Source organism: Phragmites australis, chromosome 10 (assembly GCF_958298935.1).
Source record: "Phragmites australis chromosome 10, lpPhrAust1.1, whole genome shotgun sequence".
Lineage (NCBI taxonomy): Eukaryota > Viridiplantae > Streptophyta > Magnoliopsida > Poales > Poaceae > Phragmites > Phragmites australis.
Genome location: NC_084930.1, coordinates 28,773,680 through 28,845,768, shown reverse-complemented (window position 1 = coordinate 28,845,768; position 72,089 = coordinate 28,773,680). Strand labels below are relative to the sequence as shown.

Here is a 72,089-nt window from a genome sequence, read left to right as displayed (position 1 = left end):
CGTAGAGAGTATAATAGTGTTGCTCATGCTTTTGCTAAGCATGATGGTGGGTTAGAGCATGGCACCCGAATGTGGGTTGACATTGCTCCTAGTTTTGTATCGACTCTTTTAACTAGCGATTTTGCTGTGCCATCTGATTAGTGGAATGGGCTATGTTCCGATAAAAAAATTGGATAGGTTCAGTAGAACCAAATCCTTGGGGTTTCCTGTTGCAAAAGTTTATCTTCGACACTACAATTCTTACATGTGCGTCTCGGTCACACAACTTGTTCGCTGATGATATGTAAAGTTTAGTTAAGGTGTTGAAGCTCAAGCTTGTTGTATGTGAACTTCAAACAAAAACTGTATTGTTTCAGCCTGTAATATGTTTACATGAACATATATATGGTCTCAAATCTGACACAAAATCAATGACGCTATGTATAGCGCTACTGACTAATAAAACAATGTGCATATAAACATGTAATTGAACATATATATACTAATACTACTTATATACGCACAACATTATTCATGCAATGTTTACACATACCTAGACTTGTTTGAATAGAGCTTGTCAGTTGTGCCTCGAGCGTCAAGACTTTTCCAAGACTGAGCCCGGGGGGGTGGGGGTCAGTCCTGCACGGCTGCACCCATGTCGCAATGCCTGCGCCGTTCAAATAAGCGCGCGGTACCACCTGAATCCAGGTTGAAGTCTTCTCAGACAGTCAATGCTACAGGTCACAACTACGCACAGGAAATTAACAGGATAATGCATGCAGCATGCAGCATGCAGCAGGAGCACCTTCTGCTGTCCGGTCGGCAACTTTCGCAGCAAGATGAGAGAGTGCAGATGCATGCACCGGAAACAAACAGGAACGGCACTGCCAGTGCCAGTGTTGACCAGCAATCTGGAAGTCACGTAAGGCCCAGATGAGCTAGCCCGTGGGGTAGAATCGCATTGATCTGGTCGGATCCACACACGTCGAGTCACCATATGCTGAACGCGGTACGCAGAGCTCGCGCAATAATACTCGGCAAGCAAGTGCATGCGGCCGGTTGGCCATGTCAGGGAGCTGTGGGCTAAGCGGGAGCTGTGAGTCAAGCGCAGATGGGGACGAGGGAGAGCTGGCCTACGTACACGCTGCAGCACTGGCCTGTGTCTTCACCCTGCATGCACGACAAGGTTGACAATTTGACAGCCCACAGCCGTGTGACATTACGGAGCGATGACCGACAGTACTGTCTCCCGCTGACATTTACGGGTTGTGCAATTTTCCATTTTCTTCCTAAGAGGCCCTTAAAAACCAGATACTCTGAAATTTCGTCATGTTCGTATGTTCATTTGCGATCATACCGGACCAATCTGAAATATATAATGCGTGCATGAGGTTGCTAGAAAAGTTCGCATGCAACCATGCAAAGTATGCATGACCCAACCACCCAGCACTGGCACCGGCCGGCCCAACGAGCTAAACGCCGATCGTCCGAGCTCCGGGCAGGTGCGCGGCGCATGGCACCACATGGAGTTGTTCCCGTACGGGCGACGCAGGCACAGTAGAGGGTGCCCATTAATCCGTGAGCAAAATCCAAAAATAACAAGATCGTATTTATCGAAATAAATAATATATCATCATATTTATAATTTTAACATACGTATTCGATACTTAAGTTACCGAAACTCATTTTTTTACACGAGATGCTGAATATGGGACAACCCCACCATATTCGGCACACTAGATGCCGAATATAGCACTATAGACCATATTTGGTACCTCATGTGACAAAAATCAAGTGTATTCGGCACATGAGATACTAAATATGTTTCACAGTATCAAATTTGGCACCTTGTGTGCTAAATATGGTAGGGATTGCTGCGCGGTCACATCGTGTCGCCTCATTGTCATGTCATGTTGGTGGGTCACTTTGATGCTATCGGTGCTTTCGCCGCGACTGGTTTGGATGGTGCTGGATTTTGTGCTAATTACGTTGCGTATTGCCCGCTATAAAGTGAGGAGTGAGGAGTGAGGAGAAGCAGCAGAGGCAAGGAGCAGCAAAGGCGGGTAGCGGAGCTCACGCGAGGATCAGAGGCAAGAAGCAATAGAGGTGAGCAGCGAAGCTCAAGCGAGGAGCTCAGGAGAGGACACATATATTATTCACTTTATTTTCGTAGTCATCTCTATTATGTCTTATTCACTGTATTGTTAATATAATTACTTTTAATTTATTTAATATTTATCAAATAATTATGTCATATAACTTTATTTATTACTTATTTATTAAATATTGTTACATATTAATTATGATATTTAATAATTATTTAATATCTCTTTAATAATGAGGGATTCGTGCTTTGGTACAGATGCAGAATGTTATAGTCAAGTAGTAATAAATCTATGGTGGGATCTTCTGGTACAGGTTTTTCAAGAACACCTACAACGATCGATATAGCATTAAATACCTTATTATAGGTTGTGCGTGGTGGGAAGGATGGTCCATTCAAGGAGAATAACCTAATCCAAGTCATGTCCATATTGCATATAAGACCCTCCTATTTCACATTAACTGCTTCACTCCAACATGTAACTACCGACGACCTTAAAACCCTTTTACACGAGTGACGTCAAATGTATCTCATGGTATGTAAATTAGCTGACCATCCTTCTATTCTAAGTTTCTCTATGAGGCAAACAAGGATGGCGATGTTGCCTGACCTATATGCATCCCACATCCAGATTCATCATTTTCTATTTGATCACCCTACTTATCTTTTTTCTATTGATTCGAATGCTCCTCTTTTGCTTGTTTCCGAAAGACACTGAGTTAATCAACAAATAAATCCCAAACTTCTTGGTGATGTATATGCTCTTCGACGGGGGTGTAATGCCTGGTTCGTGTAGAAGACGACGAAGATCAGCGAACCTAAGAGGTACAAGGGTGCTCTCTACTATTCAACTAAAAAATGACGAGGCGGATGAGGACAATGATTTCATACCTCCAATGCCTCAACTTTCCAGCAGCAATACAGGAGAAGGTTCAAGGAACACTGCAAGAGGACGTTCATGCACCATATCGATATGGCGTATGACCAACAAGAAAATAGGATGTACTCCTAACATGATAGCTCAAGATGATGATAAGGACAAAGATTTTATGACCCTCCCTTCGGGGTATCCATCTCTGGAGGACACTGATAACCGTGAAGATGATGGTGGATTTGCTTCTATCTATCCTCACAACTTTCAATCACCATCTCAGAGACGACAACCATCTTACCATGATAGCATGGACTGGCACAACTGGCATTCTTTTGCTAGTTTACGTCATCACTTTCTACCGCCATCTTAAGATGTTCTAGGTAATCAACAGCTATGCAGTATGCATATTGAGATCAATGATACAATAGGAAATATTGCTATTACTACATTTTAAATTCTGCATGTTAAAACATGGCTAAGTGTTAAGTCTGCTCACAGCCTTTGAGACTACATGGTGAATTAGAAATTTTGAAATGTATATTTAAATTAGTAAATAATTTCTAATTTTGTCAAAGGTTGACGATTGCTAACATTAATGTGCTTAGGCTCAAACCATAATATATGTTCATATCTATGATTTGACTCAGCCTTTAGACAAGACAAGCATACGTATTGTAAGAGCAATTACCACATAAGCACATGTGTTGTAAGAATTCATTATGAGCAATTACCACATAAACAAACGCGTTGTAAGAGCAGTTATCACATAAGCACACGCGTTATAATAATTTATAAGAGCAATTACCATATAAGCACACGTGTTACAAGAGTAGTTACCATATAAGCACACGCGTTGTAAGAATTTGTAAAAGCAGTTACCACATAAGTACACATGTTATAAGAGCAGTTACCACACAAGCACGATCGCACGACAATCCAAACCATATTTGGCACACAAGGTGCCGAATATGGTCCATAGACCATATTCGGCACCTCATGTGCTAAATACACTTGATTTTTGGTACATGAGGTGTCGAATATGGTCCACAGTGCCATATCTGGCGCTGAAAATGGTAGGACCGGCCCATATTTGGCACCTCATGCACCGAAAAATAGTTTTTTATAAATTCGCATGCTAGATTGTAAATACGATGATATTTTGTCTATTTCGGCAAGGGTCGTATATGTTATCTACTTTTGGATTTTTGCCTCGATCCGCCCCTAGATGACACTAGCACGTGTGGGAGCCCACCGCTTCCTTCCACACGGGTGGGCGGCACCATGCACACCATAAACACCACGGCGGAGACCTCAAGTACCTACCGGTGCACCTTGAATGGTGGCGGCGGATTGGCGATCATGCCTGCGTGTGTGCATGCATACACTACTATAGAATGGGTATTTATACACATATTTTAATTTTATCACAGATGGTTATAGGTTTCGTCTCTGTAAAAGTGTTTTTAATATTGAGCCAGTTACAGATGATTTTAGAACCGTCTGCAATATACTTACACACAGACGAATTTTTTCAGATAACCGTATGTGCGTAGTAAGAGTCACAGACGGTATTTCTTTAAACCTGTCTGTGATAACTAAGAGTCACAGACAAATTTTGTTTGCATCCGTCTACGTCTTTATCACAAATGTTTTTTAAAAAAAAACCGTATGTGTCTCCTTTTCCCCTAGCCAGGAAGCAAATTTGCTTATAGGGGAGAAAATGTCACACATATACACACTTTATAATTGTATGCAATATACTTACAAACAAACAGATTTTTTCAAATAACCTTATGTGCGTAGTAAGAGTCACAGACGTATTTTGTTTGCATCCGTCTGTGTTTATTATCGCAGATGGATTTTTTTTAAAAAAATCGTATGTGTTTCCCTTTCCCTTAGTCAGGAAGCAAATTTACTCATAGGGGAGAAAGTGTCACATAGATACACACTTCATAATTCTCAAATTAAGCACATTGATACATCGTTCAGAACATCGATCACACAATATATTATTCAGAACATATAAACCTAGCTAGTTATATATCATTTTTTATCGATCGATGACGTATTCTAAAAGGATGAAATAATTGACATCATAGCGACACCATCTTCCAAAAAGATGAAAAGTGATTGAAAAACTTGGGTCAATCAACGTCGTCTTTCAAAAAGATGAGATGATAGATATCACGTCTCAATTCCTTAATCATATCATTAAGCATAAACATGTCATTAAGTATCATAATCATCATATTTATTGTTAAGAATTTTAGATTGCTTGCTATCTCAATTGGTGTTTTGATTTTTGTTAGGTGTTTTGAAAATAACCAACATTAGACTTTTCGTTAGTTTAAGTCTCGCTTAGAAGTTATTCATTGCACCAATTGTTATAAAAATTTAGCAGCGGTTTTTAGCTTGTCTCTCTTACAAGTGAGGCCCACCTTAAGCTGGTCCACACCACCTCCCTCTCTCTCAGCTGTAGCCTCACCCCTTCCTCTCACCCACCTCACTCACTCAGTCTCTTGCGCTCTCTCTCTCTCTCTCTCTCTCTCTCTCTCTCTCTCTCTCTCTCTCTCTCTCTCAATTGAACATAGCAAAGGCAGCAACCCCTCTCTTCTCCCTCAAGTACTCTCTCCATTCTTTCTCCAAAATCTCACCCAAGGAGCAAGAAACGAGGTTTGCATGTCACTCTATGACATTCCCCACCTCTCCAGCTCTCTATCCATCTAATTTTTGCTCACATGCATGAAGGTTTGGAGGTTTTCCAATTCAAATTCGTCACCTCCCTTTCTCTGAAATTTCAGCATCTAAGTCATCCTTTCCGTCGAGCTTTTCCTTTTATTTTTCCTTCAACAAAGGTCACAAACTTGGGCAGGGGACTTTGGATAAGTATCGTAGGGTTTCCTTGATAGCATCGTAAGTTTTAGCTCGGTTTTTGTTGAATTTGTGGACAGAAATGGAAGATTAGCAAAGCAATATCATGTTCTTGAGGCATTAGAGATGGAAAGAAGGTTTAGATGAGATAGCTAGTAAATCGAGTGTGTATAGTGAGTGTATTAGGTTTAGAACCAATGTATTAGTGCTATTGCATGTTTATGTGGTTTAGATTTCAACATGCAAGTCGACTCGATCGATGAATAATCGTGAACAATTGTTCTACAAAACTCCATAGACTCCGAAAAATTCAGAGAGTCCGAAGAATTATGCGGAGACTCCGAAAAAATCTGGAGAGTTTGGAGAATTATTCGGAGACTCTAGAAATATCCGGAGAGTCCAGATATTTATCCGGAGACTCTGGACTCTTGTTACTTTCTGACGATGTTGAGATCACAAACTTTCATTGTTTCTTTGTATGTTTTATACTTTTAGCTTGATGTTAGGATGCATCCACTACTGATATGCATCATGTAGCACATTTCATTGTATCTCTTTCATGCTCATCATTGCACGAATTCTTCTTTAGTGAACGAAGAACCAGAGGGTGACGTGGGCGTGATCGAGGGCAATCCGAAGGTTGTTTCCATTGCTTGTGAAGCCAATCAACAATGCAAGCATCTAAGCATTTTCATCCTATTATTTTGGATCATATATTGTGTCAATTGATAAGTTATACCCTATGTATGTTTGCATGCCAATGAGTCTTATATCAGGTTTTGGGTTAGATCCTATTTGTTGCATTACTCTCCCTTGACATTGTTTATCGCTTGATCATTTGTAACCTAGGTTGTTCATGTCAAGTAATGATCTAACTTAAAATGAATATATTATGCTTAGCATGGCTTAGGTTGTTGGTAGAAGTCGAACGATGGTTCAGCCATCGTTCGTGAGCTTAGGACTTACTATATTTCACAAATATAATAATGATAGAGGATGATGGGAAGTATGAGATTGTAAGGATGAGGTGAGGTTTGGGTGGGCAATAGGGATGGATTAAGAAGGGAGTCTCAGAGCCTATAGGCTCACTTGAATCGATTAAGCATTGTTCGTTGTTGCAGTTGGCTCTAGCACTTGTCCATACTTAGCACGTATCTGTATATGGGATGGATGAGCTGAATACCTTATGTAGCTGTGATCTTTTGGCGTGCTAGTAGTTCTAGATGACCCCCGCATACCGAGACGTATGTCCAAACGGTTGGGGCTTATTTGGGAAAGGTTGACATAAGTATCCCCTTGTGTGAACCTGTGTGGTCACGCGAGCCAAATGGTCCTCAAGTCATGTAGGAAAAGAGGTACTCCCCTACATGATATATAAAATAATTTGAATTACCGCGCTCTCGGTTATGAGTACGCTTTTATCCATTTACAGTAGTCGTAAAGTTTTCGTTTGTGATCATGATGCTATGATGGGAGATGGATAGTGATGTTGATGATGGGTGGTTTGGTTCGTATTATAGTTACAGTTATGTTGATGATCTCAGGATAGAAGGTTACTCATGGTTAGATGTAGATGTTTACACTTGAGTTGAAATTGCATTTGCTTAAGAACTTACTTAACCTTGAGGCTAAGTTCTTGCTAATTATCCAAATTGCATTCTTCTTGGAGTCAGACTATTTATAAGTACCCACTATGGATTAAGTCTTGCGAGTATCTTCGTTCTTACGTGCTTTGTTTGCTTTTTAGGTAAGGAGAATTAGTTTTTGGCTACTTTACGCCCGCCGACGTTGGCGACGGGCAGGAGTAGTGCCTACTACTTGTGTGTGGATATTTTGGGATGGCGTCTTAGGGCAAACGATACTACCCACCTTTTGTTAGTTATGTACTTTCTGCTGCGCAGATACCCTATCAGTGTTTCGATCATGTGTTTTGTTGTAAAGTTTAATTTGCTTAAAGACTTGTAACTTATTCTTAATTACTCGCTCTTTATTATATCTTGTGATGATGTTCTTGTTGTAAACACGCGTGTTCTGATCCTTGAAAAAAATATGCCGGGACTACCGGGGTGATATTCCGGTTAGTCATGAGAGTTGTGAATTGGAATATTATCTGGACGGTTCCTCACAATAGATATCATCTGAGCCTTTTGTGTTTTAGCACAATGTCAACTCAAGAATCATCTTCAATTAGCTGCTCGCAGTCATCCGGATCTGGCTACACCTTGACAATCTTTTGCACCAGCTAAAACCAGATTGTGTTGCTGCCAAACCATCAGCCATGGTTCAGCAAGAAATGAGCATTCAAACATGTCTTGCAGTTGACGAAAATATCTCCATTCTGACGAACAGCAATAGAGGAATTTTCATTTGGTAGAACCGAATGGAGAACGTGGTTGATGGTGTACATAGGGTCGACGAAGGCAGGGTTCAATTTATCGTCGGTAACCGCTTGGTTATCGCAGTTATCAGACGATTCGGTCCACACCACATTCATAAACTGAGCGGTTACCGACCAAACTCAAATTCAAAATTCAAAAAAAATGAAAATTTGATGAAATTTGACCAGTTTCTATCGAATTCCACCAAATTATTGTGCGGTTACCACGGTAACCGTGGTTATCGCCAGCGGGCGGCTTTTGGGGTCCAAACGTATTTGTGAACCTTGTTCGGAGGGGGCCTTCACAACAGCGTAGAAGAAGAACTCCACCGGACCAAAATCGACACCAAGCATTCTGCACCATCGAAGTTGTCATAGGGATAACCCCATCCTAACACCTCTTAATTGTCGTGAATTGCACCATTATAGATCTACGACAGAAATAAGGTTGTGACATCAATTGCACAGATCAAAACAATGAAAACATCAGTATAGTGAAAGTAACCATATGATACCCACCTCAGTGCAATGAGAAATTGGGCCCCCAATCTAGCTTCTCCGACGCGCATGGCGAGTGATGATGCATAACGCTCCTCGCTTCTCAATGCAGTGGAACACTTGGACCTAACGAGTGAGTAAGAAAAACACTTATCATCGCTTTATATTGAAGAGAGACGAGATGTTACGTGTGTGAAGCCAAAAGAGCTAGCAGAGATGAAGATCAAATTTGAAAATGTTCGTAGGTCTTTAAATACAAGCAGATGTTTATAAAATCCGTCTGTATCTACCAACTAGATACAAACAGATCTTACAATAAACCGTATGTGATAATATCGCAGACGGATTTTTCTAAAAATCGTATGTGTCTGTATGATAGAAACAGATAAATTTATAAAAATCATATATTAGTTCATTCATATCTATACATGTAACTTATTACAGACATATCTATCTTAATAACATATAAAAATATTTAGTCTATACGTTTTAAAAATTATTCTACTTTTAATGATTTTGTGACAGTGATATATGTCGCTGACCAGACCACAACGTTGCCTCCGTCGGCCGGGGACCACGGAGCCGGAGGACGATGGAGTTCTACTACGTACTGCATCCGTGCCGCTTCCTCGTGCACAAATGTGGCACACTAGTCAGTACGTACGTACTACTCGTGTAGGGTGGCGTGAAGACGAGACGTTTCCTCGATCTGTTGAGATCAGTTTATGAGTTAGGTTTTGACGAAACGGCGATAGATTAGTAGCTTCATATCGCACTGAATTGTTCCTTTCCATCTTGGTGCAACCATGGGTGTATAACCACACTGAAACTGAAAGATCGTACCATGTAAAACATAGAGAACATCCCGCCTTAACTGCTCCGTTATTGATAACTCTGATCACGCCTCTATCGCTCGCAACCGATCTTTACGTTGCGTGAAGACACTCTGTAGCTGCGAGATGATCTGTGATGGACACATGTCCGGGCGCATCTATCCGGAACAGTTACGCCCCAACCGATCGATCGAGGGACGTTAGGCCGTTAGCCCGCCCGACGGATCGACCTCTCGATCGACCCCGCTACGAACCAACGGCGATGGCGAGAGAGAGAGAGAGAGAGAGAGACCGGCCGGCCGGCCGCGACAGGGACGCGACGGGCTGAAACATGAGGGAGTTAAGGCGCATATGCGTGTGTCGTCCGAGATATCTGCGCGCGAGATGGGACCCCCGGCGTACGTACGTGTCGTGTAGCCTGAGCGCATGTCAACCCGGCGTGACCCCGACTGGCGCGTACGTGAGCGCTTTGCTTAGCTTAGCCGCCGCGGAGGCGCGCGGAGCCCACCCCACCCGGCCGGGCACGGGCACCGTACCCCCTCTGCCTGCGCCCGGCACGCCCTGCCCCTCCCATGGCCCTCTCCCGCCCCGCTTCACCCCCCACGCGCGCGTCCCACCGAACGTCTCGCTCGCCCCCCGGCGCGCCCGGTTCGTTCCCACTTGTTGGCGCGGGTGACGCCCCGAGCGTCCGCGGCCAAGGGAGCGCGCCTGCCGCCACCCGATCCCGCGGTGCGGCGCGGCTCGCAGGGTCACATGCGTACCGCGTACACGGCCTACCGGTCGACGGCGGCAGGGAGCCAGGGACGTGCGCCTCGCGGATCACACGAGACGGGAGCCGATAAACGCGCGGGCAGGTACGCGCCCGCCCACGCGCGGTCACGTGGACGTATGCGCGTATGCTGTCCGATACATCATTGCGAATTGCGTATGGCCACCTGCGTACCGTGAGGACACCTTGGCCGCCGGGGCGGGGGCTCCGCATCGGACAGCGCGAGATTTGCGTCGCGCGGCGGGTGGGGAACCCGGCCAAAATCCGGGGATCCGTGGCGCGGCGAAATGCTGGGGCATCTTCAGCTGCATCGTTTGCTCTTCGACCTACTCTCGCTGTGGTATTCAAAGGCGCGTAATGTGACCAGCCTGCACTGTTAGGCAGGTGGTTTATACTCCATTTCGCCGCCTAACAGTGCACGATGGAGTACAATGCAAGCGTGATTACAAAACGCTTGATGAGATATGGGGATCCAGGACAAGGACGATCGGCCGGCCGGTCCGTTCGGTTGCTGGAGGTGTGCTTGGCGCGGGGGACAAGGGCATCTTACGGGTCTGGTACTCCGGTCGTTCGGCGATGGGGACGTGTTGGTTGTGGTTACAGGCTAGTTTAATTTTCCACCGATCTATTAGAGTCGTCCAAACAACTCCAGTTCAGATCTCACAGCCGTTGGATCGTAGACGGAAGGACGAGAACGAAGCCACGAAGGAACGAGCTCCACCTGTTTTGCTTCCAAGTGAGCTGAATCGAGGAGGCTTGGCACGCGGCAAGTGGAGGGGGAGGTTGGTATGTTCCCGTAGCTCATAACTCGGCCGGTGGGCCCACGGACATCCACAGTGGCGAGCAAGAGAGAGACATGTGACCGAGAGGAGGCTCAGTGCCCCCAATTTTCTCTGTAGATGTGTCTACACAGAGTAGACTGCAGAGGCTCGATGGCCGGTTTCTTTACCACTCTGTCTACTGTCTTGGCTCCATCGCGGTTTTCTGTTACATCTTGCGAGCTCTGCTCTTACCCCGGCCGGCCTCTAGCGAGCTAACCAACCCCCCTCCCTATAAATTAAGACCCCATCGCCCCTTCTGCCTCCCATCGCCACACTTCAGAGTCGTTCAGCATTCAGCTAGTTCGATTGAGATCGTACACAGCCTCCTCTCGGTCAGCTCGTTGGGTAGTGTTCTCTTCGTCTCACCGGCTCAGTCGCCTCTCGGTCTTCGCCGCTTTCCCCGACGATGTCGAACAGGAGGTCGCGCGCCTCGGTCTCGGAGGAGGAGATCAACGAGCTCATCTCCAGGCTCCAGACCCTGCTCCCCAGCGCGCGCCGCCGTGGCGGCAGCCAGGTACGTCACGTTGACACACACTAACATGCAAGTACAGACACAAAGCTAGCTCATACGTCATAGTACTGAGTACTGACACTGGCACTGGCACACATGGATAAACTCTCCCATTTGCATGTCATGAGTACGCATGTGCATACCCTAGCGGCCTAGCCTACTGGCCTCGAAGTCGAAGTGTGATGACTGATTTGTGTGATCGGTAATGCAGGCGTCGACGACGAAGCTGCTCAAGGAGACGTGCAGCTACATCAAGAGCCTGCACAGGGAGGTGGACGACCTCAGCGACCGCCTGTCCGACCTCATGGCCACCATGGACCACAACAGCCCCGGCGCTGAGATCATCCGCAGCCTTCTCCGCTAGCTCCGATCGATGGCCGTATGGCTAGCTCTCAGCAGTGCTGGCTGCTGAGTGTACCATACAGCATGCAGCTGCCCAAGGACGACGACGACGGCTAAGGCTGGTTTAATTGGTAGTAATTAAGTACGTACTTTGGTAGGGCATTAGTATAGCCACTTGCTAGGGCATCCTAAGTTTGCAGCTGCTTGATTACCTAGCTCGATCATCGCCTTCATCGTCTCTTCGATCATATGGTTAAGTTAGTTTCTTTCTGTTTCCATGTCGCTCTTTGTTTGCTAGCTCCTTCGCTTCTCTAGTTCTCTTCGTGTAAGGGGAGCTCTCTGGATATATCTGTGGTCCGGGTCGAGTTGTTTATTCCTCTGCACAGACAACCGACCGACCGCGAGCTACCGATCGATCAACATGCATGTACCGGTAATTACATATACTGTTGTTGTCCCATCCATCGCGCGTGTACTGTTGCATGCAGCAGCTTGATTGAATCCAGTCTAATCTAATCAGTCGTCCTTACGTGCCGCAATACCTGATTAAGCATGCCATATAAGTACTTCAGATATGAACGATCGCTTGATCAAGACAGTAACAGCCAAACGATCGATGTCTCTCTTTTGCATGGGATGCCATACGCACCATGGCCCCCAGTCGCGTCTGCCGTGTGCTCGTACGTACGGCGCGGCGGACGACGGACGGTACCGCGACAGTTTTCCCTGTGCGCATGTGTGGTCACACTCGCACCGGGCCCTGTACGTCAATTTTTTTTTTCGGTGAAAGGGTAGAACGGATCGTGGAAAAGGCTCGCGACGACCGGCTGCTCATCGGTTGTCATTGTCAAGGTCTTGGCGTGGACTCTGCTGCTGCCTTTGCTGCTCTGCACGTAGCAGCTAGCACGCATGTTACCATGCACCAGTGTACACTTGTAAGGTGTGTGAAAAGGACCAGGTTTGGGCTGCCATGTCGTGCTCATGGTTAAATTTGTCGTGTGTTGGCATCGTTACTGCTATATATAGTGCTACTCTTCCAAGGGAACAACAAAAATGCTTATACAATGGAGAGTATCCGTTCTGGTGACAATTAGTAAAGCTTGTTGACATTTCCATGAAAAAAAAAAAGAGAGAGTGGATGATTAAAGCTCAGGTGCCGCCACGTGGAGCGCTGCTAATATGAGTCAACGACCTATCACAAATCACAGGCGTTCGAGTAATCTAATCGGAACAGAGGAATCAGAATAGCACATAATCTCCTCTTGCTCTTGTGGTCGAAACATAAGATTTCCTGCAGCTGGAGGTTCAAGACAAGGATTCCCCAGCCTTCGACTTGTCTGCTAAGACAGATGACTTGCTGAAGGATTGGAAGCACGTACATTATGTAAGTCGCTTCAGAAAACTCCTTGAGGACTCCTTTGTCAATCCACTGCCGAGTTGCAGAGCATCTAGCTTGCCACATGGCTCAACCGATCAGAAAAGGAGAAAAAAAACTGCAGATTGCCAAACAATATGCACATTGAGATTTTTTTTAATATTACATTTTTGAACGGATATTACAGAAATAATACCAAAAATGAGAAAATTGCAAAAATAATATCTATTCGCCTAACGGTTTGGTAAAAACATGTTTTCGCCCTACCGTACGGCGAAAATACTAATTTCGTCAAACCGTATGGCGGAAATAAATGATGTGGCACCGGCGGCAGGTTAGGGATGCCCGGCTGCAACATCAAGGCAATTTCGCCAAACCATTCGACGAAATTAATTATCACTGAACCGTAGGGCGAAAATAAAATTTCGCCAAACCGTTGAAAGAAAAAGCCGCGTGAGGTCAGTGGACCATATCTCCTGTCCCAGGAGCTCATTGTGAACCATATCTCCCGCGTCCGAATGGCTGAAATTATTTCTTCCGTCGAAAAAAAATATTATATCGTATTTTTATTTTGCAATTGAACTTATTTCTGATACGGAATAAGAAGATGTAAATAAGTCGTAAAATCGCTTGTCTGATAATGGGACGTAGCATAGAATTGACATGGGATGCTACAATAGTAGTTGTAAAGAATAAGTAGCATAGAACCCGGTACAGAGGTTACATACGCTGATAAGTATTACATGTGACATGGGGTTTTTCATCGTAGCGTGGATAGACCCTAACCATAAAGAGCTACCGACAACAAACATTGACATGTACTGTACATAGACCGGGATACAATAGATGCTCTCTACTGAGTGCACCTAGGATATTTATCCTTTCTTAGGGCATCATCCCCCCCCCCCCCGCCTTAGCGCGACGAGCCATTTCCCCTTCCTTTCCCTCTATGCTTCACGTGGTTGAGCCACGGCGCGCTCCTTTGCGGCGTTCCTGATGCGCTCCTCCTCCTGTCACTTCATCTGTAGTTCCTCCTGATGTTGCTCATACTCGCGACGTTGATAAGCTTCCCTCCTCCACCACATCTCCATGTCCACCCACTGCTTTTGGTCCTCATTTTGCTCCATGTCGAGCTATTGCCTGAAGTCGCAGATAGATGGAGGAGACTAGATAAAAGAAACAAGAGGAGAGATTAGTAAAAAAATGCATGAAATCGTATGGAAAGGCTCACATGAGTGATCTATGTCACTACACCGGTGGGTACACGTATGATCCATGTCGAGGCTTGTCATACTGGTAGTTGGCACACATGAAGAAACGTAGGCCGTAGGTGTAGGATATGTCCTGGGACTCGTAAAGCCTATAAGGGTCGCCACAGAAGCGCATCGGTGGTTCGACCCCCTTGGGATGAAAATCCCCTAATATTTCTTGGGTGGGCTTGCAGGAGTGGAGGAAGACATTTCAGTTGAGGGAGCTAAGGAAGGAGTGGTATATCCATAGATGATGGTGGGGTTATTTATAATGGATGAGGACTGGTGCATGAGCTTGGCTGGGAGCTGGAGCATTGGATGCCCTGTGAAAGATGGAAAAGTTATAGCATTGATGTTTGGCAGAGATTTCATGTGGTAGCTGTTGCTTGGTGTGATCATTTCATTCTGCAAAAGTTCAACAAGTGGTAGTTGTAGTTGAAAGTATTATAGTTGTAGGTTTTTTGATGCAACGTTTTTTTATTTCGAAAGTTTGAAGTGAACGATTTGAAAGGGGATATGAAGGAAGATGAAGTACTCAGTGTGTATGCAGTGAAACGTATAGTGAATGCACTGGATGCATTGGATCCACCGAGTGATTCTCCTCCGCTGCCGTCGACTGTTCCCACCATACTAACATAGTAGAATACGATAGCAGAATAAGATACTAGCATCATAAGATAGTATCATCAAAGTAACTAAACTACTCCGTAAACCAGCAGTCTGAACTAATGAAATGGAAAGTTGGACAAATCACATATATTAATCATAAAAGCAACACAGACTACTCCTGACCCCTACCCCGAACCCTTCCCTGCGCCCTGCCTTTGGCACGCTTGCACCTACGTGCTGACACTGGAACATCCGCCTCCTCCCGATCAGGCGAAACGTGTGTACCAATCAGGCGCGTGGCGCTCACGTCTGAGCAACTAGGGACCATAGATGCCTTCTACCTCCTGCTGCGTAGTCTGAGTGGACGGTGATGCACCATACAATTGTGATGACCCTAGCACTTCTGAGGTCCCTACATAGTCAAAGAATGGGTTCCCGCTAGACTGCGACGTACCCCCGCAAACCTGTGAGGTTGTATCAATGTGGATCAAACCTGCATTTATATCGTGCACAAACAACTAAGCATTGGCGGAGAAGTGCATTTATTCCGTAATAACTCAAACATTACGGAATAAAGAGTCGTCACATACCTGGCATAGGAAGAGACACAAGTGTAGCAAAACCAGAGCCTCCTACATGCACAAGATGCGGAGACTGAGGAGTATCATAGACATGCCCGGTCCATTCAGGACCTTCTATGAACTGGGGGCAGCCCATCCAGAGCCTCCTGTGAAGTGGGGGCTGGCCCATCCAGATCCTCCTGTGAACTGGGGGACAACCCATCCAGAGCCTCTTGCCTGCATAATTAGTCAAATTGAAACCATATAGACCGTTATGCATTTGACCATTTACATATAAAACTATAAGATTTCTACGTTTGACATAATTGCGGCAGAAAATAAATGTATCGAACAAAATAACAAGTTAATTAATTTTACATAGAACTAAAACAACAGATTGCTAAGATTACGTAAATGTACAACAATATTACAAAGAAATAATTACATACAGAATATTTATTTATCAACCAAATAAAAAATTCTCAAACTAAATAAAAAATCTTATAGTAATAAAATTACCTGATCAGGGAGCGGAGGCTGAGGACTAGCATATTGCTGATGGCCGAAGGTGGAGGAAGGTCGTGGGAGCCTCTAAGTGGAATGCGCGACCTAAGGCTCGCGTACAACAACGTCGGGCTGCCGACACGATATGCACTCCATGATACATCGGGCCTTGGCGGAAAAGCGAGAGAACACTTCAATGATATCATCGGTCACCATACCACTTGTGACTTGCTCGCGCAGTCTCGTAGCTGAACTCATCGCCTCCTCGTGAATCTCTCTCGTGGCATCGGACTGCGGTACACGACTAATCATTAGCAATAATAGTAATGTGAATGTTGAAAGCCGTAAGAATTTGAGCATTTCATGTACCGCAACGTGCAGTGTCACTCCTGTGTGTCCTGGGTACAGGGCAGCAGTGCTAGCAGAGGAATGACGTGGGGTCCACGACACGAAGGAGATGTGTGCGAGTCCGTGTATTGTACCACTGCAGGTACTGCTGGTAACTGTAGTTTTCGTAAGGCGTACCAAACTTTATCACGTCTGTAAGAGCATCACCCCACTGCTGCACTCAGGGCTACATCCTGATGATCATGTCAGCCATGCTCCTTGATGGCCTCTTCGTCGATAACCTACAATGGAGTGTCAGTTAGAAAAAAGCAATACACATAATAAAACGAGGTATGTGACATTAGAACACACATGTGTACGAAAGCAGGAACACGGTCTCCCAGCGGAACAAGGACCTCTTGGCGCCATCCAAACTGGCGCATCACATGGTGGACGGCATAGTCTTCGACGAATATGTCGAACACCAGTTTTTTCCTCGTCATCCAAAACGATGAATCATTGAAGCACAATTCAGAGATCCCACGGCCAATGGATCGTTGTAGCACGAAGTCGGCGGTGTATGGCTCCCAAATGACCATATCAGCCCGCAGGTGGTCGAACTGCTAAGTGAAAGCCTCATACGCTAAATGAACTTAAACTCCTGCCCACTACGGCTGCAGAATTATAGTTCATCTAAGTTAGGTTATCAATGTTACAACAGTAAAGTTTGAACGGTACTATGATGGCATACTCGTCGGCGTGTCCAAAGTGATACCATCGTAGACTTGTCGATGTCACCGCCAGCATACATCTCTAAGGTGTAATGCATAGGCAGCACGAGGGGTCATCCAACCTGAAAGCGCTCGAAGGACCACAGCTGAAGCAGAAGAGGCATACCCGTCAAGTTGGATGCGTTGCGTGTCCTCACGCAGATGTCGCATAGGGCATGGTAGGTGGCGCAAACAACTGTCGAACCCCAAGACACCTGAGGCACATCACCGACTGGCTGTGTTAGCAATAGCATATGCATAGGCATAGGCTATCTAACGTGCATCCACAATGTTGTCGTGGCTGGAGGTGAACATCACCTAATCAAACAACCACAGTAGGCAAGCCTCCAGATGTCGAGCAACCTGGTATTTTGTGGGATCCTCGACCATCCTATCCACTTGCATAATTTGATTTATTGTTATTACCGATAATAAATGGACAAAGTACGTGCAATATGAAATTACAGAAGCAGCGTAAAAAAATACTAACTATGAATTACTCCAACCACTAGTTATTTGCATCAACACTAATTCCAGTGAGAATATGTCATTTGTACTTTCCAATCAAGAATGTACCATCCACGCAAAGCAAAGAATGGCAATACTGGAAGTATTGAATACACTGACCTAAAGAAAAAAAAGCACGCCAGAAAATCCTAGGCTGGTTTTCATCAAGTTCAGTCTCCTTAAAAGCAGTGTATGTGCTAGGGTTCCTGACCTTCAGAATTTTACGCACGCGGGCTAGGTTGCAATAAGAAGCCTCATATGTACCCTACTGCTTCTCCAAGGCTTTCTGCTTTACACGCCAAACCTTTTGATAAGTAATCTCATATTTGAACTGTCGTAATATTGATCGTTGGATGAACGAGCATTCCATATCCCGCTTCTGAATAATCTCAATAAATAATTCATTTGCAACTAGTGCAGCAGTGAGTTTACGGTGCTTTCGATCAACATTTTCCAGCATATAATTGTGTTGAAACACTCTTGAGACTACCCAGTGGGTCGAATGCCTCAGCTTGTATGCATGTACATAAAAACTGCATCCAAAAATTCTGCACTTGACACTGTACTTTATGTACTTGAGATAGCAACAAATGTCTCTTTGTGTGATGTCATTGCCCACCATGCCACTGCATCCTTCATTTCAGACCGATTGGGGAACACCTGATTTAGGTAAACCATACTGGACCATATTCCCAAGGGGAGTCATGGTTCTCCATAACTTGCATCATCGCTTTGTCAGGCAAATTTCATTCTTCTAGATGACAATATTAAAGTAGTCATCGTCTGCATCATCATCATCTTCATCTACATTTACATATTCCAATAAAGCTTCTTCCACATGAATTATGTTACGGTCCACATTCTCGAGCTCAACAATGATTTCTTCAATATCCTCCCCTGTATCAGCCTGACCCTCCTCAACATCTGCCGCCCGCCTATGGACAACAACCTCTGCCTCAATCGTCTGCCTTTGTTCAACTTCCCCCGTCGACACTACATGCCCTCGTGTATCCACTTTTTCTATTGATGTTGCTGCACTGCTACTATCATCTGCTTCTCTAGGACATAGTTGCACCAGAATATTGAACTCAGCTCGACACCGTCTACACCACTCCAACCATTTCAACCACTAGACCACTCGATACACCAGCTTTAACTCCCAACAAACTGGATTTAACGTACTAGTCCACATGCATTGTATCGTAACAGAATAAATCTGAGGGTCATACTGAAAGTATTGGGTGAACCATATTTTCATCTCCATCATCCTTGTACCCTCAGGGTTTGGATACTCAAGGATTGTAAATGAAAAATTGCTCAAGTCAACACCTGATGGACTGTTACGGATTTGACCGTTTCCATAGAATACTCTAAAATTTATAGAATTTAACATAACCATCACTAAAAAATATATATCAATTAGAAATAAAATTAAATTACATTCATACAATACAAAACTTAAAATTGACTAACGCAATGACCATGTCAACCCACCATTTCTGATCCTATAATAAAAAGTATTATAGTCTTTGTTGCCTAAAATCTAATCAATATTACTCTTAAAATCTACATCGGCGATATCATTATTAAATAAACATATCATTATTTAATTCTCAAGAATTTATTAATTAATACCATTTGATATTAAAATTTTAACATAAATACTTCAGTGTTGCATTGCTTTTATTATTTTCTGTTGCAAATCACTAGTCTTAAGTTCAAAATAACTAGAGTACCGAGATATAATATTTGCACGTACATATATTTATTTTCTTAACATAATACTAAAAATAATCTAATACAAATATTTATACTAAAATTAACATTTATAAAGAAAAAAATATTTTTCTAATCCCTAATTTAATCTTTAAACACATAGAACAATAAACATACATCTAAAACACAAATATAAAGAAAAAAAACCTTAATATTCTTTTTTCTCCTCCCCTTCCCCTTCCTCCTCCCCCATCTTCTTTCTCCTCCCTCCTCCTTCTCCTCCCCTTCTCCTTCCTCCTCTCTCCTCCTTTCTCCTTCCTCCTCCTCCTTCTCCCTCCTCCCTTCTTCCTCCTCCCTTCCTCTTCTCTCTTCTCCTCTCTTCTGCTAGGGCTTTCCCTCTTTGCCCGAGACCGAAATGCGAGACAGGTGGGTGCAACCGTACAAGCGTAGGGGTGAGGGGATAAAGGGGTCCAAATTTTTCAGCCTCCTGTTTGACGAAAATACAATTTTCGCTGTACGATTTGACGATAACTAATTTTCATCAAACCGCCTAACAAAAATTGTCTCGAAACTGCCACCGGACACCCCAAACCTTCCGCCAGTGCCACATCACCAGTTTTCGCCATACAGTTTGACGAAAATAATATTTTCGCCAAACGGTAGGGCAAAAACTTGTTTTCGCCAAACCGTTGGACGATCAGGTATTAATTTTAAAATTTCCTCATTTTTAGTACTATTTCCACAATATCCGTACAAAAATGTAATATTAAAAAAAACCTGCACATTGAGGCTTTGTTCAATTGGAAATGTTCCGAAACCCACATCTATTGGGTTGGATCCAACCATTCTAAACCTGTTCAAACAAGCCCTTCACCTCGCACATGTAGGGTAGAATCAGACCATATGCAAGTGACAGGAACAAGTATCTGCAGACTGCGGGGCGCCAGTACGAGAACCTGCAGGGAGCCAGGGTGTACGGGAAAGGGAACTCTGAACTCCCATTTGGAACGCACGGATGCACGCGACGCCCGCTCGGAAGTTGGAACACAAGAATTACATAGGTTAATAGGTGCTGCACAGACATTTTGCAAAAACCACCACCTAAACCCTCCCACGCCAGTTTTCCTATCCAAATGGCCCCATTGCAAGGACAAGAATACTGCCATATACTACTACTTTTTGAAAAACTTAACCTTCCGCTCTATCGTTTGTACAGAGAAGGGAAGCCGTGAATAACAAATGACTGCATCAAGCCGGAGCTCGGGGGTAAGCCAGCCAAGGGAATGCGCATTTTTTTGCTGAAAAAAGGAAATGTACATTTGCCGGCAGAAAAAAGCTAGACTATGTACCAGTTAGTCGAAAATGATATCCTATCCCATTTCGCGGACTGTTCTCGATGGGACGATACTGTCTCCAGTCAGGATACCATATTGCTGTTGCAGTGTTTGTCGGTGTTCAGCACACCATTGCTCTGCTTGCTGTTCAGTGAAACGTCTCTTGCTGTAGGTGAGTAAATGTAGTCATCAATGAGAAGTCCGAGAAGGGAAAAATCTATTGTAAGTTGTAGTTAAGTCGAAAATCTTTAGTGGATAAACAATAAATGCAATTCGTATGGAACTACATAACAATTATTAAGCGCAATGGTGAAAACCAAGAACTGAGCACAAATTTTACGAGTCAGAGCAAGAATGCACCAATACCTAAAACGCACACGCCTGAGGTACTTCTGACCTGCAGGTGAGCGGAACACAGTGATGTAAACACCAGGTTCAACCTGTTCAATCCATTCTCCGTTGCAGGACAATTGATGAGCCTGCTGCCCACTGGAATCAGGTGACCTAAAAAGATCCTGCAAATGATTCTCGCGGGAATGACTTCCAAACAACTTAGATAACACCCTTCAGGTGTCCATGGAGTCATAACTTTTATCTGACAATACGGGAGAATTAAGTAATGCAAAATAGTATATAAACAACAAAATAATGATGGAGCACATAAAGATTTTGCTATATGCATAGGATGTAATATGACAAATAAGCTGATGCCCCATATTTCCAAATTAAAGTTAAGAACCTATAGTATAAATTATGCATTGTCGCTATCTCTCTGGTACCTCAGTTTTATTTTTGGTAGGTCAGCATTATATATCACACTTTATTCTTCAATTTCATTGTACATGGATTTGTGGCTAAAATAAACTGGATCATAAGGATCCTTCTTACATTATACTATGCACTCTAGTTTCACTTAATATAGTAATTGAAGCAAGTTTTTCTTTATTGTTCCCACAAAAAGGTCAGCATATATTACACACAGTTTCAGAACCTTGTGCACACAAAATTATGAGCTAATGAAGGCCAGTTTGTGTTTGTCGTGTTGTACTTTTGTCATGTGGAATTTAATTAGCTACAAGATCTGTAGTTCTATACCAAATCTCATAAGATTTTGCAGTTACAACTCTGAAGAGAAATGTTTTTTATGCAGTTATGATACCAAATTTCAAAAAAATAATGTAGAAACTGCACTGCAATGCAGCCTAAGAAACTTCAGTAAGGAATTCTTTTTAAATGCTTATCTGATTATCGAGAGATGTACATTGGCCCAGTATAGCTGCAATCAGTTTTCTATCCTATCGTACAAGAGCATAGCCAATACATTGCCCTTTCATCCCTCACTTATATCTCAGTTATAATAGTTTGCCATATAACGACCATTGGCAAAGCAAACAGTACTAATCCCAGAAATTGACAACGATAACAATAAATATTTGCCTGAGATGTAAGGGCGCTGATAATTTTGAATATTTACCTGAGATGTAAGGGCGCTGATAACTTCTTTTGCTGCTTTGCACTTCAAGCTTTCTAAATCAACAGTAGCTCTGACCTCCCGTAATTGATTATTAGCTTTACCAAGTTCTTCTTCAAGTAGTTCCGACTTATGTGTCAGCTCGCTCACCTACAAGAATCAATCAGGTAACTTTATGAGATAGAGCAGTACATATTAAAAACTGAGAAAAGGATAGGACAGTGATCTAAAGACAGCTTGAGGAGAAAGTGAAACATCATTGCATTGTATAGGACAGTGATACAAAATACCTGTGACTGTAGTCTAGTAACTTCTTCAGTTAGATTCGCATTTAACTGATTTTCTCGTCCAGTGGGATTTGGCAAACTTGGTTTGGAGGACAGAAGCGATGTTGACTGGGAATGGGAGCCTACCCTTGAGGTAGGAATGAAAGAAGAAATCAACTCCTTGGAATGCCCAATGAGGTTTGTAGTACTCAGATTGAAGTTTCGTGCTTGAGGTAGAGGAAGCTGGCTGTTACTCCGTGAGTGTTTACCAACGGGCTTGAATGAATCCATAGTCAGAAGCCTAGATAGTCGCGACCGCAAATTATTATCTGTATCAGTGGCTTCACTTGACAATTGATGTGGATTTCCATCAAGAAGCCTCGAATTTTTCAGATTTTTTCCATCGCCCACAGAAAGTTTGGTATAGCACTCATCACATACCCGGTATGGCTTGAACGAATTTGGTGCCAAAGAAGCTTTCATTGATTTTCTACTACTGCATGTTTTGCAAAAAAACTAAACCACAGTTATAACAATTATGTCGTTTTCTTCTAAAACCGAATTGCAAACAACAGCCAGAACATACTGAGTGATCTAGACCAGATGCACACTTATGGAGACATACAGCAGCAGTGAAATCTGCTCCACATACTACGCTCTTGACTTGCTTATCTTTTAAAGCTTCAATGAGAGTTGGAGTATTCCGATCAACACAGTCTCCATGCCCTAAACGACCATTTGCACCCCTGCCCCAAGTATAAACTTCAGCTTTAGAAGTCAGCGCAGCAACGTGATGAGAACCACAGGCTATTTCTTCAATAAAACTGCTGGAGATGATCCCCCCAACAAGACCAGGCAGCTTTCCATCAGTCTTTGGATTTCCAAGCTGTCCAAAAGCATTACTGCCCATCGTGTACAATTGCCCACAGGTTGATAAAGCTGCGGTAGTGTCATGCCCACAAGCTACCAGGCAAAAACTAGGCTCTAAAAGTGATGCCACACAGGCTGGTATGAGCCTTGCTTCTCTGTCAACATGTCCAAGCTGACCTTTGTCCCCATCTCCCCATGTAAATAGTTTCACAGCTGCATTAGGATCTAGAAAATCTACAACCTCAACTATTGCAGCTGTGTGCCAAGCGCCACAAGCTGCACGTAGTGTACGTATTCGTTTCAGAGAGTTCACTTCCCTTGGGATGTTTGTGCTTAGGCGATCTCCATGGCCCAATGCACCAAATACTCCATCACCGAAGGTGAACAATTGGCCTAATGATGTTACAACGGCCGTATGCCATGGTCCACATGATACTGACGAGACATGCAGACCTTCCAATGGGCCATAGACCTTCTTTGGTATCCAATGAGCAGTATCATTTCCATGACCAAGAACACCATAATAATGTGTACCATCACCCCATGTGTAGAGATCCCCACAAAAAGAAACAGCACAAGTATGGAATTCTCCGCAGGCAACAGATTCAATAATTATTCCACTCAAAGTACTGATAAGCTTGGGGTGGCAAACATCAGCATCAACACCATGTCCAAGCCTACCCCCTGACTCTTCACCCCAACTGTATATTTCTCCTTGTTTGGCGACAAGAACTAAGTGCTTACTCCCACAAGCTATACTGCGAATATCCAACAAAAATGTTGACTCCAGTGCCTTTGGTGAAGATACATCGCTCCTAGATTCATGCAGATTTCCAGATATATGCGAAGCATAGGCAAGCATGCTATCACCTACACCTTTGCCCCAAACGAGAACATCCCCCAATGAGTCGAAATCATCACCTGATCCATAGCTGAATGAACTTACTGCACTTGAATAGCTGACTCTAACATTGTTATCAACTCCAGATGCTCCCCCACTGAACGTATCTGCACCCCGAGATGAGAGGGAGTTAGAAGTACCGATAGATCCTGCACTCACTCTACTCCTCTCCTGTCCAGTGCATAATATCACATCAGAAAATATATTTCTGAAGTCAATGAATTCATGGGCATTAACACTTTGCAAGTCCTGCAAGAAGCCCAACACACGAACGCAATGACATAGAGTAACAAATATGGATACTAATCAATTTACATAGATAAGCCACTGCTCGCTAACCTTATTTTCAGCATCACTTCTTTAATATGAGGATGCCAATGGTGAATCTCCCTGAATATGCTTAGTCAGGCTATCAGAAACTTTATCATCTTTTGTTTCTGTTGTCCATCTTTCACAATTCCATCGTGAAATCAGTGCCTTTAAACCAACAAACCATGCATCTGCTTCATCCTTGTCTTTGCAGATCTGCCAAAATTTACGTACCGAGGGTAACTAAATTTTTTTCTTGAACACGCAAGAGAACTGCGTATCATTACATTAAGTAGATAGAAAAAATCATTGACTACAACGCACTCCACACACTGGAACGCACAACACGCCCCAGACCCTAGCTAACTAAACTAAACTAACCAAAGGGATCATAATGACAGCATTGAAACATTTTTCCCAAGACTATCTTTGGTAAGAATGTACATAAAAAAATCTGAAAATATAAATTTAAGCATAGAAACAACATAGGTCGAAGTTCACAAACCAGATCTAATGATCTCTGCCCATATATAAGAGAGAATGATTGAAACTCCTTATCAGGTCTTGGATGTCGCTGGAAGATAGCCTGGCAGGGAAGACAGTATAAGAACAATATCAACCGCACATATCACTTTGAATTTCTTGAACAGAAGTACAGAACTGTTGAGTAAGCTAGACATAGCCACATGCAATAAAAAGGCAGGCAGGCAGATTTTACGAGAGTGATTGCATCAAGGATTCAAGGAAGTGCCAGAAAAAATACTTTGGTGAATAAGCAAAAAACTAATTTCAACACCGTCAACATTAATGCAAGATCAAGCAGGTCATGTTCAAAATTGGAAGGTCTCCTAGTACAACTACCAATGAAGTTGATTTCACAATCAGGAAACAATATTAATAAAAAATAAGGACTTACTGTACGCTGCCCAGGTATTATTCTTGAAACTTCATTGAGTCTCAATTGCTTCTCCACTTTCCCAGTGTACCAGATGAGCATAGTTTCATCCTGGGAACAGGAGAAAACATGATCAAGACAAATGGAAAGCATATAAAGATAGTCCTTTTCCATTGAGCTTTTTTCCGGTTCTTAGGAGGTACCAAGAGATACAATGTTAATTTTAGCACCTCCGTTAATTTTGGTACCTCCTCATAAGATAGGTAGTACTGGGACCTCATTGGAAGGTAAAAATTTTGGGTACTGTCGGTGATATGGGAACCGGGGGTTCCCGAGTTCCGAAGCTAGGACAGCGCAGTGCCACATGGAGGGGGTGCTCGGGGCTAAGAACAGTTGGTCCCCGAGGACCCGAGAAGAGCCAGATCCGGGAGGGGGTGCTCGGGGCCAAGAACAGTTAGTCCCCGAGTACCCAGAGTTCCCCGAGAACCCGAGAAGAGCCAGGTCCGGGAGAGGGTGCTCGGGGCTAAGAACACTTGGTCCCCGAGTACCCAGAGTTCCCCGAGGACCCGAGAAGAGCCAAATCCGAGAGGGGGTGCTCGGGGTCAAGAACAATTGATCCCCAAGTACCCAGAGTTCCCCGAGGACCAGAGAAGCCCCTTGCCGGTGGACCCCGCAAGGGCTCCACGATGAGGTGTCGATCGGTGAGAGGCCCGATATTGCATTTAAAGGGGAGCGTGGCCGGTCACATCCAACCACCCCCCCCCCACGCCTGTCGTACTGAGTACGTCAGTCTCTGCCACCGCCTGGCAGGAAGGCATGGGAACAATTAATGCGACGGGTCCCAACGCATGTCCCATCGCGGGGCCCATAAAGAAGGACAGCTTGAAGATATCTTCGATAGGCTCGAGGAGTATCGCCTATCGCCCCGTTGCTTTAGGCCGTGTCAGACCTACTCTGACCAGACGAGCATGAGAGGATACTCAGTGGCTGGCCGGTGGGCCCCCCTGCACCTGCTAAAGTTGGGGCGTAAAGACCGACGGGACCGTCCGAGGGGCGCATTTTCAACCCCCTGTAACATCAACTGTAGACACATGATGGTTGTTTTTCATTTATTGTTTACGGGAACTTGTGCCCTCGTTCTGAGCACTCCTTGAAGGGCATCTCCCTCGTAGATAAAAGGGGGGGGGAGCACTTCGTAGAAGGCAGAGCTAAAGCACAAGACTTGAAGCTGAAGCGAAGACAAGCCAACAAGAGACAAAAAAAACCTTGTAACACAGAGATTCGGAGAAAGGCATTCCAAGAGCATTAATAACACACCAGACACACAAGAGTAGGGTATTACGCATCCGTACGGCCCGAATCTGTCTAAATCCCTTGTGCATTTACTCCTACTAGTCGACAATCATTCGTCCCGCCTAAGTCCCATACACACACATTAACCCCACGTATGATGTACATCCAGAATCAGCCCCCCGCCGAATCTCAAAGGGGGTCCCTCAGGATCCCCGCTTGCGGTGTTCACCCACCGACAGGTACCTTCCAAGAACAGTAGAAAAGTTCTTTTCCATGATAATTATAATTGATTAAACATAATGATGTCCAAAATTAGGATAATTCTTTGTTCACTTAGATCCATGAACTATTTTTAATAAGGTACATGGATGCAAAATGCAGCTTTCACTTTCAGATTAACCATGATGACGGCACATAATAAAGTTGAGGACTCGTTATGCAGACAATTACATTTTTGCTTCTCCTCTGTTATATCTCTCTGTTAAGTTACATATTAAATTAAATAGACTAACAACCACTAACTGAACTAACTCGTACATGCACACCAATCGCACCTGCACGTTTTGCACTTCTAGCCACTTCTACTGCATGCTTTGACTCAAACAACACGCGTGCGCACTCTAGCAACCTCCTTACCATTTCTTTGGGTACCATACACTGCCACATGCAGGCAAAGGTCTGCACTCCATGTTCACAATTGCATGCAAATACAACTTTGTCAACAGTACTATCTAACAAGATGCTTGATAGATCTACTTTAGTTTACATGAAAAGTGTAAAGCGTATGATGCCAGGTACAATTTGCAAGCAAACTGTTAAACTGAAACTGAAATGTGGCAAAAGTACAATTGATTTGATTGGCTCAATAGTAAGCTACCATAGAACTGCAATACTAACGAAAAAATTTCCTACTTACATTTGAAAGTTTGAACGGACAGAATTTAGGTGTTCCTCGGCGCCCATATTTCAATAGATGTGTCCCTTTCTTCAAGCCTGTTATTGCCTAGCAATTCAGAAACAATGGGTGATATTAAACATTCCATTGCATGTCGTTTTCTTACACAAAAGCAACAAAAGTATAATCTTTAGAACACTCGGGAGGCAAGGACTGTAAAGCAGGTTAACCCTCATATGTTTAATGCTAGTTAACAACTGTACATTCAATGCCTACAGAATTTGGGTTTCTTTTGCTAGAAGATCCATCTAAGCTTACATGCTCTTGGACTCTTGGTATCCTCAAGAGACTACATGCTTGATGTTCCCACCAATAAGACATTGTTAAACCAATCAGTTTTCATTTTATGAAGGCTCTACCAGGCGCTAAATTTTGCCTCATAGTATTTTCGGTTTCCCATATAATAAAGTTCAGTCAAAATTATTATATCAAGCGGTTCCAGTATGCAATTCAGTTTAAAAGGTACTCTTCTACTGCTGTTTACACTTTACATGAATAAGATTCATTCGATCCTACTGCAAAAACAATTACCTGTTCAGCATCCCTATTGAAGGGACCATTCTTCAAAGAACCTGCAGCCATTTCCCAGAGTCATGTGCCACCAAATGAGATCATTTCAAGATCAACCTTCTATTACAACTGTATGGTTTTCTCTGAAATGGCCCTGTAAATGGCAAAACCCATAGCAAGCAAACCAAAGTCTGGGTCACTAATTCACCCACAGCGTCACAGATGGATTAATTATTTCTAATTCTCGAATTCACTACAATGCATGCGCATCATAAAAGGAAAATACAAAAAAATGCTAAAACAAGATCCCCAATTGGATAAACTACTAGTCTGTCTGAGATTCCGTCAGATCATCAACGATAAACAATACGACAATCAACATCATGACTGCAAATTACTAAATCGGTGATATAAACAAGATCATAGTAGCTCCAACTTCTGAACCTCAAAAGTCATAAGGCAATAGGGGGTGGAAGGCTTCAGGTTGAAAAGAGAGCATAAAAAGTTGCAACGCCCCACGGCAACACACAATTTGACCCTTCAGCTAAACTATGATTACTGTTTGCAAAAACGATAAACTATGGTCTAAAGAGGAACTTGGCCTTCTATGCATTATTATGGTTCAGAAATTATAAGATCGCCAATAAGGCATCTACCCCTTCTCTCCACCATCTCATCACTGCACAAACACTAAAGGGCCACCAAAATGATGGGCTGAAATTACACCTAAAATAACGAGAGTTTCTGCAGCTAAAGAATTACGCCTCAAGTGAGCCTAGGCGATGCAACGAAAATACCCTTCTTTTTTTTGGGCAGAATTGAGCCGAATCCCCCCAAATAAAAGTCACATTCCGATCATAAAAGCAAGCCTAATCTCAGAAATTCAACCCGAAATTGGAAGCATCACACTCTCACGCAAATTACGGCAAAACACATGGATTTCTCAGATAGATTACGGAGGATGACCTCGACACTTCGTTCCTAAGCATCAAGCAGTGATCGGATTGGGCACGCACTGAGGCAGCCCTTTGTCCGCGCGGGGAGGAAGCCATCTCCGTCGCCGGCGAGGCCAACCGGCGGCCGTACTCCTCCAGCGGCGAGGGGAGGATGCGATCGGGGAGCGCGAGGGTGGGATGGGCGAGCGAGATAGGTGGCGAAGGAAAGAAGGCGACGGGATCTCTCGGCCCTCGACACGCTGAAGGAAATGCTCGGTCAGGTGCTCGTGGGCTGGGTGTATGGACCATCGAGAGCAGGATGTGTGGCTGTGGGGTCGAATGAGGACGGTCCGTAATGGCGGTCTTCGTGGAACCGGTGCATGGCGTTTCTGAGGAGGAGGATCGGCGCGCGCATCGAGGGAACGAGCCGTAATTTGGCGATTGGCACGTAAAGGATGACGGAATTTTCGAAGACGAAGTGCGAAAATATGATTAGAGGCCGGGCTAGGACAGCTCGGCCCATGTGGGCCCAATTTTGAGATCTGAGCCGAGGACCAAGGCAGCCCAAAGAAAGGCCAGGCCCAAGACCAGTCTGGTTCCTTTCGAAAATTTTTACTCCAAACTGGGTCGCCGCTGGGCTTGTTGAAGTAGAAAGTAAACGAGACAATCCAAGACAGACAGTATGCAATTGGTGTTTCATTTCATTGATCATTGGTGTCCATTGGGCATACACCTTTTCCGCAATGGGCACGAACATACAGCCGCCATGGGTGGTTATGTAGATTTTATCAATTCTAAACACTTCTTCTAGATCAATTTGTCATTTGTATATAGCATGATGAAAACTTCTTCAAAATCTTGTGAGAAAAAATATGATGCGAAAAAGATTAATTATAATATGTTATTGAAAAACTCCTTGACAATCCAGTGATGAAAACCCTTTGGAGAAAATTATTTGTCATATAAGCTTGTATTGATATTGCCTCATTAAAATTCTTATATGAGAAAATCAAAGAGTAAAACTCATAAAGGGAAAAAGATTGCAATATATATGATCTGGTGATTACATTTCTGGAATATTAAATTGGGCAATGTTTTAGTAAATAAACCTGCTAGATTTTCATAAGACTTCATTGCAAGATATTTTGTGCCAATATGCTCTTTGATATTACATGTATGCATTTAAGTAATACAAACAGTATTATCTTGATAGATAATTATGGGATATTCTGATAAATCTATATCACATGATCCTAGAATATGATTAATCATTTTGCGAATACACTCATATGATGTTGCATATAATGTTCAGAATGATCAGTGGAAGTAGTAACTAAAGTTTGCTTTTGATGAGTTCCATCATAAGGTTGTACTACCACGTAAAGGATGACGAAATTTCGAAGATGAAGTGCGAAAATGTGATTAGAGGCCGGGCTAGGACAGCTCGGCCCACATGGGCCCAATTTTGAGATCTGAGCCGAGGACCAAGGCAGCCCAAAGAAAGGCCAGCCCAAGACCAGTCTTGTTCCTTTCAAAAATATTTACTCCAAACTGGGCCATTGCCACTGGGCTTGTTGAAGTAATCGGTGTTCCATTTCATTGATCATAGGTGCCATTGGGGATACACTCTCTCGAGTTTTTTATTTTTATATTTTTTCGATTAAAAATATAAATAAATAGATATCTCAGGACAATATTTGTAAAACTAGACGTCTGCAGCCCTCTGAAAGAGCTGCAACCCTCTCAGAGGGCGGTAAGGAAACCTAACTGCCCCCTAAGAGGGTGGCAAAGTGCCCAACCGCCCTCTCAGAGGGCAGGTAGGGGCATCCCACCCCCTGAGAGGGTGGCAAGGGGCCTAACCGCCCCCTGAGAGGACAGTAAGGAGCCCTCTCAAGGGGCGGTAAGGAGCCAGCCCCCCCTCCTCTTCCCTTCTCTATATAAACGGTGAAAATGAGGAAAAATCCTTATTTTATTTTGAAAAAAGAGAAAAGTAGAGAAGAGGAGAGGAGAGAAAGAGAGCACGGTGAAGCTCTGTTGTTTTCAATCGGCGGATTTGAAGAACATTTTTTGGTAATTTTTTTTATACCTATATTGTTGTTAATAAGTAAAGTAGCACTGTATGACATAGGGTTTAGCACTATATGACCTAGAGTTTAGCGGTATGATCTAGGGTTTAGGGTTTAGAAAATGTTGTATTTAGTAGTATATTGTCAATATTAATTACGACATGGTAGGATAGTCATTAAATATATAGTAGTATTTTTAGTATGGTAGTTTCGAATATCTAGATTGTACAGAATAATAATTGTAGGTTAGTTTGCTTAGAGGTATTATTGAAGAACCTATTGTTAGGCAGTAATCAGTGTCGGTAATTTTTTTAGTTCCGATAATCAAAAATATAGTTTGTCGGTCTTAACAATTGTTATATTTGTGGATATTTCCAGGGATGACAGATAAATTATATTTTCAGATATATTACGGTGAGGGTCAAATTAGTTATGGTCCTAACGGTGTAGATCTGTCTGGGTTTCGTCATGTCGTCAAGGGTCTTAGTAAAGCCAATGAGAGGACCATTGTGGGTGTGTGTAAGTGGCTGATGCGGTATTTTTAACTGGATCCGCAGCAACATGATCTTAAACTGAGAGTTGTCCTCAACCGTGCTAGTCAGGGCTACTTTGGCGAGCTCGTCCCGATCGATGCGATATCTACTTGGAGGCAGTATGTAGATATATCATGTAAACGTGAGCTCCCTCTGATTTTGTTAGCTGAGGTGTGCCAGAAGGATCCAACAGATATCAGTGGTAGATGAATCAGACCCGATAAATGTCAGGGACAGGCCAGATATTGGGGATATTCCTAAGATGCAACCGATGGGTGTAGCCGGTGAGGGGGAGCACATCCCTAGCATAATTGAACAGATTGAGTTGGAGGATCAAGAGTTGGAGGAAGCCGTTGCCGATGAGGATTCATCCGACGAGAAGGGAAATGCTCATGTTCCTGCAGAGTTGAGAGATCAGGAATTTTCAAAACTGGTGGTTAGTGAGACTGATCAGACACCGTGGGAGTATGATGAGAATGAGGTGTCTCAAGGTGCTATGTAACCTACAAAGGAGTCTGTTATTGATGCAGTTAAATTCTGGTTGTTGTCTCTTCAGAGACAGTTCAAACTTGTTAAGTCGAGTAAAATGTAGTATGATGTGAAGTGTTTGGTGCCTGAATGTCCTTGGCGGGTGCATGCATTCAGTGGGAAATGGGTAGACTACTGGCAGTGCTCAATAGTCATGGAGCATAATTGTCACATTGAGGAAATAGAGTTCGCCCATCGGAACCTGTTATCTGCTTTTATTGCCAATGTTATGTATGGGGAGATTGTAGACAACCTAAAGTATGAGCCACTATTAATAATCTGTGCTACTAAGCAAAAGTTTCAGTATACAATAAACTATGCGAAGGCATGGAGAGCAAAACAGAAGGCTATTGAGATGAGGTTTGGGACATATGAAGATTCATATCACAATCTACCTTGTCAATTAGCCACAATATGTGGAAGAAACCCAAGAAGTTACTATGATATCAAGCATTACCCCTCGACTGATGTGGAGTACAACGGGAAACGAGTATTGCAGCGTGCTTTCTTTGCATTCGTCGCAACCATCAAAACATTTTGGTAATGTCGACCCATCATTTGCCTGGACGGGACATTCCTCACTGAGAAGTATAAAGGACAGATATTGTCTGCAATTGGGGTCGATGGTAACAACCAAGTCCTGCCACTGGGGTTTGCCTTCGTAGAGAGTGAGAACGGGGATAGCTGGTATTGGTTCCTTGAGCGGGTGAAGCATGCTATTGTTCTGGACCGGCCAGATGTGTGTCAGATTTATGATAGACATGCAGGGTTGTTGCAGGCTTTGCTGGATATGCAATATGGGAGTGTTCGACGGGGTGTTGCAGCAAAGTGGCCCGACTTGAAGAGCAGGTGGTGCATGCGCCATATGGGTGCGAACTTCTACATATAGTTTAAAAACTAAGACTTGATGAAGCTTTTCAAGAAATTGTGCAGTCAAAACCAACAAAGGAAGTTCAATGCCCTATGGACAAGACTAAATGAACTAACTATGAAACAAACAGCTGAGGTAGCAGCCACAGGTGATGAACCGATAGCTCTTGGACCTCTCACAACAGATACTTCTCAGATAGTAAGGAGGTCAGGGTCAGCTATCAGGAACTTTTCACAGTGGATACGTAATGAGTCAAATGAAAAATGGGCTTTGCTGTACGACAGTGGTGGGGCAAGATATGGGATAATGACAACAAATCTTGCTGAGGTTTATAACTGGGTCAAGCGATACAACAAGTGCAATGAAACAGGTCACACGTACAAGTATTGTCCTAAAAATGCACCTTTTGTGTAGGTGAGTATTGCAGCGTGGTGTAGTGTGAATGTATTTAGCGTGCCTTGCTGTTATATTTGTACGGTTATTGCCTTAGTTCGCTCTATTGCATTTTAACCTTACATTTGTAAGTACATGTCGCAATATATTCATGTTACTTCTCGTACGTGTATGTAATATGCAGTTTTGTTCACGTAACTATGTACATATTTTCATGTAACAGACTATACGTATTGTTCATGTATATGTAGTTGCAATGTAAATTTTGATTCAATATATATTCTTCTTTATACATGTTGCAATATATTAATGTACATGTGGTTTTAATGCAGATATGACACACCCTCCGACCCCCGAGCTTCTCAACCCTGCAGTGGACAAGAGACACCGCAGCTTTTTGTCCGCCATGCACCAGACGTAGTTAGGGGTATTCCAACCATGTGGCCCTGAAGAGCTACTTACGATCCACGATCAATGGAAGCACCGGTAAGTCGCTATTTATATACGCATGTGCCGATTAATTTATGTATTTCATCCCCCGGTTTATTTATATTCCCAATGGTGCAGGTTGACAGCATCGGGACTCTACCGCTTTGTCGTTTGGTGGAGGCCCAATTGACGGAGAACCCCGAGGCAGCGGCGAGACGATTCTGGGCAGATCGCTTGGCCCCGTACGTCTCAGCATGGGCCCAAGCCCTTCAGGATGTCGTGGAGGAGGCGCGTTCGTTCGACGAGCGGGCCTTCGAGGAGTACCTACGGTGGTACGTGCCACGTATACGTACACAGGTCACCTTCACCCCAGAGGATGTCCGGCCCCACATCGCGTCGACTACGGAGGCCTACCCGGGCCATTGGGATGAGGATGCTGCATTAGCGGTATGTGTAATTTACATCTCATTTCAGCACCACGTACTCACGTAAGAATGACTATAAACTGAAATTCTCATTTCTTGTTTGTTTCGACAGGCCGATTTCATTTATAATATCCATAGGGACGCAGCTGGTACCATGGACCGCCTCAGGTAAGGGGTGCACCTCAGTGCGGTGGATGTAACGGGGTTCGTCAAGTGGGTTTTCGATAAGACCGTGCGGGCCTTGAAGCTTACCTCTTGCCGGTCCACCGTAGACATCGCAGGAGTGCCTCCCAGGTCGAGTGGGGTCCACGCCGAGTCGTCCAGGAGGTCTGATGTGCACCATCGTCCATCGGTGTCGGCACCCACACGGCCCCCTGTATCACGACCTATAGGCCCGGACCCAATAGATACTGATATTTCATACGCACGGCGTTTAAAGATATTCATTTGTTACTGATACATTAATTTTAAATAAATATTAGGTGCACCTACACACGTCTCGACGCTGCCACCTAAACCGAGCCCAGTGCCGACACCCTCACCACTCGCAGGCCACTCAGGTACTGGGCGACACTACATTGCTGTATTTAATATATTCAATAGTATATTTAATATTGTCCACATGTTACTTCGGTGATGAGGCCGAACCGTCTTCAGCTACACCGCGACCGATCCCACCACCAGCGTTCGACCCCTACTACAGCACGTACTCCTGGCCATCTGCTGCTGCACCTGCATACCACATAGGTACAATAGTGCCTTTTATACAAATACTTTCATTTCCATATTTTCCGTATCTAATACATTCATTTGTTCGTAGGCCCCTCCAGCCAGTACACATGGACACCGGCAGATCCTTCGCAGTCTTCATACCCGAGTCAGGAGGATGAGTCTGGGCCACACCCCTCGTTCGACCTCATGAGGGACTTCTTCGGGGGCACACCAGACTACGACATCCTCCAACAGTCCCAGCTACCCAGTGCTCCACTTCGGACACAGCACGTTCAAGAGGAGGCTTCGACACCGGTGATCCCTACTAGGCCTACCAGGCAGGTTGATGCACCCGACGCCCTGACCTACTCTAGGGGCCACGTGAGGACCAACCGGCGGCAGCGGCAGCAGACCATGATGGTGGGAACGTCCAACAGCAGCGGGGGAGACAGCAGTAGGATTGTACATTTATTTTTGTAACTTACATATGCATATTCGATTCGCGATCTATTCTTACATATTCGGACGCATGTAATCTTTATGGTCCACTTACCATGTCGTAACTGCATTTCTTATTCCAATGTGACCGCACGCTAGTTGCATTTCTTAATCCAACGTGACCACACGTCCACACGCTACTTTCTGTCGTCCTCGGCTACTTATACACGAAGTGACCACTCAAAAACGCTGTCGGGAGTCTAACTTTAGTCATGAAGTGACCACACAACTGAACTTTAACCATTAAACGACATCACCTCTTCCTGGCGTAATCTGCAGACACGAATTGACCGCACCACTCAACTTTAACCATGAAATGACAACACATTTATCCTTGCACAGGCTATAGACAAGAAGTGACAACACAGGACAGCTTTTACCAAAAAATAAATGACAACACATGTACCTTGACACATAGAATCTCTGTTCAGCATCAATGCCATAACTTTTTCATTCTTCAAGAGGGAATCCAATGCTCTGCCCCCATCTAAGCCCTTCCACCCACTCCTTTCTTCAAGAGGGAATTAATTGCTCCTGCCTTCCCCCACCATAAATAACCCAACCTTCATACATGGATACACCACTCATTTCTTATTTCTCTCAACTGCAATGTCTTCCTCAGCTCCACCAAACCACCCAAGAAACATTGGGGTATTTTCTTCCCCTAAGGGGTCGAACCACCGATATGCTTCTGTGGTGACCGTTGTAGGCTTCGCGAGTCCCAGAACATCTCCTACACCTATGGGTTGCGCTTCTTCATGTGTGCCAACTACCAATACGACAAGTCTCAACATGGACCGTATGAGTATCCATCGGTATAGCAACAAAGATCAGTCACATCTTTCCCGATTTCTCACACTGTTTTACTAATCTCTCATCTTGTTCTATTTGTCCAGTCTCCTCCACCTATCTGTGATTTTATTGAATGGCTCAACATTGAGCAAAATGAAAACCAGAAGCGGTGGGTCGATATGACCATGCGGTGGAGGAGGAAAGTTTACGCACGCCGGGAGTACGAGCAATAGCAAGAGAAACTACGCCTGAAGCAGTAGGAAGAAGAGCGCATGAGGAAGGCAACGCAGGACCATACCGCGACTCAGGCCCGTGAAGCTGAGAGGGCAAGGAAGCGGGAGAGGGCCCGTCGCGCTAAGGCGGCAAGTCTCGATGCCCTGCGAAAAGGCAAATATCCTAGATGCACTCAGTAGAGAGTATCTAATGTAACCCGACATGTTTCCATTCCCTAAGGCATGTTATGATTAGGAGCGTCGCACTATTAAGTAGATTTTTGTGCAAACCGTACACGCCTCTTTTTTTGTCGTTGTGTCATCGTGGTTACAGTCTCATGTAATGTTTTTCACCATATGTATAATCTTATGTTTGTCGTCGTTTGTAACCTCATTGCCGCGTAATATGCTACGAGTGCTTCACATATATAATTTGTTCACAAATATTGATTTTGTATCCTCCTAACAATACGTAAACTACTCCAAAATATCGCTTCCCCATTATGCCGCATTGGCCACTTTTTAACTATTTTAATTCCAAATTTTACAAAATATCAATTTTAAATATTGAGCAACATTTTGCAACTTTTTAAAAAAATGGCCTACTCGCCCATTGGGAGGACGGTTGGAATGTACCCGCCCTCTCAATGGGCGGCTACCCCTACTCGCCCCCTAAGAGGGCGGTTAGCCCTCTTGCCGCCCTCTCAAAGGACAGTAAGGACTCCTTACCACCCTCTGAGAGGGCTGTAGCCCTTTCAGGGGGCGGCATGTACCTAGTTTTGCAAATACTGTCCTGAGGAATCTATTTATTTAAATTTTTAATAAAAAAATATTAAAAAAAACTCCACTCTCTCCCTAATGGGCACGAACATACAGCCGTCATGTAGATTTGATCAATTCTTAACACACTCTCTAGATCAATTTGTCATTTTATATAGCATGATGAAAACTCCTTCAAAATCCTGTAAAAAAAATATGATGAGAAAAAGATTAATTATAATATGTTATTGAAAAACTCCTTGACAACCAGTGAAAAAAAAACCGTTAAGAGAAAATGATATGGCATATAAGCTTGTATTGATATTGCCTCACTAAAATTCTTATATAAGAAAACTAAAGAGTAAAACTCATAAAGGGAAAAAAATGCAATATATATGATCTGGTGATTATAAACATGTTATAAAATATGGACTCACTCCTCTTGAACTATGCAATTCTCGAAGTCTTCGCATGTCAATTCCATGAATACATTTCTAGAATATTAAATTGGGCAATGATTTAGTAAATAAACCTGCTAGATTTTCATAAGACTTCATTGCAAGATATTTTGTTGCAATATGCTTTTTGATATTACACTTTATATAACATGTATGCATTTAAGCAATACAAACAGTATTATCTTGATAGATAATTGTGGGATGTTCTGATGAATCTATACCACATGATCCTAGAATACGATTAATCATTTTGCGAATACACTCATGTGATGCTGCATATAATGTTCAGAATGATCAGTGAAAGTAGCAATCCAAGTTTGCTTTTGACAACTTCCATCATAAGGTTGTGCTACCACGAAGAAAAATAGAACCGGTCAGATAATAAGTCAGCATTGCTATATCCTACAATGACCATGTCTTGGTATTCTAATAGAATAAATCAGGATCCTTTGTACATTAGAGATATCTGAGGATATTTTATAAGCCAATCATATATCTTTTTGTTAGAGTATGTCTAGCTAATAACTCGTCTGCAAATGCAAAGTTAGGTCTGAGACAGTTTGCAAGATATTTGAGTGCTCCAATCATATCAGGATATGAAACTTTAGGTTTCGATATTACCCCCATCATCATATTTAGGTCTTAATGGATGTTTATCCACACTAAAGGATTGAATGACCATATGTGTTTTAGATAGGATTCCTTATAAAATGTGCTCAAGGTATATACTTAAGAAAAACTTGGCTTTACCTAAGTATTTTACCTCAAACACCGTCTTTAGATGATTGTTTGCATCTTCTATATCTTGTGTAGTGAGATGATACACAATTCAATGAGGGATTACATAAAGAACATACATGGACAATCATCATTTGAGTAACCTTTCAAAAGAAGGAACTCATTCAATTAGTTGTGTCATATCTTGTCTAACTAATTTAAGTAATAGAGTGACTTTTTAGTTTTACAAAATACATATTGTGATTTGCTCTTGGATTCATAATTTTAAGTCATTTAGAGCCATATAGATATTCTAATATAGTGACCCATAAGAATATGCAGTCACTACATCAATTGCATACATAAATCCATTTATACTGCCAAAAAATAGATATCAAAACTTAATTTCACATATAACTAGAGAGTATGGTATCATAACAAAATCGATACCGGGTCTCTACATAAACCCTTGGACTACAGGTCTCACTTTGTATCTCACCACCTCATTCTTTCGAATGAATAGACCAATTTTACTTCTAATGGGAAGTCTTAATGAAACATATATACTACAGAAGTAAATGACACATTTTGCTTCCATTGGAAAGACTTAATGAAGAGTAGGTATTACAGAGTTAAGTACCTCTCTTTTGTTAAATGAGTGCAATTCTACTTTAATTGTTTCCTTCTATTTGGTCCAGTCCGAGCGCTAGAAGTACTCTGCCATGGACATGGACTTTGGTCTGGATCCAGTTGAAAGTCTTAGGCAATTTTTAAGAAGAAATATATATGTTGATAATGTAGACTTTCTATTGTATGATTCAAGAGAATCAATATAGTTCGTGCATATTTCATTAACCTTTCTAACTCCTCGTGATTTTCCACAACAATAGAGTAAGGGTGTTCCAATGTCCTAGCATATAAGTTTGTGCGCACATTTGTGCTGGGTACTAGATACAGAGCATCCATTATGTGTCTTTCAACAAAAGGTTGAACTTCATTTACTGATTTAGAAGATATATTCATTTGCTTCTTGTGATCAGTAAATACAATTGGCAAAATATTTGTAAAATGTTGCAAATTTATAACTCTCTAAATCTTTTGTTTAGATTCTTTAGGACATGAATATAAGGACTGAATGCATTCTTTGTGGTACATATCTCGTCCCAATGATAGCCTAATTTCTTGTTGGAGACCATAGATATACGCTGCGGTGGTGATATTGATACATAGAGAGCGTAACCGAATTTTTGTAGATAGGAAATACTTGGTTGATTTTCACATACTGATTGCAATGTGGAAATTGCATGATATGCAGCTGGTTGGATTTGGATCAAATCGGTAGCGTGTAATAACGCATGATTCTAACAAGATGTTGCTAAATTTCAATTCTGTTAGAAGTAGTCATGCAATTAATTTAACTCTCTTGAAAAGAGATTCAACGAGACCATTTGAGAATGGATATAAGGTACATAATGCTCTATATTGAAACCTAGAGCTATACAAGAGGTATTGAATGCTTGTGAAGAAAATTTCACGGCTTTATCCATTCGAATGAAGTTTATCCTATTTCTAGGATATTCTACCCTTAATTGGATAATTGGAGCAATTAATTTTGGCGCAAACATGATTTATCAGAGAGAATAGATACACATGCGACCATCTTGTAGATGTGGAGCATCATAAAGTACTATAAATGGTCTAGATAATGGTTGAATGAGATCACATATCTTTCCTTGAAATTGGTAAAAAAAAATTAAGCTACTCATATTTAATTTTAAGATAAGATGGTCTCAAAATTAATTTTTATAGGGCACAAAAGGGTCTCAATATTAATATCCATATGGCACAAGAGGGGCTCGAAATTGATTATGAAAATTATTTGCAACATTTTATACTGTAACTAGCATAATTGACTTTTTTTTTTTGGTGTCATCCCTAAATCAAGATAACTAAAGCAAGCATGCCGAATCTTGAATTTAAGAAGATTATGTTGTCATCCCTAAATCAAGATTCTAAAAAATTATTGTTTACGCAACATGTGTTACGGGATTGAAGTATTTATAATGCAATCCATATGATATGGAAGAAATTTTCTCAAGCGTTTGCTTGTCATATCCGTTGGATTTAGTAAAAAATAAATATTTATCACCATTCTCAGTTTGGCATATGAAAACCATTTAGACTAATGTCTTTATAACTGAGTAAGGTACGAGTTGAGTCAAAATACAAGATTGAATCTATGATCACTAAGTATGTACCCATAGGTAGAATAATTGTGGCTCGATCTAATGTTAAGTAATTATTGTCATCCAGTGCAAGTTTCAAAAAATCCGTTAAGAGAGTAAATTAATAGAAAATTTTGTAATTGTCTGTATAAAAATGCTAAATGTCCGAAATGACAAGTGATGCAGACATTGATATAGTATAGGTAATAAATCACTGTTGTAATGTTAAACTCTATTCCAGATAGAATAGGTGACAAAAGTCACTGCCAACATATAGACTCTGTACGAAAATATGGGATATACATGTTGAATGTAGTCACCAAAATGGTATAGACAGCCCAGTATTGGGCGAGATAGCTCGTTGCTATTGACATAGACTCCATCCAATTAAGACGGATGACGCTACAATTACAGCCAATGTCAAAGTCTCCAATACCTTATGCTATGTCAATATTGTCTCAAAGGTAATAATCAATTTAATATCATTTTGCATTAATTTTCTATCAATTATTTAAGCGGAGGCTTAAATAAATAATAAAGGCAAAATACGCTTATTCCATTAATAATTCGCAATGTGAAATTGCAAGGAATAAATAAAAATGTGTAATAAACTACAATAGATTACATGTCGAGGAATTACTAAGGTAATACAGGTATAATACATATTATTTATGCAATTTCTGAACACCGGAAGGTTTAGAATGCATATTTACAATAGGTAAATAAAACATAACACAATTTATGTAAAAGTCGAGGGCTTAATATTACAAGTGTGTAATATTGTCATTTGGATTGCAATGTCCTACGGGACTTAATTGCAAAAATGTGAAATATAGCTGAGGTTATATTCAATTGGTGCGCAATATATTGAAAACCCGAGGGGCTGTTATGCAATATACTATGCAAAATTGGAGGACTTGAGGGTCCTGAATATATATTTACATTAGGCAAATATAATATAGTGCAATATATTGAAAACCTAAGGGATGAAATGTAAAAATACATGATACTATATTTTTTGATGTTAATACACAGAATTCCAGAGGGGGGGGGGGGGTTCTATAAGATTGCCCTCATCCTAGGTCAGATGGTAGAATGGGCCAAGGCAACTCGGGCTGAGGCTCATTTGGCATTTGGGCCCATTCGGTCGGTGGGGAGAACACCCCATATAAAATGATGTGAGCGGGGGTGGTTAGGGTTGCCGCCCCACCTTCCCTAGAGCCGCCACCACCGTCGGTCCATGGCCGGATAGGCTGACCACCTATGAGAGAGTCGCAGCAGCCAGTCCAAGGACTGCAGCTGCCAGGCAGGTCGAGTCCACCGTCAGCTGGGCAAGCCGGGGCCACTGCCGCTTGGGCAAGCCGACCCGCCGCTGGGGGAGGCGAGCCGAGGCCGCCGCTGCCACTACCGCAGGTAGGGCGATTTGGGCAAACGAGGGAAGGCACCATCGGGTCGAGGACGGAGGTGCAGGTCGCCGTCCTTGCCACTAGAGGGTGGTTCGGGCCATGAGTGGCCGCATGACGGTGATCGTTGCTGGGCTAGTGTGGCCGGCAACCACAGCCGGAGGGTGGAAACAAGTGCTACCGAAGGGGCTCGACCTTCGCCACTGGGCAGATGAGTCCACCACCTCCCGGTCGAGGTCGTAACCCTGTCGTGGCCGCTGCTGTCGAGCATGACTAGCGTCGGGCAGGGACCGATGTAGATGCTAAGAAGCCATGCCAGGCAAGGGCCACCGCAAATGTGCACAAACCACCGATGGCAATAGTGAAGAACACCGGAGGGAGGCACAGGAGGGCACCACTAAGGACCATGATGGCACCGTTAGCGGTCGTAGGGGCGCAGTTGGTTAATGTGGTCGCCAACCGCCACCGTCGTTATGTGCTATGCGCACTAGGCATAGCTAAGAGAAGAGCAAGCCACCGGCAACCTTATCAGTGTCATCGGAGATGAAGTTACGATTGGCGTAGACGTAGTGGCAGGGCCTCAGATGAGCTGGTGCTTCAGATGTGGGCAATGCCATGAGGTCGAGGGCGCCATTTGATGGGCGACTCGAAGTGCAACGCGCATGAGGCGTGCTTGGTCATCGTTGGTAGGTTGCCATGCCGAAGAAGTGAAGGAAGGTGCATCACCACGACGAGTGGCCATCATGGTGGAGGATTGGGAACCGTTATTGTCCTCCTGGACGAGCATCCTGTGAAGACTAGACATTTCCATTTCTCACCGTGATAGTGTATTCGTCTATCGATGTTTGTCCAAGATTGGCCCTGTCATGTTTGTCTTTTTCTCTTCTCCTTCTAGTAGCCTTAGTTCTCAGAGCAGAGCGCAAAGCGCTAATAACATATTGAAGTAGAAAGTAGATGAGACCATCGAAGAGAGAGTATGCAATCGGTATTTCATTTCATTGATCATAGGGTGTTTATATATATGATGAATAGATATCCATCGGGGATAAACCCTTTCCCCTAATGGGCACGAACATACAACCGACATGGGCGATTACATAGATTTGATCAGTTCTTTATAGGGTTGAGCTAAATTTGCAAAGAGTTACAAAGTTTCATAGAGCTACATTATATAAGTAAGCTGAGAAGAAACAAGTTGAGCAAAGTTATATTTATATAAAAGAAAAGCGTTTGATTAATTATATCTGTCTGAACAAGTTAAACTAAGTTTTTTCTTGTTTGACTGAATCTGAAACCATATGAGTAGATGCAATAATTAAGATTACAATTGATTACTTATATAAAGATGATTTTATGACACGTATAAAAATAATTTTATGATACTAACAAATGAACCTATTTACATGAGCCTGCATCCACTGAACCGGACTACAACCAGCAGGGCAGAATAAGATCATATATTTACACCCACCAAACTATGTTACAACAGTAAATGCGGACAAACGAACATATTTTATTTTAAGATTCTACGTATTCACTGGAACAGAATAGGAAAGATACGCAAAACCAAACACACCCTAAGCTGCGGCGAGCTGCTTGGTTGAGGAATCGGAACACATCACTACAATAGAATGAACAGACCGTTTCGTATGGGAACCTGGAATTCAAACGCAGAATCCAAGTCTGCTTCAAACGAAGGAAATACCACCCCCCCCCCCCCCCCAAAAAAAAGAGAGATTGCTCTGTTCCTACGAATTTCCCAACATCGCATTCAGACAGTGCGTCTAGCTAAACCCTTATAAAGGTACTACAAACACGCGTGACAACGATATTACACCATCCAAAAGATCACATAAATAATCAGACCAGCACCTATTTCCAAAAGTCCACAGTTGCTCTAGAACTCAGCATCAGGGTATAATACTCGACTTAGAAATGTGGAAAGGTCGTCTTCAGACTCAAGGCTGCACGAGGCCCATGGTAGCAGCTTAGGGAAAAAAATCTCGCAATAGAAATTTCATAACACAAACCAAATACTACAAATGGCTTACACACACACATTAGGCTAACCTGCTGAATTATAAAGCACCTGGTTTAGTATCGATAATTTTTATCATAGAATGGATTTTCACCCAATGATTCCCTTTCAGCCTCTGCCTCCTCCAAGATTGATCGTCTCATGCCACTTGATTTTGATGCCTTTGTAGACTGCAACGAGAGTTATCAGGTGGTGGTTGTTAGAACTAGGGGTAAAACACTCATCTTAGATATAAATCATGCCCAATGCATGTGGAGAAAAGTACCATTCACATTTTATAGTAATGGTATACAGTGTTGTGGAAAACCCCGTAAAGACAACTTCATGGGCAGAAATGGTATACAGTAATAATGCCTCATGCATGTGGAGAGGTACATTGATAGCAATTGTACACACTACACAGTAATGCAGAAAGTCCCGTAAAGACAACTCCACGGAGAGTACTAATACAAGCATTCATGGGAGAATGGATCAAATTGCCTGACAATGTTACATCCCAAATCCGATAAAATATGCTCCGTATTAATAAAAGGTGCACATAGATTTTCATGAAAACTAGTGGCATACATATTACACAAATGAGATCATAAGCAGTATTGTAGCAAGCTTGCATAGGATATGAGGAATGATGTTTATGAAGAGAATACTTTATTCGTTTATTCACAATGATTTCAGTTGAGAACAGGGATACCTTGCCGATGAGCTTCTCAAATGCTTCTGGCCCATTTAGTTCAATATATCTCTCAGCAGCTGACAGTACATCATCTGGTTTACTTAACTTTTCCTTTCTAGAGACATACCATACATTTACTATTTGGCGATTCACAAATATTGGCCGCACAAAGTGATCGTAAACATAAGCAGCACCATTAAACCAAGGTAAGACCAACCAGCAGTTGAAGAAAAGCTTTGCATATGACCAAAAAGGAAGCCTGCAAATAAATATCTCAAGTAAGCATCTCTATTCACCACCAGATGCATCACAAAACAGCTATATTTGGGTATCACCAACAATGTTTGCAAAACATCATAAAGATCATCAGAAAACCATAAAAACATAAAAGGAACACGACAGATTAGGACCAATTTTGTTATCTGATCTTTTATTCTGTATGTTATGACCCAGGGAAGTGTCATTACCACTCAATAATTGGAGCAAAAGTTAGCTCAAACAAAGTGATAAAAGAGTACAACACCCAGTAAGTGAGCCATTGCTGATCATCTACAGGATTTTTTGTCTCTATCGCTCTAACAGAAGCATATCTGCAAAGGTGCCAAAAGAGAAAGTGATGAAAAACATAACGATAGTACTAACATAGTATCAAGAGGAAGAAACGAGAGAACATAGCATCTAATTAAGGACAGAGGTGATACTTACAGAGGATAAGCAAGTGAAATTAGTGGCCTGCAAAGAAAAAAGGCAACTCAGTAACAATAGAAAGAAAGGACCCTCAGTACCCAAAGACTTGTAATATATAATTTCCATTGAAAGCATATAGCAATCTATTCGAGTCATATGGGTAATAGATGCCACATTTAGTCCCTAGAGTAAGCTCTATATCGCAGATAATATGTGATAACATGGTCATTTATTAAAACGCATAATCTTTATTCTATACAAATCAGCTCAATCATCCATATAGGACATGGCAATGCAGACGAGTTATCATGGCCAGAAACGTAATAAGCCGATACTAAGTGGACAAGATTGTACTAGTTCACATGCGAGCAGGCCCAATATTTTAATGTGTCTGCTTTAGCAGAATAATGTGAATTTCCTATCTCAAACGCTAATGAATCACTTATTTCAGCAGCATTCTGTTTGCAGGCATGCCAACTTTCACATTGGGCAAACAAAAGCTCCTCATAAACAACAATTTATGACAGCGGAATATCTTTATTTGCATTATTCCCAATCTCATATAGTGAAGGTGGGGCATATAGACCAGTAACAAGAGCAGTATAAAACTAGGGTCTAGCTGCACAAGCGCAATACGATCATGTCAACACCACATGGATATGCTCTTTATCGAAGATTCTAACAACTCTAAACGACACAAACATGACAAAATATTAAAGGACAGCCGACAGCACAAGCAAAATCACTACACTTGGAGATCAGGATATTGATCGGTAATGTATCCAAAAGCTGAGGTTGAAGTCCCGGTAGCGAAACCTCTAGAACCCCAAGAGCAGGTTTGAATGAGGGGAGAATGCTCTAGGAATATTTGGTATTGTGGTTAGTTGAAGTTTGAACTAAATTCGAAAGATTTGAATCCTAATCCCATCATACAAACAGTCCCAAGGTTTCCAAATTGGTTGCTGTATCATCTACCAAAAAAAGAAGGAAATATTTCGTTCCGCAGCTCTCATCCCTCCAAGATTCGCAATAAACCCCAATGCTCAGCCCTACCAACCAATCGACCGAGGCTCTAAATCCCACTACAAAAGCAAAATTTCTAACTACAACCACCCCCAGTTCATAGTTTCCCCCCAACACCAGCAAGATCCCAGCGAACCCAAACGCGTTCACCTATCGCGACCTAACAACCTGCAAAGCGACCATCTCAAGATTCCCGCACACTTTCCCCCACACCCACCGGCACAGCAACCGGGCTAAACCCCCGTCTCGCACAGAATCAACGACAGAGCCTACCAAGAATCACCAAGAAACGACGCTACATCTCCCATGAATCAGCGGATCGCCGGAAGAGGGCGCGGTCAGGCGGGAAGAGAAAATAAAACGAGGCCGTACCCGGCGAGGACGTCGATGTTGTTGGCAACCACCTTCAGGAAAGATCCGGACCCCATCTCTCACCCTCCTCGTCCTTCCTCCTCCCTCTGCCACACTCCAGTCCTCTCCCTGTGCCCTGATGCCCCCGCAGCTCAAACCTGGAAGCGCGTGCAGAAAAATGAGGGATTCTCTTCTCGCGAGCGAGCCGTTGCGGCCTGGTTCGATCAGGCAGGCTCTCTATCTCTCTCTCCCTTTCTCTTCTTTTTCTTCTCTCGTTGTGGCCGGCGGCGGACCCCACTGCCCTCTACAGGAATTAGCGGCCAGCAGGCCACCGACCGCCCCGCCGCTGGTGGCCTGGGTTTTTTCAAAGGTATAAGCTGGTCCGAAGTCTGGCAGGTAGGCATGGTAGGCATGATCAAATACGGCATGGTAGTTAGCCGGATCGGGCCGGTAAAGCACCAGGCCATGGATTGTGTTTAGGCATGGTACTGACGGCACGACACGTTAGTGGCTCGGCTTGGTCGCTTAGACACGTCGAGGTCTGCTCGGTATGGGTGTCAGAGGCGGATTAATGGGTTGAATGGGTATTGTCTCGCCCTTTAATCTGTTTATTTTAAATTTTATAGCTTTTATTTTGACCGTTTGGATTTAAAAAATTGAATTTTATTTGCAAAATTTATTATTTTTCACCTAAAAAAGAAAACCACCATGCCCTTCCATTCCACACCAATAACAACATTTACTCTCTCTTTTTTTCCTCTTATTATTGTCTCGAAGTTCCCAAGAATTTACGATAATTTAGTAAAATTAGTTTAAATTGTTACCGATAATCCGAGAAATTTCAACACCCGCATCCTACCGTTGTTCTTTTTTGCTTCTTCTATTCTTTGTTTGTTATTTGATTATTTCTAACTCTGAATATTTGAATTTTTTTAGTGTCATTCGACATTAATCATGGATGTCGGTAATCATGATCATGATGATACGTCCATCAATCATGATATTTTTCTTTAAGAACTCTCAGGAGACTACGACCCCTTTGATAACAGTACTAAAGTGAAGAATGACCTGACGGTAAACCACCGATTAGTTCACATGTAGCAACACCTCCATCTTAGTCTCTATAAGTGCCCACATGTGAGTAAGCACCAGTTCTAAAACATCAAGAGCTGCTACTTCCGAAGTTTAGTAAGACTTCAAAAGAATTTACAGATAGGAAGATGGGATAAGTGTCAGGTATACTTAGATGTTATATTTATAAATGTGATTATCTGTAAAGTCCTCAGGTGGAACCGGACACTTGATAAGGCACGTCAGAACTTGCAAGCAAAAGAGCGGAGCAGCCATAAAACAGACGGTGTTGCAGTATAACCCTGACGACTCTGTTTGTTGCTGGGAGTATGACTCCGACAATACTCGAAAAGACCTATGCCGCTTCATTGCAAGAGCAGATCTACCACTCAACATCGGTGAGTCTGCTGCATTTGAAGATTACATTAAGCAAGCTCATAATCTTATATTCACGCATGTTTCTAGACAGATAGCTAGTAGGGATATGGTAAAATACTATAACGCGTGTCGTAGCAAGCTTAAAGAATATTGCAAATATGTATATTTTCAGTTGCTTTGACCTTGGATATATGAGTAGGTAGGTCTAGAGAGGATTATATTAATGTGGTTGCTCATTTTGTTAATAATTATTAGTAACTAGAAAAGAGAATAATAGGTTTTTGGTTGATTTACAACGTGCATGCCGGTGAAAATATTACAGAAAATATATCTCAAATAGTTGAAGATTTTGATCTTATAAATAAAATATTTTCTATCACTTTAGATAATGTTGATGCAAACTCTAGAGTAACGGATATTCTTACTCTATTGTTTAGTATATATGTTGAATATTTCTTGTTGCATCAATGTTGTGCTTGTCATATTATCAATCTTATAGTAAAATTCGATTTGAAGAGGTTGTCGAATACCTAGATGATTTTCATACTGCAATATATCTTTTGTGAACTCCTCTAATCAATGAATTGCAACACATAAGCAGTACTATGTTGCAATGAGTGTGCGCCCACATAAGTTTGATGTGGATATGCTGGTAAGATGGAACTCTATTTTCTTGATGCTCAAAAATATTATACCATATAAGAGCACATTTGATATATTTATTCATACACATTATCATCAATATGTGGGTCAGACTTTACTCACGAAAGCGCATTGGTATATTGCTGAAAGGATACTAGAGTTTTTTGAATTTTTTTTTGATTCAATTGTGAGTTTATCAGGAGTTTATTATTCAACATCTTGTTTTGTAGTGCGTAATATTATTGAAATTGCTACTCATTTAAATAGCTATGAAAATGATAATCTTCTGAGAGATTGTGTAGTTACTATAAAATCTAAAATTTTAAAAAATTAAAAAGAAATTCCTTTGTTATATACCTTTGCTTTTATTTTAGATCCTAGAGCTAAAATCATTTTTTTTGGAGTTCTCACAATTCTAGTGATGTTTTTGCCACGATTATTCTAATTATTATACCAATGTTTGTTCTAAATTATTCGATGTTTATAGTAAATATGAAACAGAGTATACCAAATTTTGCATGTAACGACCTACACTAGTACTCACAACAAGTAAGAAGACGATAACATGAGAAAAAAAAATTTGGTGGATGTTCTTCATCAAGAAGTTCGGGCTCTTCATCACGATCGCCGGAATTCCAATATCCGGAAGAGAGCTAACTACCTTCATCGACAACGACGTTATCAGCCATGAACAAGAAAATTCTAACATACTGCCATGATGGCATGAGCACTAGATGAATTATTCCGTGCTTTTCACTGTTAATATGAGATTTGTTAACATTTCTCATATCTACAATTTCTTCTGAGGCTACCTTTAGTCTTACTAGAAGGATAATTGAAGATAGAAGAACAAGTTGGCCAAGAAGATGGTGAAAATACTCACTATAGTAAAAGATTGGTAACAAGTTAAAGCACAAATACAACACACTACAGAGAACGCTGAGCTTGAACTTTCATTCAAAAATTTGTATCTACATGTTGATGAGAACGTGTAATTTTTATTTTTATGAGCTAGGTTGTACTCTTTTTTTTCTTTGTTAGAAATGTTTTTTTTAATGGGATAACCTATCAATAAAGCTCATTTTATAATTAATTTTGTGTTTAATTATTTCTGATTTTTTTTTCAAAAGCGACCTGAGAACCGCCACCCATCTCTCATCTTGACCTATAAATAGTCACATCCCAAACTTCCAATGATCACATTCCCATCAGCCACCCATCTCTCTTTCTCTACTTGCTAGCCACAGCCACTTTCTCACTTCAACAATTCAATTCCATATTTCCATTCATGGATCAAGACGTCGAGAACTCGTGCATGGTCACTAGTATGGTAATATTTTAAAAAAATCTTTAGAGAAATAAACGGGGAACATGTAAGATTTACTAAGTGTAATATATGCAGTCATGAATTATGTGATAGGTCTACAAGTGGAATGGGATACTTAAGGAAGCATATTGCATGTTGCATAAAAAAATATGGAGTTTTTAGGGCATGTTTGGTAGAGCTTCTTCTGATCCAAATTATCTGAAGGGGCTGATTCTCTGAACAAAACTGATTTTGTAGCTGAAAGTGATTCTCTAGAATAAATTCTGTGTGAGAAGTGAATCAGGAGAAGCTACTTTTTTAAGCTCTCAACATCTAGTTCATTTCAGGAAATCATTCTCACAAATTCTACCCAAGTCGGCCCGGTATGTCACAGTGGCTGACTGGCCGTGTTGTGGGCCGAGGGCACGTCACGCGGGACGGAACGACATGACCGATTAAACTAATCGGGCATGTCAAACCGTGCCATAGCTGGACCCATACCGGGTTGGCCTGATAGGCCCATTTGGACAGGTTTGCTCTAGTCAACTAGGGATGAGAGTTTTGGCAAAGCTCCTGATCTAAATCTTTTGGAAAAATGATTTTGAAAAAGTGAATCTTTAGTGATTTTTTATGGTAAATTTTATTAAGAAAGTGATTTTGTGGAGAAAGTAAATTATAAAAAATTATTTTTTACTCATAACATCTGATTGATTTAAAAAAATCACTAACACAAAATTACTCTACGAACTAACAACTGTAAACTATCGTTAAAAAAAGCTTCCACTTAATCTAGTGTGGGAGTTGATCTTTCCGAACAGGCCCTAAATCGTGCAAGGTTCCGGGCATCTAAACAGGAGGCCCACTAAGGACTAGAGCCCGACCCAGTAATTTGGGCCGTCATATACGGTCGATCATACGAAGATTTTGCAGATGCCTGGGCCTAACAGAGAGTTTTGGCCCGCTCCGATCGTGAGCCAGGCTTGTTTGCATTCTCGGCAAGCCTTGCTTAACAAGGTCTTTAACAAGGTTTCTCTAAAAAAAAAGGTCTTTAACAAGGTCAAGTTCGGTTGGTAGCCTGGCCTTTAGACGCAAAGAAACGCTCGTCCAGCGCGGTGAACCAGCCGGGCTTTCTTTCGTCGGCCAGCATGCCACTGGAGATGTGAGATGTCCGGTGCGTGAGTAAAGGCACAAAAGGATCCACGAGCCGGCAAACAACCGCCCACCATCGTCGGTAGCAAGGTCTGGTCGTTCGTTTGCACCACTGAGCGTCATCGTCCATATCTGCCTCCCATGGTGAGGCATCAGTGCTGCACCAGTTGATTCATGCAATATCGAACACGAGACCCAAGCCAGGCGGCCAGCCATCAACGTGCAGGTGCAGCGCCGAGTGCGTCGTTGGTCCCGGCAATTAGTCTTTTTACGTACGCAAAAAGGATGCTACAAGTGCAACCAGAACGTGCCAAGGTACTACAGCTATGGGCCGGGCCATACAGCCCAAACAGGCTAGTGTGACCCAATGCACCAAACAGCCAAGTGTCCGCGCGTGGTTCACGTGACTATTTTAAATGAAGGTAAAGAACAACAGTGGCATGCTAGTGCTCGTTGGTCTGTGCGATAGCATTCATGCATGTCGTCTGCCGCGCATTCACGATACTGTGCCAGGGCAGCGAGTCGCAGCCTCGCAGGTGAGGCCAGGTCTGGACACGACGGGACTGGACCGGTCTACGCAGACGCGCGCAGGTGTGGACCTCGCGCGCACGGTCCAAACAACACGTGCTACGTACCGGCAGGTAACTGACGCCAGCTGCCACCGTTCATGTACCACGGGTCCTCAGCTCCGGCTCACCGCGCCAGCGGCGGCCGGGCAGCTGCCGTCGCAGGATTTCCCCGTCTCGGGCCGTATGAATGAAACCCTGCGCCCGCCCGCGCGCACGACCCAAGACGACGGAGAACCACGCGAGCCAGACCCGTGGGTGCGTCGGCGCGCGTGCTGCGCGCGACACGGCCTGCGGCGCGCGGCACCCCGCGCGCCGGGCCAGCTGCTGTACCCTGCTGCAGTGACCGAGCACCCTTGCATGCATATCCTGACCCGGGCGGGCGGCTTCCAGGACACCTGGGAGAGGAGCAGCGCAAGGCAGTGTGGTGATCGGGGTATCCATATCCGTCCATCCGGATGTGGCCGATGACTCGGCCGGGCACGCTGCACGCAGAGTCAGGTCCTTCTCCCCGATCGTGACATGGAGAAATCACCAGCTACTGCAGCTAGCTAGGCGTTGGCGTCGTCTCGGCGAAAGCGATCGACGGATAGGAACATAAACTATGCCCCCACGAAACGCATCGTGCTGCTGGATCGAGAGACGATCGACGGCCTGATCGCACATTCTCATCCGCGCGTACGCACGTACAAATGCGGATGCACGACGCAGAACAGAGCCGGCGCTCCGTCCGCCGCTACGCCGTACGCCGGCTGGACGCCTGGGCCCCGGTCAGGATTCGACTGTACCAAAGGGGCCCACATGGCAGGGACTGAGACGTCGGCGTGAGCAAATTCGCTTGCTTTGGGATGTTTGGAGGTAGATTCCTCTTGTCCGCGTGACGTGGCGTTGCACGTCCAATCCCAATCACGGTCCTCCTGCTGGGCTTCCCCAGCTCCGTCCACTGCAACAACGGCCTCGATCACGTTGCTTTCAATGGCGCTCTAGTCCCAGCCTCCCAGGCTCGCAGCACCGTATCGTTACGTACACGCGCCTGTCACCTTGATGAGGCTAACCTGGACTTTAGTACTTTGCCGGAACGAACATTCCCCGCGATCTCGTCCTGAATTTTGGAGTATGCCACGTTTAAAAATAAATAAAAAGAGTTTCCGTGAAAGAGCAACACATACTAAAGGGAAAATCCAAACATAGACGGTATATGGTACCATATTTATCATAATAGATAATATATTAACATATTTATAAATTTATCTTATGTCTTCAGCACTTAAATTCCGAAAACCTAATTTAATCACATGAGTCACCGAAAAAGTATGAGCCCGACAGTATTCGGGACTTGAGATGCCGAATATGATACTGTGCACTATATTCGGTACCTAAAGTTCCGAATACGGTGAACAGTATTGTATTCAGCATCTCAGGAATACAGCTGCCACTAGTGTTGTGCCTTCGAGGAGAAAGAAGCTAGCAAGTTGTGTGTGTATGTGTGCGTTTAAGTTTTTTTATTTAATTCATGATTTTCTTTAGAGTATAAAAATAGTCCAAAAATTCTAAATATTTTCATGAGCAAACTAGAGCTCACTAGCAACCCGTTTTATTTAGTTTGATCCAAAAATCCTGAGCCAATATTTAATTAAAATTCTTCAAATAAGCCCACTTTTATAAATTTTAGCAATTTTTAATGCCTCGAATAAATTCCCAAAAATCTATAACAAATCACTAATATTCTTCTCATGTGATTTACTAATTTATAAAAATATTTTTAACCTAGGTTTTTTTGTGAAAAGTGAGTTCCTTTGTAATGCTCCATGTATATACATTTTTATTATTTCATGTGATATTCTCTTTTTAATTCAATTTGAATAAAAAATAACATGCACAAAACCTTGGTTCTTATATTAATATTAAGCCTTTGTAATGCTCTTTTTATATATATTTTTATCATTTTATGTGATATTCTCTTCTTAATTCAATTTGAATAAAAAAATTCAAACATGCACAAAACCTTAGTTCTCAGATTAATTCAAGCATGCTCTATTTAATCTGTTGCTGGCACCAAGCTGAAAATGACGGGCAACCTTTCATATTATTACTAAGCCTCTGCTTGCTGTTCTCTATGCTTCATTTCTTCTTTTTTCTCTTCATGCTTTGATGACATCCCCATTTGCACGATCCTTATTTGGTTGTTTAAATTTTGGATATATCATCTGTCATATTTAATTGATAAATATTAAAACTTGTCATACCACTACCTGCTTTGAAAAGATGAATGCAAATATATATTTGTAATTCCTGGGTTCTAAGCTTCTTAAGTGTCTGGTTTTATCATCTTAGTAGTAGTAGTCAACCTATCATGCATCATATGAGAAGAATATTAGTGAAATTCTGATTTTTTGGTTCTATGTAGCAATATAAATGTATACTTTTTTATTCAAATTGAATTAAAAAGAGAATATCACATGAAATGATAAAAATGCATATAAATGGAGCATCACGAAGAAACTCACTTTTTCACCTAATAACCTAGGGTTGGAAATATTTTTCTAAATTAGAACATCACATGAGAAGAATGTTAGTGAACTTTTCTAGTTTTTTGGAATTTATTTGAGGTATTAAAAATTACTAGAATTTATAAAAGTAGTCTTATTTGGAGAATTTTAATTAAATATGGCTCAAACTTTTTGGATCAAACTAATTAAAATAGGTTGCTAATGAGATCTATTTTGCTCATCAAAATATTTATAGACTATTTTTTACTCCCAAATAAAATCATGAGCTAAATAAAAAAACTTAAATGCACATGTACACACAACTTGCTAGTTTCTTTCTTCGCGACGGCACAACACTGGATGACACCTGAGGTATGGTATTGTTCACCGTATTCGGCACGTGCTGAATATAGACTATTTTTGACATATAAGGTGCCAAATATGATACATAGTGGCATATTCAACGCCTCGGATACCGGATATTACCGGTCCATGCTTTTTCGGTACCTTAGGTGCTGAAATTGGGTTTTCAAAATTTGAGATACCGAATATACATGCTAAATTTATAAATACACCAATATATTATTTATTTAAGCAAATACAATGCCGGATATTGTTCATTTTTGAATTTTTATCTAACTAAAGTTTAGACGTATGTGTGATTTGTGAATAAACTACCTCAAATCATCAACCAGATAAATGGTACCTCCACTGAAGTGACATGACATACACCCATCGTGGCGTGCCCGCCCCTCCACAGAAACTTGCGACTTTGGACTCTTCACCGCTCCGTAAATAAAGGGAATTTTGACTGTATGTCTCTAAATTTATATTTTTATTAATATATTCGAAATAAATGTCTTAAACTTTAGAATATATAGTCAATTTTCTCGAAAATAAACTATGGTTGCATCGTTTTGCGACTGATTTCTGCTGAACGTTATGTCACGTCCCATCTGCGCTCCGTCCTAATACGTTGTATATTTTAACGTGCAAGATAGGAAATGGACTGTTTTGCTTTGCTTATTGGTCCTGATCATCCCTACGCATGTTCTCGTGACAACCTGCTGGTCTTACATAGGTTTTTTTCTTTTCCCGAAGGATCTTACATAGGTTTTAAATAAGCTAACGTCCTCCAATCTTCTTAATTTTGTATTTCAAGTACTTTTGGAACAAAACGTTGCAAGCCGATATAACAAATCACCACAAGTGGATGCTTTGCAGGATTCCTGTTTTTGCATGCTTTAGTAACAACTAGTTGAATACCCATGTGTTACAATAAAAACAAAAATTGCACATGATAATATCAAACATATATATAGATATTACTTACATTAATAGATATAAAGAGCTATTAACATTTTCGTATCGAGGCATTCATATTGGTATCTAATTATGCATCATAGCATTCACATTTTGTTGACTTATTCTGCAAAGGACAACGTATTTTTGAGACAAACAAACCACATTCATGAGTTTAACATTCTGGTTGGTCCTACCGTTTAGCGTACATTTGACTATATAACATGACATCATATTTTGAGCATTTGAAACAACAACATTTACTCTGCAAACATGAATGTGGTTTGTTTGTCACAAACAATCCTAGGGACCACCAAGTTAGAAAAGTAACTGTCATTAACCTTTGAGAAAATTTTCTACAGGACACACTAGAAGTGTGGCTTTACCACAAGACATGATTTTTTAATGTATGATGTCGGACACTACTAAAGGTGATTATTTGCCGAAACACACTCTAGCCATTAAAATAGTTATTTCCTACTTGTGAGGAGAGAGAAAGGGTGTGAAAAGTCTATTTTACCCTTAGTTAAGGTGGTGCCCACAAGTCAGTTTTTCTTCCTCTCCTTTGTCGGTCTGTGGGCCCACATGGCAGTGTGAGGAGGGTGCCAAAAGATAAGGCTAGCATCTTTTGTTCGTGCGGCTCACAGAGAAAGAAGAGAGAGAGAGACCGAGGGAGAGGAGGCTAGAGGGGAGGAAGAGGGAGGGAGGTGAGGGCATGCCAGGGGGAGAGAGGAGCTAGGGTGGGGAGGTGGCCGGCCAGAGAAGCACGAGTGAGCGGCGCAGCACCGGCCGAGCGGGACCCAGCCTGGAGACGTAGGAGGCGGGTCACGGCTGGGAGGCCGGGACGACGCACGCGAGGGACACTCGGTGCCGCTCGGCTCCAGCTAATACCGCTCCTCACGCATGTGTGCCGCGGTTCACCCATCGCTTGGCTTAGCCTCCATCACACCCACCCACCATAGCTCGACCATCGCCCTCTCACACCTCCCTCGCGTCCCTCCCGAGCAGCAGCGGAAGACGCCACCCTCCAGCGCCTCCTCTGGGAGCCCATCCGTGCTGTTACTAGCTTGTGTATCTGATGAGATGGTGATGTTATCAGTTTATTAGATGCTGCTTGTGGGCTATATGGTTGCCCCTCTGATGTTCGTTATTACTCCCCCTCTCAGATAGTAGGAGTATTGGCCAATGATTAAATTGAGGCCGACCTTTTTTATTGTTCTATTTGATTACTGAGACTATGGCTTGGTTGGTATCGCTCCCATGGTGGTGCCGCTCTCTCATTAGTCGATGATGAGTTAAGTTCATGCAGTGAGATGTCGCGTATACCGTTGTGTTTAGACATAGGCCTAACTACCGTTTCTCTTCCTATAGGCGCCATGGTGCTCGAGTCCAAGCTCGGCTGCCATATCTCTCTATTTATGTCATCTCCGTGTTGGCCAATGTGTGGTCGCCGCCGTGGCCTTGGTTGTAGATGCCCTAGTATCCCTCCCCCTCTTTCTGTGATTAGGTGCCATGTGATATCATGCTGGCGCGACCCTTCTACTGATTATGCTGCGAGTTCAGTTTCGTTTGAAGGTTCGGACTCCTGTAGGATTGTTCATCTAGCCTGTATCCCCTTGAGCTGATAGTGGTAGCGGATTTATGATTGTCTCTGTGGCTTGATTCTACTCTACCGTTAGTCCTACCCTGCTGTGATTATTCCTGGCTTCCCTATGGCCTATGGTCATTCTAATATTGTTGGCATACTATTGTTGTGGTATATGTGTTACCGTGCTATTTTTTGAGATGGATGGCAAGATTAACATGTGTTTTGGTTGGGTGTTAATGAGCCTGAGGCCCTGGTGATGTTCTTGCTGTTACCATTCATGTTGGGAGAGGTATGTGGCTTGATGTTGTTGGCCCTCCGGTGCATATGCAATTATCTTGCTGCTTTGGTCTTAATGCTCGGTTGTGTATGGCCTTTTGCTATTGATAATCATGTGGCTATTGTGCCTCTATGTTGGTTCACGGAGCTGGTGATGAGGGCTTCTTTCTGTTAGTCATGCAGGATTGAGGTTTTAGCTCATTGAGACCTTTTGCTGGTTGTTCTATTGTGGCCTTTGTCTTTTGCTACTGTGGTCCCGCCCTTGTGACCCTGCTGTTGTGGATTTTGTAACATGGTCATGAGGCCCTTTTTATCGCTGCTTTATTGGTAGAAGGCCAATGATGATCAATAAACTCATTGTTCAATGGTTTGGTTGATGACTTAGTGGAGGCCCGGCAGTTAGTTGCCATTGTTATTACCCTTTCGCCTTGGTGGTGTTTGCCTTCGTGGCTAAGTTGCTTGAGGGCTGGAGTTAGAGGTTGTAGATAGGAGTTTGAAAACACCGCAGTTCATCGGGCTTCCACGAGGTTGTAGCTGGTGAACTGCCGTATAGCTAGACTCTCTATCCCTCTATTCTTTTGTAGTACATGAGGCCGAGACCGATGATGAGGGACTACAAATTGTGAGGCCTACGTGACCGATGATGATTTAAGATATATAAACAGTTCATAAAGCTCATGCTAGACTGTTTGTCCCATCTTTTACTATTACTTGTTTTCTAACACTCACTCTGCTTTGTCTGTGATGCGTGTGACTACAGCCTTGCAGACTCAGAGATGACTTAATGACGACCAGTACAACAGCTTAATCAGAGGTTGTCCGGGAGAGTCGGACGTAATTAACCAGGGGCCTCACGAGGCCCCAGGAACCAGGACGAAGCAATCGCCGAAGAAATAGCCAGATAGCATGTGCATTTGTATGTGTGTGAAACAATTGTAATAGATAAAACTGTACTTTATGATTTCAATAATGAATGAATAAAGTTACGTGCTTCAATTACACTTTATTCCCTGTTCTTTTGTATACTTTGAGTATACTGGCATGCCCATGATATATATAGTTATACAATATTCAACAATTCAAATTCGAATCTGCGAAAGATGCTCCTTGTCAGCATGGCAAGATGGTTACCGCTCCTTACCCACAGTCAGTCTGGTGATGACTGAACGACCATGAGAACTTCTCTATATGGACACTGTTGGTCCTTTTTGGGTTTGTTCGACGGGCAGGAAGTGGTATGTTCTTGTCATTGTTGATGACTTCTCTCGCTACTCTTGGTCTTCTTTCTTGTGAGCAAGGATGAAGTGTTTCCACATTTTCTGAGCTTAGCTTTGAGATTGTTCAAAGAACTCCCTAGTGCATTAAAAGCAATTTGCAGTGATAATGATACTGAGTTCAAGAACTATTTCTTTGATACTTTTTGTCTTGAGCATGACATTGAGCATCAATTTTCTGCCCCACACGTTCCTTAGCGGAATAGCGTGGTTGAGAGAAAGAATCATACTTTGGTGAAGATGGCTAGGATGATGCTCGATGAGCATAGGACTCCTAGGAAGTTTTAGCCTAAGATCATTAGCACGGTGTGCTACATCTCTAATCGAATTTTCTTGCTCTCGATCTTGAATTTGACTTCTTATGAGTTACGTTTTGGGAGAAAGCCGAATGTTTCACATTTGAGAGTTTTTGGGTGTCGGTGTTTCATCCTAAAGCGTGACAATCTTGACCAGTTCGAGTCGCGTTCTTCCGATGGTATTTTCTTAGTTTATTCTCTTCATGGTCATTCTTACAGGATCTTTAATCTTGACACTAACACCATCATAGAGTCCTGTGATGTAACCTTTGATGACTTAACCTCTTGTGCTAGCCCTATCTTTGAGTGTGTAGGTGACCAGGAGATGAGCGAAAACATCTTTATAGATGGCTACCTTCTAGCTTTTAGGGATGACGAGTATGATCCACTACTTCCTACTAACACACTTGCTCCCGAGCTGATTCTTGCCTCTTCTACATCGGCAAAGGGTCATGCAGCCTCTATTTACACTTCAGCTGCTTTCGAGCCTACACCAGCAGTGTTTAAGGGGGAGATCATATCGTAGCATGAAGCTTCTCAATACATTCAGCGGCGAAACCCTCCACAGATGATGATCAACGACATCAATGAAAGGGTAACGAGGTCCAAATCTGCTCATTATGCTTATTTCATTGATTCAATATTTGTTTCTTCCTTTGAGCCCCATGATGTTAGACATGCTTTATCTGATTCAAATTGGGTCAATGCCATGCATGAAGAGCTAGAAAACTTTAAGAGAAACCAAGTTTGGGTCCCTGTAGAGTCACCCCTAAATGTTCACACCATAGGCACCAAATGAGTTTTCAAAAATAAATAGGGGGAGAATGGTTTTGTAGCAAGAAACAGGAGTAGACTGGTAGCTCAAGGTTTTACTCAGGTAGAGGGGATAGACTTTGGAGAGACCTTTGCGCCAGTAGTTAGGCTGAAAGTCATTAGGATCCTCCTTGCATTTGCGGCATCCCGAGATTTCAAGTTGTATCAAATGGATGTCAAAAGTTCTTTCCTAAATAGTTTCATAGAGGAAGAGGTCTATGTTAAGCAGCTCCTAGGCTTTGAGCATTCCAAATACCCTTATAGAGTATACAAACTTCAGAAAGATTTGTATGAGCTTAAGCAGGCACCTGGAGCTTGGTATGATAGACTTAGGACTTTTTTGCTAGGGCATGAGTATGTGATAGGGTCAGCTGATAAAACTTTGTTCACTCTCAGGCATGATAATGATTTCTTACTTGTTCAGATTTACGTGGATGATATTATTTTTTATGGCTCTTCTCATGCACTTGTGGTCAAGTTTGCAGAAACTATGAGCAGAGAGTTCGAGATGTCGATGATGGGCGAGCTCAACTTCTTTCTTGGACTTCAAATCAAGCAGTGTAAGCAAGGCACCTTCGTCTAACAGGAGAAACACACTAAGGATCTGCTGAAGAAGTTCGACATTAGTGATGCAAAGCTATTGGTGACACCGATGGCTACCTCGACCGTGCTTGATCTGGATGAAGATGGCGAGAAGGTGGATCAGCGGGAGTATAGGAGCATGATCGGCTCCCTCCTGTATTTAACAGCGATAAGACCTGATATCCACTTCATCATATGCTTGTGTGCTCGCTTCTAGGCTTCACCGAGGATGTCTCACTGTCAAGCGATGAAACACATTCTGAGGTATCTCAAGCACACTCTCGAGTATGGCCTTTGATTTTCTGTATCCTCTTCGCTTTCTCTTCGTGTCTTTTTGGATACGGATTTTGCTAGTTATAATTGACAGGAAGAATACCTCTGTTACTTGTCATTTCTTGGGTACTTCTCTTGTGTGTTGGTCTTCTCGCAAGCAGTCTAGTATTGCGTAGTCTACTGTTGAAGCTAAATATGTAGCTGCTGCTAGTTATTGCTCACAGATTTTGTGGATGTTTGCTACTTTGAGGGATTTTATGTTAGATTTCATGAGTGTGCCGTTTTTGTGTGAAAACACCAGTGACATTGAGTTGAGCTACATAGATATCCAACACCAGCTAACTGATATCTTTACCGAGTCTCTAGATGCAACAAGGTTTGCCTTTCTGAGGGGAGAGCTTGGTTTGTACTATCCCTGTGGTATTGTGTGAGGAGGAGTTATCTTTGTACATACTCTATGTTATTTTTGTTGCATTTACATTGCATAGCATTTTGTAAGATAATCATATTAGCAAGCTTCACTTATATGTTCTTTCCACTTTCTTGTTCTAGTTGTGAATTTGTGCTAAATGTAGTGGATATATAACAATTTATGCAAGCTTAGACTCTTATTGAAACATGACATAAAATCTATTGAGCAAGTTTATCTTTTCTAAGAATAAACTTGAAATGCGAACATAATCTCTTATCACCCTTGAGTATTGCTTTAGCTTGATCAATGTTTAAATTAGGGTTAGTTCTGTAAAAAGCTTGTGATAGGACGCTTTGTTCAGTTCAGCGGATTGGAGATTTTTATCCTTTGTCTATGCAAATGTTTAGCCCATGATTAACCCTTAGTAGAGTATGTATTCTTTTGTGTCGTAAAGGTACAACTTATTTTGGCTGTATGAAGAATTGCATATCTTAAATCCTATGTTGAGTTAATAAAATGAATGATCAAATTTTGAGCTAAAATTGAATCTAATACGGTGACTTAAGGATTCATGTGGTTTGCCAAAGAAGTAAATCTATGGTTGCTTAAAGCTCACTCGAGGATAGTTAAATGATCAAATTAGAAAGTTAATTTGTGCTTTTTAATCTGTTAATAATGTTCTTTTTTATGTTGTCAAACTAAGGCTTGATTAATATGTTGGTGTTTGCATAGCCCGTCTGGGAACTTGATTGCCTGGTTTGAACTTGACATAGCACTAGTTTATCTAATCTTTACACTGATTATGAAACTGTGGATGCTTTTGTGGTGATATCTTTTGGATAATTGAACAACATGATCAAAACTTGTTTCACTCCCGGTGCTTGTAATATGAACTCATTTCAAGACTTTGTGCATATTTGAGTTATATTGTTTACTTCTCATAGTGCTTTGACATCTCTAATCTTTACATGTGCTTTGTGATCTATATGTGAAGCTTTGTAGGCTTGCATTTCATTTACACATCTTTAGCACTATCTTGTATCCTTGATGTTTGCATTGTCAAAGGGGGAGAAAATATGCTAAAGATATTATACAACAATATTCAACAAAGAGGGAGAAAATTACATTTATCTAAAAATTAAAAGGAAAAAAAATAGAAAATGTGCAATCATCAAGGAGTACCATGTGTTTTTGAATTTTTGAGTTTTTCTTGCTCTTTTGAGATTTTTTCTCATCTTTGTCTGTCTTAGGGTTTTTGCAACCTTTATTATGTCAAGTGACATATTTTGCTCTTTCTCGAGTTTTTGTCACTTGGATAAGCTTATCTTGTTTTAATTTCTTCAAACCAAAATTTTTGTGCTTTGATGGTTGTCAGTGCATTCATCAAGGGGGAGATTGAGAAAACAAGTTGAAATGTGCCTTGGTTTAGTTGTGATGAGTGATTGACATTGATATTTATTTGGTTTGATGATCTTTAGTTTTGCATGAGCTTTGATGTGATTTGAGATTTTATTTGTGCATATTAATTATGAACTAACTGGAATTGGAGTTGGAGATATGTATTTGTTTGTCTCATGATGTGCAGGTGATGGATGCAACTTGGCGATCGACGGTGGGATGATCGGGGCTAAGTAGAGTGCTTGATGTCGGACGATCAAGGAGGTCGGAAGGAGTCAAGGATGATCCTAGCTGAACATATGGAGGTCAAGCAAAATATGAAAGATGGATGAGACGGTGTATTGACAAAGTTAAGCGAAGAGGATACCGGTGCAGGTGACAAGGTGACCTGAGGGATCGAGAGTAGGAGAGACTTACCGGCTGTCGGGATCGCAAGACGGAGTACACGCGTCGACATCGGAGCGATTGCTTAAGGTGTAAGTAAATGGGGAGTTATGCTTTGAGAAGTGTGCTAAGGTTTCGTGGTTTGGCCTCAAAACCGTGGTAGGACTGGAGGAGTACGTGACACCATCGCGAAGCTTGCATTGAGGTGAAGCTAAATTATGAAGGCACCGCAGCTGTCGGATGAATCGATAAGAAAATTGACCAAAATACCCTCGATAGTAGGTAGGAATGTATTAAAAGAGATATGTATTTTAGAAAAAAAAAAAGCTAGAAAACTTAAGGATCAAATTTTCTAGGCTTAGAAACAGAAGAGTAGGACTATGAGAAGAGAAAAACTAGCCATTTTAAGCTCATTGTGCCATCCATATGAGAGAAAAAGGAGTGCTTAGCCTACGTATTAGGCAAGAGCTTTGTGAGAATTTTTTTTATAATTTATCTAAAATAGGCTGACATCTGCTGCAATGGAGTTTATTTTTCTTCATATTATTATGCTCACATCCGTCTAGTTTCTCTCTATTGGTTCCCTTATAAGTTTGCAAATTTTTCGGTTTTCGGATTTAATTTTCGTTTTGATTTTTAGGCTAAAATTTTAACACCTTGTGAGGTCATTCTTCTTATTCCTAAGGTATAAAATTCGTATGCACACACACGCTTATATGATGTCGTCTTGAATTTTCTTATCTCTAGACAATCAACTTGGAGTGTTTTATTGCTCGATATTTTTTTTTGGTTGTTTTGCAAGTTGTGATATTTCAAGACATATAAATTAATCTTAAATGAAATATATGGTTCATATACTATCCGTAGAGCCGTATTGTCTCGATTAACTTCTCTATATTTTTATTTTCGCTTGAGCTTTAAGATACGTTAGGCGATCCAAATAAAAAAAACATCAATTTTGTAAAAAAAATTGTTAAGATATTTATTCACCTACTCTAGTCGTAAACCTGGTTCCTAAATTTTTAATCCGTAACCATCATCTTTATTGTAAACTAGATCGCCTGATGCATGCTACCAACTACCAACCACCAACCTACCCAATATAATCCTCTCTTTTTTAATCAAAGGCATGGTCTGCTTTTTATAGAAAGCAAAATAACGTCGCTGGGGATACCAGTGTACATAGTATTTTGGTTCAGGTTTCGGAAGAAAAAGCAACCCTTTACATCTCTAGCATCAATGAACTCTAGTCTAACCTAAACACTAGATGGAACAGACATTGCAGAACAGAGTATTATCATTCTGAAAACATTTCTATCCTACCCCAGCGGGGATTCTGCTAGCTACTTGTCGAAGAGATTATATCTTACGTTTGATGATCTCCAGCACTTCTTCTATCTCGCCTCTGTCCTCCCCCTTACTCAGTAGCTTCCACTTCTGGATGAAAGATATCGCCCTGTACGTCACCACAGTCGCCGACGGCGCAATGTGATGACGAAAGACCAAATCATTTCTTGTTAGCCATAGGGTCCACGTGATACAACCCAGCAAGAAGAGCAGTATAGACCGTTCGATCTATGGCCCCCTTGACTCAAACATCTCTTTTGGAGAAATTTCAGATTAGTAGGGGTAGTAGTTCACTGAAAAATATCTCTAAAACAGCACCATATGAACCTTGCAATGGGGCATTCAAACACAATGTGGTCAGCTGTTTCAACGCCACCACAAAGCTTACATCGATCACTCCCTTGCCATTCTTTCTTAAGAGTTGGCCAGCCGATTGGATTCTGTTCCTGTGAAGAAGCCAAAGGAAAATCCTAATTTTCAAGGGGAGTTTGGTTTTTCAAATATCAGTCATACCTGGATCAGTGATTTCTCTATACAGGGATGAAGTGGTAAATTTACCAGATTTTTATAGCCCCCATAAAACAGAATCAGGTGTATCAGACAAATGAAAACTAGAGAGAAGCTTTAACAGATCATTCCACTCCTCTATTTCATTAGGGCCAATATAATCCTATACATCTTCTGCACAGTGCAGCTACTCTGACAATTCAGCATTTCCTTCTTCATGTAGGACATTACTGCCATCGGGCCATGCATGCATGCAACGACATGTCGGTCGATTCACTTCGTAATTGAACGGGCCTACTCACCTTGGAAGCATGCAGAAATGCACCTTGCCCTTCATCTTAGCTCTTCCAATTCCTTCAATGGAGTAATTCACCGTTCACCCAATGCATGCTACACAGAAGAGCAAAACGTGTAAGAATTGATGGTAGGTAAGATACATTCAGAAATGAAATATCCATCATGAACTCATGATATACAGACCTGACCTTTGTGGCATTGGCATTTCATTAGCAAGTCTTGATCAGGTATAAAAAAGTTTATCTGCTCGAGTTGAGATCGAATTTTGCTACCACCCTATTTACAAATGATTCGTTGTTACTAATTTAGCCCGGAAACAAAAGCATTAGATCGAGGCAGCAACAGATCTTCAGGGGAGGCGGGAGGGGCTTAAGGCCCCCTAGTCGCTGGAACACAAGGGAAAACAAAGGGTGGAGAAGAAAGAAGAAGAAAAAGAAAAAGAGGAAGACAATGAGGAGGAGGGAGAAGAAGAGAGTCCCCTTCACTTTAGCTCTGGGCCTACCACTGGATCGAGGTTAACTGAGACCTAAATCTTACTAAAGTAATCAAATCATAGTGAACCCTAGAAAGCAAACCTGACAATCCAGTGTTTCAAAATCCAAGTGTTCTTATCAACAACATGATGAGCGAGTGTTAACTATCATTACTGATCTTGATGACTTATTGTAAAATAATGGAAACCCTCTCTCTGTTCACTAACTGTGTGTGATTATTATCATTGCGCAACTTGCTTCTTCGCTTAGGCCTTAAAACGGATTTGATAAGATCATCTTCCGAGTCCGTACCTAGAGGGAGGCAGGAGTCCTAGCCCCATGTCATGATGCACACTCATTAGGACAAGTAGCAATATATAATCCTCGCACACAGGTACTTTATCCATTAAATAAAGTGATGAATTTGTTGTGCTAGCAGCTAGCCTCAATCATTTGACACCAGATGCCCGTGGTTTAATTTGTCGCCCCCTAACACGATGAATATTATTCTAGTTTGTCATTTTAGGAAATATAGGACATCTTGTTGTTGTTATGCCGGGATTCTTTTAGTACAAATTGTCGTTGTTTTAAAGAATAGGTCGTATCTTCTCAAATATTGCCTACTTATATAATCACAAGAATCTCCCAGTGCTCCTGTTTTTTTTTTTTTTGTATGAATTGATGATCCTAACTAATTCATGTACTTTGTGAGGACTTTTTTTTTATTTGCCACATATATGTGTTGGTTACTTAGGTAGTGGTTGACTGGTTGCAGTAATCATGTTGTTCAAACTTTGCAAGGGTTGCTGCAACAAGATGTGGTGCTAGTTGCCTTTTTGGTGTTGCTTTGAGAAAGAAGTTACAATATACGTTTGTTCAGGTCAAAGATGGTCCGCCCACCCACAATCCAGGTACATGGAACATAAATAATGTAGAACTCCAACTTGTCACCCCTTGCGTATATCTTTTTTCCTTTCTGGAAATTAGAAGAAATACTAGACTCAATTGTATGTGAGACCTAGGGCCAGGGTTCACAAATTTAAATGCGTTTGAGCACCGAAATACGTTCCCTTGCGTATTCTTCAAATATCACGAATATTGATTGAAATTCGAAAAATTCAGTGAGAATTAAGCCGAATTCATTAATTTTTTTATTTTTAATTTAAATTCAAATTCGACCAATAAGCGTCGGTTTTTGTAATGCGACTGAGCTCGAATCGGTCGATATTCATGAATATCGTTCTAATTTGTGAACCCTGCCTAGTGCTACATTTGTATGTGTTGTTAGTGACACAATGAAGTGGCAAATGCAAAAAATTGTTGGGGTGGAAAATCCACATTTTTTTGTTTATTATAAGGTCCATAACAACTTGATTCAAGCAAATTACGATCTAGTACTATCACTATATAAGACGGTTAATAAACTCATGTAAGCAATTAAATTAGCTTGCATTTAACAATCACCATAGACAGGTACTTCACAGAATGCGACAATGAGATGATATGAGCAACATGGCTATTACTTACTATTTATGTCTTTTTATCTACGATATATTGTACGAGACTATATATATACATCATATAAAAAATATAAAGGAAGAAATAATCTGATCTTCAAATAACCTGGGGTTTGGTAGACCTTATGGGTAGTTGAACTGAGCTTTGCTCTCCTGAATTCCTAACTAAACCTGGAACAATGTATGCATTTTTTTCTTCTTTTTTTTTAGATCTTGCGTGAAGTATCTTGTGGCATTTTTAAGCATGAAAGATTCACATGTTTTTTTTCTTTTTTTTTTCCTTTTACTATAGTCTATTCTCGTATTATTTTTCTCCCCTCCATGGATTCAACGATTAAAAGGAGTCATTTTCATAATTTTTGTTGAGAGTATATGGAGACTCCACGTGTAACAATGTCCACTATGAGTACCAACACTACTACTTGGATAGAATTAAAGCTGAAACACTGCTAATTGCTCCTTTCATCTTTTATCCTTCTTTTCCATCCTTTTCTCTAAAGTGATGGGGAATTCAATCCTTCGAACCTTTAGCCCTTCAACAACTACTCACAGCAATCCAAATCTATCTACATATGTACAAAAACTGGAATACTATAATGTGTACACCAGGGGTTTATACATGCAAATCAGCTTATCAACATGTTATGCTCTCTCCCCTTGTACTAGTGCTTACAATGTATTGAAGGACATATATTTCTCTTAATCTCAATTTTCACATGTTGCTAGTGGTTTATATCTACGCCAAACTTCAAGTACCTTGTATTCATGCTTGCAATCTGTTGGTTGGGTGCATTAAAAATAAGAGATGGAAAAGGAAATGAGAGTAATGATAGGAGCAATTGCTGCATGTGTCTTACCTGTGACAACCAACTACTGCTGCTTTTATCATTCCTCCATGTTGGCTTTTAACCACATTAGATTAATCTAAGGGAAAATTGCAAAAACCCACTTGCATGATAGGGTTTTTTATTTATACACTCACAAGAACTTTTAGTTCAGTCTTACACTTGCAAATTTAAAGTGTTTTCAGATACCCCTTGGATCCATATTTTGTTTTGACCATCACACGTGTGCGCCACATGACTACATATCATATTGCATTGTCTTCGTTGGCTCATCCGGTGTGGCGGGCTTGACTCATCTCCATAGCTCTCACAGCTCAGCTCCACTGCATCACCCCCTCCCAACTCCCAAGCTCGTCACCCCAACGATCAGCCCAAGATGAGCGGCGCTGGGGCGACAAGCTTGGGAGTTCGGAGGGGAGCAATGCAGTGGAGCCGAGACATGAGAACTATGGATATGATCCAAGACGCCTGCCCGCCAAGCTGGACGAGCCAATAGAGGCCACATAGCAAGATCTACGGCCATGTGGCACACACATATGACGGTCAAAGCGACATATAGATCTAAGGGGCATCTGAAAACACTTTAAATTTATAGATGTAAGACCGAATTAAAAGTTCTTGTGAGTGGATAAATGAAAACCCCCTATCTAACATGGATGAGCAATGTTCATGGTCAACCTGTGTGTAATCGATCAATCTCCCTGCATATGGGCCTAGCCATTGATTAAGTTGGTGGTAACATGCCTACTTTGTGAGAAATGTTTTTTTTTCATTTGAGCTAACAACCAAATCAAGCTAGGAATTTATTGAGTGTGGTTAGTGCACAATGGATTTTGTAGATGCTTGTTCCAGAAGGATGATCTCTATCTATGAGGTCACATGATCATACACATGCATATACATATATATATGTACCTCAACCTAATCTTCCTGACCACAAGAGAAAGGGTCATTGTTGTGGTTCTACAGATGATTGCAAAACTTTAGTACAATGATCATATTTAAAGATGTCACAAGAATGTTGTCCTAATAAATACAATTAGCATGGGTTGAGGCATATAGGACGGGGGCGAGCGTAGGGAGGAAGAGAGCAGCGTTGCGAGGAAAAAGAATCAGGAGGAAGAAGACAACTTGACATCCGTTGGATTTTGATCGAATAGTTCAGTTGAGTTGACTGTAAATGAGAAAATTTCAGTTACATGTTCATTAGCATGTTCCTATTCTTAATTATCAAACTGATGGAGCAACAACAGTGTCATGTAAATTCTCATGTTTCATTTTTTGAACGGTTATTTGCATGGTTTTATATTCATTTTTTGGGCAGTTCCCTATTCAAGTCGACAACCAAAATAAGACTGCATATATGTACCAAAGAGGACCTGTCTTGATAGGAGCAATAATGTGGACCCAAATTCACTGGATGTAATTCAACTATAAATTAGATTCTAAAAGTTCCTAGAGCAACCGCACTTGAAAACACCATAAAAATGCAGAAACGCGATTCCACCAAATGTATCCATGGGTGTGTGCAGTCTCATAACTTGATGAGTTTTTTCCCTATTATTAATTGTAGTAGCACCATTACTAAGTCAACAAAAATCTGATAATCCTCAATATAAAATGAAAGCATGTACCATTCACATGGAGATGACATAAGCTCTGAGTGAAGGCAGAGGTCGACCAGTGTTACTACTAAATACATCATGTATATAACCGAATCATTCGCTGGTCATACTTGGTGGCTTATAATATTTGAAAGTGGACTAGGGAAAGGTGATCGGTCGTGGTCATTGGTCGATGGAAAGGTGCCACTGCTACATAAACACCATTCCTTGAGTCTTTATCATTTCTAGTTGTAAAAAAAGTTTTTTTCAATTTTTTATCCTAAAAATGTTGAATTTTGAGACCGAATATCATTGCTAGTTCTAATACCGGAAGTGATGCTATCTTGGAACCGACAATGATCAGTGTTTTTTAAGTAATGTGCTAATTATTTTGTACTATAAATGTGATTTCCATCTCTCAAGCTATCATCTCTCATTGACACATCTATACTAATATAAAAAGCACGAGTTGCTTTCTTCCCCACATCCACCCCGTTTAGTGTTCACTGTGTAGCAAGCATGAACATCTTAGGGCATGTATGTGATTTGATTAATAAGAACATAGTCAATAAGACTAATATATTTGTCAAATATATACTTTAGTAGGTCTTATGGATGCAACAAAAGAGAAGACACCGAAGCTGGGACAAAGAGAGAAATAAATTGGACTTGTTCTATGAATTTTGATGTGATTAAATGGGATAAATTTTTGTAAAATCTTGCATAGCTCTTCATAAGCTTTCCATATAGTCCAAGTTCATCAAAATCAGAGTGCAGAGCGAAAAGTTATACCAAAAATACATATTGTTGTTTTTGCTGAAATTGTATACGCTGGATATTCCAGTGCTCACAAAGAAAAAGCTCCAGTGTTCACAAAAATACTCCAGCATTCACAAAGAAAAATGCTACGACGTTCCCAAAAAGTCTGCAGCAAAGTCTAATACACGCCGGATGTTTCGGCATTCACAAAATGAACACGCTGGATTATTTTTTTCAGAGAGGTTGCAAATGGCTCAGTTGACATCGTATGCACACCGAATGTTCCGGTGTTCAAAGACGATATTACGTTGGGCTTTCCGGTGTTCACAAGTGTACGACAGTATTTCGCCGCATATATTCACAATCCCTGTATACATATATGCATACACATAAAAAAAGAGAGAAAGAAAAAAGGTCAGTGGGCTCATTACTTTGTGGCCGGCCCGGGTCCTCTCCTTCCACTTCTCCTCTGTCAGCCCAAGCCAGCCCAACCAGCTTTCCTCTTCTCCATCGCCAAAGCCGGCCCAGCCCGTCTCCCCCTGCCACCTTATCCTCTCCTCATCCTCATCCACTTGCCCCCCTTCCTTCCTGAGTGCGCCGCTACCCACTCTTTCTCCCCGCATCGCTTAATCCTCGTGCTCGCCGTACTCTACATGTGGCCGGCCGGGCTTCGTGCCCACGTTCGTGCATAAGCAGGTGGCCAGTCGGCGCTTTGGCACTGCGTCCATGCATAACAGGTGAAGCCGACAGGCGTTTGCATCACATTCGTGCGTGCAAGTGTGTTGAATCCCGGATGGCCTCATCGCTGCAACCGTGGAGATGGTGCCATGCTGTGAGTTGGGTGGCCAATTGTTCTTTGTTCTTGTGGTGATCTGGCTAGTGCCCTCGTGCCTGTGACCGTGAAGGTGATGCCGTGCTGTTTTGCTTTGTAGTGCCGACTGTTTTGAGTGATTGGTGAACCGGCAGGTGCCCTCATGTCGCGACCGAGGAGATGGTGCTATGGTTTGGTTTGGATTTGTTCTTGTGGTAATCTGGTCGGCTTTTGTTGCGTTCGTTGCTGTTCTGACTCGCGCGCCGTTGTGCTTGATCTAGAAGCCCAGCCGTTGTCTTGCTCATTGTCTGGTCTTGTCGTGCTCCGTTGAACCTACTTATGCCCGGGCGCCATTGATGTCCCCTCTGTCATTTCCGGTTAGCACGTGACTTTGTTGGCCTGGTGTTAGTGTCTCCTGGCCTGTGGTTGTGTTGATCAAGTAATCCGTCGAGTGCGCCACCGGCTGGGTGAGCTGCGCCGCCGTTAGCTAGGTGAGCTGCGCCGCTAGCATGCGCATGACGGCCGTGTGTTGTGGAGTTTCCGAGCGGGGTACCGCATGGGTGTTTTGTTGTCATCCAGATATGTTTTGCTGGCCTGCTATG

At 42.1% G+C, this 72,089-nt stretch overlaps 2 protein-coding genes and 1 pseudogene across 3 annotated transcripts; 1 reads left to right on the top strand and 2 right to left on the bottom strand.

Moving 5' to 3' along the window:
• Nucleotides 1–11,231: 11,231 nt before the first annotated feature.
• On the top strand, nt 11,232–12,513 carry LOC133931394 (transcription factor ILI4-like). Its single transcript, XM_062378268.1, has 2 exons — nt 11,232–11,640; nt 11,849–12,513. The coding sequence occupies exons 1-2, from the start codon at nt 11,533–11,535 to the stop codon at nt 11,999–12,001; spliced, it is 261 nt and encodes an 86-aa protein (XP_062234252.1). The 5' UTR covers nt 11,232–11,532; the 3' UTR covers nt 12,002–12,513.
• Nucleotides 12,514–20,961: 8,448 nt separating this feature from the next.
• LOC133930591 (PH, RCC1 and FYVE domains-containing protein 1-like) lies at nt 20,962–29,544 on the bottom strand (annotated as a pseudogene).
• Nucleotides 29,545–44,187: 14,643 nt separating this feature from the next.
• On the bottom strand, nt 44,188–47,500 carry LOC133930590 (HVA22-like protein a). 2 transcript variants are annotated; one of them, XM_062377263.1, is made up of 5 exons: nt 47,150–47,500; nt 45,773–45,799; nt 45,535–45,657; nt 45,086–45,326; nt 44,188–44,564 (listed from the first exon to the last, which is right to left on the bottom strand). In XM_062377263.1, the coding sequence occupies exons 1-5, from the start codon at nt 47,203–47,205 to the stop codon at nt 44,451–44,453; spliced, it is 561 nt and encodes a 186-aa protein (XP_062233247.1). In that variant the 5' UTR covers nt 47,206–47,500; the 3' UTR covers nt 44,188–44,450. The 2 variants fall into 2 exon arrangements, with proteins under 2 accessions (XP_062233247.1, XP_062233248.1); XM_062377264.1 differs by lacking the exon at nt 47,150–47,500 and adding an exon at nt 47,051–47,149.
• Between the last annotated feature and the right edge of the window lie 24,589 nt (nt 47,501–72,089).

What these genes read in the sequence shown, in the direction of transcription:
- LOC133931394 (XM_062378268.1), top strand. Translation starts at nt 11,533, where the DNA reads ATGTCGAACAGGAGGTCGCGCGCCTCGGTCTCGGAGGAGGAGATCAAC. An exon ending in GCCGCCGTGGCGGCAGCCAG is followed by an intron (nt 11,641 to 11,848) that starts GTACGTCACGTT and finishes TCGGTAATGCAG; the next exon opens with GCGTCGACGACGAAGCTGCT.
- LOC133930590 (XM_062377263.1), bottom strand. Translation starts at nt 47,205, where the DNA reads ATGGGGTCCGGATCTTTCCTGAAGGTGGTTGCCAACAACATCGACGTC. An exon ending in ATTTCACTTGCTTATCCTCT is followed by an intron (nt 45,658 to 45,772) that starts GTAAGTATCACC and finishes GCACCTTTGCAG; the next exon opens with ATATGCTTCTGTTAGAGCGA. An exon ending in TTTGCTCCAATTATTGAGTG is followed by an intron (nt 45,327 to 45,534) that starts GTAATGACACTT and finishes ATTTATTTGCAG; the next exon opens with GCTTCCTTTTTGGTCATATG.